A 72089-nucleotide genomic window follows, 5' to 3' on the forward strand; every position below is an offset into this window, starting at 1 on the left:
ATAGTACAAGTTATTATAGTACAAGTTAATATAGTGCAAGTTAATATAGTACAAGTTAATATAGTACAAGTTATTATAGTACAAGTCAATATAGTACAAGTTAATATAGTACAAGTCATTATAGTACAAGTTAATATAGCACATGTTAATATAGTACAAGTTATTATAGTACAAGTTAATATAGTACAAGTTAATATAGTACAAGTTAATATAGTACAAGTTAATAAAGTACAAGTTAATATAGTACAAGTTATTATAGTACAAGTTATTATAGTACAAGTTAATATAGTACAAGTTAATATAGTACAAGTTAATATAGTACAAGTTAATATAGTACAAGTTAATATAGTACAAGTTAATATAGTACAAGTTATTATAGTACAAGTTAATATAGTACAAGTTAATATAGCACAAGTTAATATAGTACAAGTTAATATAGTACAAGTTAATATAGTACAAGTTAATATAGTACAAGTTAATATAGCACAAGTTAATATAGTACAAGTTAATATAATACAAGTTATTATAGTACAAGTTAATATAGTACAAGTTAATATAGTACAAGTTAATATAGTACAAGTTAATATAGTGCAAGTTAATATAGTACAAGTTAATATAGTACAAGTTAATATAGTACAAGTTATTATAGTACAAGTTAATATAGTACAAGTTATTATAGCACAAGTTATTATAGTACAAGTTAATATAGTACAAGTTAATATAGTACAAGTTAATATAGTACAAGTTAATATAGTACAAGTTAATATAGTACAAGTTAATATAGTACAAGTTATTATAGTACAAGTTAATATAGTACAAGTTAATATAGCACAAGTTAATATAGTACAAGTTAATATAGTACAAGTTAATATAGTACAAGTTAATATAGTACAAGTTAATATAGCACAAGGTAATATAGTACAAGTTAATATAGTACAAGTTATTATAGTACAAGTTAATATAGTACAAGTTAATATAGTACAAGTTATTATAGTACAAGTCAATATAGTACAAGTTAATATAGTACAAGTTATTATAGCACAAGTTAATATAGTACAAGTTATTATAGTACAAGTTAATATAGTACAAGTTATTATAGTACAAGTTAATATAGTACAAGTTATTATAGCACAAGTTAATATAGTACAAGTTATTATAGTGCAAGTTAATATAGTACAAGTTATTATAGTACAAGTTAATATAGTACAAGTTATTATAGCACAAGTTAATATAGTACAAGTTAATATAGTACAAGTTATTATAGTACAAGTTAATATAGTACAAGTTAATATAGTACAAGTTGATATAGTACAAGTTATTATAGTACAAGTTAATATAGTACAAGTTATTATAGCACAAGTTAATATAGTACAAGTCAATATAGTACAAGTTATTATAGTACAAGTTAATATAGTACAAGTTATTATAGCACAAGTTAATATAGTACAAGTTAATATAGTACAAGTTATTATAGTACAAGTTATTATAGTACAAGTTAATATAGTACAAGTTAATATAGCACAAGTTATTATAGTACAAGTTAATATAGTACAAGTTAATATAGTACAAGTTATTATAGCACAAGTTAATATAGTACAAGTTAATATAGTACAAGTTATTATAGTACAAGTTAATATAGTACAAGTCAATATAGTACAAGTTAATATAGTACAAGTTATTATAGTGCAAGTTAATATAGTACAAGTTATTATAGTACAAGTTAATATAGCACAAGTTAATATAGTACAAGTTAATATAGTACAAGTTATTATAGTACAAGTTATTATAGTGCAAGTTAATATAGTACAAGTCAATATAGTACAAGTTAATATAGTACAAGTTATTATAGCACAAGTTAATATAGTACAAGTTAATATAGTACAAGTTATTATAGTACAAGTTAATATAGTACAAGTCAATATAGTACAAGTTAATATAGTACAAGTTATTATAGTGCAAGTTAATATAGTACAAGTTATTATAGTACAAGTTAATATAGTACAAGTCAATATAGTACAAGTTAATATAGTACAAGTTAATATAGTACAAGTTATTATAGCACAAGTTAATATAGTACAAGTCAATATAGTACAAGTTATTATAGTACAAGTTAATATAGTACAAGTTATTATAGCACAAGTTAATATAGTACAAGTTAATATAGTACAAGTTATTATAGTACAAGTTATTATAGTACAAGTTAATATAGTACAAGTTAATATAGCACAAGTTATTATAGTACAAGTTAATATAGTACAAGTTAATATAGTACAAGTTATTATAGCACAAGTTAATATAGTACAAGTTAATATAGTACAAGTTATTATAGTACAAGTTAATATAGTACAAGTCAATATAGTACAAGTTAATATAGTACAAGTTATTATAGTGCAAGTTAATATAGTACAAGTTATTATAGTACAAGTTAATATAGCACAAGTTAATATAGTACAAGTTAATATAGTACAAGTTATTATAGTACAAGTTATTATAGTGCAAGTTAATATAGTACAAGTCAATATAGTACAAGTTAATATAGTACAAGTTATTATAGCACAAGTTAATATAGTACAAGTTAATATAGTACAAGTTATTATAGTACAAGTTAATATAGTACAAGTCAATATAGTACAAGTTAATATAGTACAAGTTATTATAGTGCAAGTTAATATAGTACAAGTTATTATAGTACAAGTTAATATAGTACAAGTCAATATAGTACAAGTTAATATAGTACAAGTTATTATAGTGCAAGTTAATATAGTACAAGTTATTATAGTACAAGTTAATATAGCACAAGTTAATATAGTACAAGTTAATATAGTACAAGTTATTATAGTACAAGTTATTATAGTGCAAGTTAATATAGTACAAGTCAATATAGTACAAGTTATTATAGCACAAGTTAATATAGTACAAGTTATTATAGTACAAGTTATTATAGTACAAGTTAATATAGTACAAGTTATTATAGCACAAGTTAATATAGTACAAGTTAATATAGTACAAGTTATTATAGTACAAGTTAATATAGTACAAGTCAATATAGTACAAGTTAATATAGCACAAGTTAATATAGTACAAGTTAATATAGTACAAGTTAATATAGTACAAGTTATTATAGTACAAGTTAATATAGTACAAGTTAATATAGCACAAGTTAATATAGTACAAGTTAATATAGTACAAGTTATTATAGTACAAGTTAATATAGTACAAGTTATTATAGTACAAGTTAATATAGTACAAGTTATTATAGTACAAGTTAATATAGTACAAGTTATTATAGTGCAAGTCAATATAGTACAAGTTAATATAGCACAAGTTAATATAGTACAAGTTAATATAGTACAAGTTAATATAGTACAAGTTATTATAGTACAAGTTAATATAGTACAAGTTAATATAGCACAAGTTAATATAGTACAAGTTAATATAGTACAAGTTATTATAGCACAAGTTAATATAGTACAAGTTATTATAGTACAAGTTAATATAGTACAAGTTATTATAGTACAAGTTAATATAGTACAAGTTATTATAGCACAAGTTATTATAGTACAAGTTAATATAGCACAAGTTAATATAGTACAAGTTAATATAGTACAAGTTAATATAGTACAAGTTATTATAGTGCAAGTTAATATAGTACAAGTTATTATAGTACAAGTTATTATAGTACAAGTTATTATAGTGCAAGTTAATATAGTACAAGTTAATATAGTACAAGTTAATATAGCACAAGTTAATATAGTACAAGTTAATATAGTACAAGTTAATATAGTACAAGTTATTATAGTGCAAGTTAATATAGTACAAGTTATTATAGTACAAGTTATTATAGTACAAGTTATTATAGTGCAAGTTAATATAGTACAAGTTAATATAGTACAAGTTAATATAGCACAAGTTATTATAGCACAAGTTAATATAGTACAAGTTAATATAGTACAAGTTAATATAGTACAAGTTATTATAGTGCAAGTTAATATAGTACAAGTTATTATAGTACAAGTTATTATAGTACAAGTTATTATAGTGCAAGTTAATATAGTACAAGTTAATATAGTACAAGTTAATATAGCACAAGTTAATATAGTACAAGTTAATATAGTACAAGTTAATATAGTACAAGTTAATATAGTACAAGTTATTATAGTACAAGTTAATATAGTACAAGTTAATATAGCACAAGTTAATATAGTACAAGTTAATATAGTACAAGTTATTATAGCACAAGTTAATATAGTACAAGTTATTATAGCACAAGTTAATATAGTACAAGTTAATATAGTACAAGTTAATATAGCACAAGTTAATATAGTACAAGTTAATATAGTACAAGTTATTATAGCACAAGTTAATATAGTACAAGTTATTATAGTACAAGTTAATATAGTACAAGTTATTATAGTACAAGTTAATATAGTACAAGTTATTATAGCACAAGTTATTATAGTACAAGTTAATATAGCACAAGTTAATATAGTACAAGTTATTATAGTACAAGTTAATATAGTACAAGTTATTATAGCACAAGTTATTATAGTACAAGTTAATATAGCACAAGTTAATATAGTACAAGTTAATATAGTACAAGTTAATATAGTACAAGTTATTATAGTGCAAGTTAATATAGTACAAGTTATTATAGTACAAGTTAATATAGCACAAGTTAATATAGTACAAGTTAATATAGTACAAGTTATTATAGTACAAGTTATTATAGTGCAAGTTAATATAGTACAAGTTAATATAGCACAAGTTAATATAGTACAAGTTAATATAGTACAAGTTAATATAGTACAAGTTATTATAGTACAAGTTATTATAGTACAAGTTAATATAGTACAAGTTAATATAGTACAAGTTATTATAGTACAAGTTATTATAGTGCAAGTTAATATAGTACAAGTTAATATAGTACAAGTTAATATAGCACAAGTTAATATAGTGCAAGTTAAAATAGTACAAGTTAATATAGTACAAGTTAATATAGTACAAGTTATTATAGTGCAAGTTAATATAGTACAAGTTAATATAGTACAAGTTAATATAGTACAAGTTATTATAGTACAAGTTAATATAGCACAAGTTATTATAGTACAAGTTAATATAGTACAAGTTAATATAGTACAAGTTATTATAGTACAAGTTAATATAGTACAAGTTAATATAGCACAAGTTATTATAGTGCAAGTTAATATAGTACAAGTTAATATAGTACAAGTTAATATAGTACAAGTTAATATAGTACAAGTTAATATAGTACAAGTTAATATAGCACAAGTTAATATAGTGCAAGTTAAAATAGTACAAGTTAATATAGTACAAGTTAATATAGTACAAGTTATTATAGTACAAGTTATTATAGTACAAGTTAATATAGTACAAGTTAATATAGTACAAGTTATTATAGTACAAGTTATTATAGTGCAAGTTAATATAGTACAAGTTAATATAGTACAAGTTAATATAGTACAAGTTAATATAGTACAAGTTAATATAGCACAAGTTAACATAGTGCAAGTTAAAATAGTACAAGTTAATATAGTACAAGTTAATATAGTACAAGTTAATATAGTACAAGTTAATATAGTACAAGTTAATATAGCACAAGTTAATATAGTGCAAGTTAAAATAGTACAAGTTAATATAGTACAAGTTAATATAGTACAAGTTATTATAGTACAAGTTAATATAGTACAAGTTAATATAGTACAAGTTAATATAGTACAAGTTAATATAGCACAAGTTATTATAGTGCAAGTTAATATAGTACAAGTTAATATAGTACAAGTTAATATAGTACAAGTTAATATAGTACAAGTTAATATAGTACAAGTTATTATAGTACAAGTTATTATAGTACAAGTTAATATAGTACAAGTTATTATAGTACAAGTTATTATAGTACAAGTTATTATAGTACAAGTTAATATAGTACAAGTTATTATAGCACAAGTTATTATAGTACAAGTTATTATAGTACAAGTTATTATAGTACAAGTTATTATAGTACAAGTTAATATAGTACAAGTTATTATAGCACAAGTTAATATAGCACAAGTTATTATAGTACAAGTTATTATAGTACAAGTTATTATAGTACAAGTTAATATAGTACAAGTTATTATAGTACAAGTTAATATAGTACAAGTTATTGTAGTACAAGTTAATATAGTACAAGTTATTATAGCACAAGTTATTATAGTACAAGTTAATATAGCACAAGTTAATATAGTACAAGTTATTATAGTGCAAGTTAATATAGTACAAGTTAATATAGTACAAGTTAATATAGTACAAGTTAATATAGTACAAGTTATTATAGTACAAGTTAATATAGTACAAGTTAATATAGTACAAGTTAATATAGTACAAGTTAATATAGTACAAGTTAATATAGTACAAGTTATTATAGTACAAGTGAATATAGTACAAGTTATTATAGCACAAGTTATTATAGTACAAGTTAATATAGCACAAGTTATTATAGTGCAAGTTAATATAGTACAAGTTATTATAGTGCAAGTTAATATAGTACAAGTTAATATAGTACAAGTTATTATAGTACAAGTTAATATAGTACAAGTTAATATAGTACAAGTTAATATAGTACAAGTTAATATAGTACAAGTTATTATAGTACAAGTTAATATAGTACAAGTTATTATAGTGCAAGTTAATATAGTACAAGTTAATATAGTACAAGTTAATATAGTACAAGTTAATATAGTACAAGTTATTATAGTACAAGTTAATATAGTACAAGTTAATATAGTACAAGTTAATATAGTACAAGTTAATATAGTACAAGTTAATATAGTACAAGTTATTATAGTACAAGTTAATATAGTACAAGTTATTATAGTACAAGTTATTATAGTACAAGTTAATATAGTACAAGTTATTATAGTACAAGTTAATATAGTACAAGTTAATATAGTACAAGTTATTATAGTACAAGTTAATATAGTACAAGTTATTATAGTACAAGTTAATATAGTACAAGTTATTATAGTACAAGTTAATATAGTACAAGTTATTATAGCACAAGTTATTATAGTACAAGTTAATATAGCACAAGTTAATATAGCACAAGTTAATATAGTACAAGTTAATATAGTACAAGTTAATATAGTACAAGTTATTATAGTACAAGTTATTATAGTACAAGTTAATATAGTACAAGTTAATATAGTACAAGTTATTATAGTACAAGTTATTATAGTACAAGTTAATATAGTACAAGTTATTATAGCACAAGTTAATATAGCACAAGTTATTATAGTACAAGTTATTATAGTACAAGTTATTATAGTACAAGTTAATATAGTACAAGTTATTATAGTACAAGTTAATATAGTACAAGTTATTATAGTACAAGTTAATATAGTACAAGTTATTATAGCACAAGTTATTATAGTACAAGTTAATATAGCACAAGTTAATATAGTACAAGTTATTATAGTGCAAGTTAATATAGTACAAGTTAATATAGTACAAGTTAATATAGTACAAGTTAATATAGTACAAGTTATTATAGTACAAGTTAATATAGTACAAGTTAATATAGTACAAGTTAATATAGTACAAGTTAATATAGTACAAGTTAATATAGCACAAGTTATTATAGTACAAGTTAATATAGTACAAGTTAATATAGTACAAGTTAATATAGTACAAGTTAATATAGTACAAGTTATTATAGTACAAGTTATTATAGTACAAGTTATTATAGTACAAGTTAATATAGTACAAGTTATTATAGCACAAGTTATTATAGTACAAGTTAATATAGTACAAGTTAATATAGTACAAGTTATTATAGTACAAGTTAATATAGTACAAGTTATTATAGTACAAGTTAATATAGTACAAGTTATTATAGCACAAGTTATTATAGTACAAGTTAATATAGTACAAGTTAATATAGTACAAGTTAATATAGCACAAGTTAATATAGCACAAGTTAATATAGTACAAGTTAATATAGTACAAGTTAATATAGTACAAGTTATTATAGTACAAGTTATTATAGTACAAGTTAATATAGTACAAGTTAATATAGTACAAGTTATTATAGTACAAGTTATTATAGTACAAGTTATTATAGTACAAGTTAATATAGTACAAGTTATTATAGCACAAGTTATTATAGTACAAGTTAATATAGTACAAGTTAATATAGTACAAGTTAATATAGTACAAGTTAATATAGTACAAGTTAATATAGTACAAGTTATTATAGTACAAGTTATTATAGTACAAGTTAATATAGTACAAGTTATTATAGCACAAGTTATTATAGTACAAGTTAATATAGCACAAGTTAATATAGCACAAGTTAATATAGTACAAGTTAATATAGTACAAGTTAATATAGTACAAGTTATTATAGTACAAGTTAATATAGTACAAGTTATTATAGCACAAGTTATTATAGTACAAGTTAATATAGCACAAGTTAATATAGCACAAGTTAATATAGTACAAGTTAATATAGTACAAGTTAATATAGTACAAGTTATTATAGTACAAGTTATTATAGTACAAGTTAATATAGTACAAGTTAATATAGCACAAGTTATTATAGTACAAGTTAATATAGTACAAGTTAATATAGTACAAGTTAATATAGTACAAGTTAATATAGTACAAGTTAATATAGTACAAGTTATTATAGTACAAGTTATTATAGTACAAGTTAATATAGTACAAGTTATTATAGCACAAGTTATTATAGTACAAGTTAATATAGCACAAGTTATTATAGTACAAGTTAATATAGTACAAGTTAATATAGTACAAGTTAATATAGTACAAGTTATTATAGTACAAGTTAATATAGTACAAGTTATTATAGCACAAGTTATTATAGTACAAGTTAATATAGCACAAGTTAATATAGCACAAGTTAATATAGTACAAGTTAATATAGTACAAGTTAATATAGTACAAGTTATTATAGTACAAGTTATTATAGTACAAGTTAATATAGTACAAGTTAATATAGTACAAGTTATTATAGCACAAGTTATTATAGTACAAGTTAATATAGTACAAGTTAATATAGTACAAGTTAATATAGCACAAGTTATTATAGTGCAAGTTAATTTAGTGCAAGTTATTATAGTACAAGTTATTATAGTACAAGTTATTATAGTACAAGTTAATATAGTACAAGTTAATATAGTACAAGTTATTATAGTGCAAGTTAATATAGTACAAGTTAATATAGTACAAGTTATTATAGCACAAGTTATTATAGTACAAGTTAATATAGTACAAGTTAATATAGTACAAGTTAATATAGCACAAGTTATTATAGTGCAAGTTAATTTAGTGCAAGTTATTATAGTACAAGTTATTATAGTACAAGTTATTATAGTACAAGTTAATATAGTACAAGTTAATATAGTACAAGTTATTATAGTACAAGTTATTATAGTGCAAGTTAATATAGTACAAGTTAATATAGTACAAGTTAATATAGTACAAGTTATTATAGTACAAGTTAATATAGTACAAGTTATTATAGCACAAGTTAATATAGTACAAGTTAATATAGTGCAAGTTAATTTAGTGCAAGTTATTATAGTACAAGTTAATATAGTACAAGTTAATATAGTACAAGTTATTATAGTACAAGTTAATATAGTACAAGTTAATATAGTACAAGTTATTATAGCACAAGTTAATATAGTACAAGTTAATATAGTGCAAGTTAATTTAGTGCAAGTTATTATAGTACAAGTTAATATAGTACAAGTTAATATAGTACAAGTTAATATAGTACAAGTTATTATAGTACAAGTTATTATAGTACAAGTTAATATAGTACAAGTTAATATAGTACAAGTTATTATAGTACAAGTTATTATAGTGCAAGTTAATATAGTACAAGTTAATATAGTACAAGTTAATATAGTACAAGTTATTATAGTACAAGTTAATATAGTACAAGTTAATATAGTACAAGTTATTATAGTACAAGTTATTATAGTACAAGTTAATATAGTACAAGTTAATATAGTACAAGTTATTATAGCACAAGTTAATATAGTACAAGTTAATATAGTGCAAGTTAATTTAGTGCAAGTTATTATAGTACAAGTTAATATAGTACAAGTTAATATAGTACAAGTTAATATAGTACAAGTTATTATAGTACAAGTTATTATAGTACAAGTTAATATAGTACAAGTTAATATAGTACAAGTTATTATAGTACAAGTTATTATAGTGCAAGTTAATATAGTACAAGTTAATATAGTACAAGTTAATATAGTGCAAGTTAATATAGTACAAGTTATTATAGTACAAGTTAATATAGTACAAGTTATTATAGTACAAGTTAATATAGCACAAGTTATTATAGTGCAAGTTAAAATAGTACAAGTTAATATAGTACAAGTTAATATAGTACAAGTTATTATAGCACAAGTTATTATAGTACAAGTTAATATAGTACAAGTTAATATAGTACAAGTTAATATAGTACAAGTTATTATAGCACAAGTTAATATAGCACAAGTTATTATAGTGCAAGTTAATATAGTACAAGTTAATATAGTACAAGTTAATATAGTACAAGTTAATATAGTACAAGTTAATATAGTACAAGTTATTATAGTACAAGTTATTATAGTACAAGTTATTATAGTACAAGTTAATATAGTACAAGTTATTATAGTACAAGTTAATATAGTACAAGTTATTATAGTACAAGTTATTATAGTACAAGTTATTATAGTACAAGTTAATATAGTACAAGTTAATATAGTACAAGTCAATATAGTACAAGTTAATATAGTACAAGTTAATATAGTACAAGTTAATATAGCACAAGTTAATATAGTACAAGTTAATATAGTACAAGTTATTATAGTACAAGTTATTATAGTACAAGTTATTATAGTACAAGTTAATATAGTACAAGTTATTATAGTACAAGATATTATAGTACAAGTTATTATAGTACAAGTTAATATAGTACAAGTTAATATAGTACAAGTTATTATAGTACAAGTTATTATAGTGCAAGTTAATATAGTACAAGTTAATATAGTACAAGTTAATATAGTGCAAGTTAATATAGTACAAGTTATTATAGTACAAGTTATTATAGTACAAGTTATTATAGTACAAGTTAATATAGTACAAGTTAATATAGTACAAGTTAATATAGTACAAGTTATTATAGCACAAGTTAATATAGCACAAGTTAATATAGTGCAAGTTAATTTAGTGCAAGTTATTATAGTACAAGTTATTATAGTACAAGTTATTATAGTACAAGTTAATATAGTACAAGTTATTATAGTACAAGTTAATATAGTACAAGTTAATATAGCACAAGTTATTATAGTGCAAGTTAAAATAGTACAAGTTAATATAGTACAAGTTAATATAGTACAAGTTATTATAGTACAAGTTAATATAGTACAAGTTATTATAGCACAAGTTATTATAGTACAAGTTAATATAGTACAAGTTAATATAGTACAAGTTAATATAGTACAAGTTATTATAGCACAAGTTAATATAGCACAAGTTATTATAGTGCAAGTTAATATAGTACAAGTTAATATAGTACAAGTTAATATAGTACAAGTTAATATAGTACAAGTTAATATAGTACAAGTTATTATAGTACAAGTTATTATAGTACAAGTTATTATAGTACAAGTTAATATAGTACAAGTTATTATAGTACAAGTTAATATAGTACAAGTTATTATAGTACAAGTTATTATAGTACAAGTTATTATAGTACAAGTTAATATAGTACAAGTTAATATAGTACAAGTCAATATAGTACAAGTTAATATAGTACAAGTTAATATAGTACAAGTTAATATAGCACAAGTTAATATAGTACAAGTTAATATAGTACAAGTTATTATAGTACAAGTTATTATAGTACAAGTTATTATAGTACAAGTTAATATAGTACAAGTTATTATAGTACAAGATATTATAGTACAAGTTATTATAGTACAAGTTAATATAGTACAAGTTAATATAGCACAAGTTATTATAGTACAAGTTATTATAGTACAAGTTATTATAGTACAAGTTATTATAGTACAAGTTAATATAGTACAAGTTATTATAGTACAAGTTATTATAGTACAAGTTATTATAGTACAAGTTAATATAGTACAAGTTATTATAGTACAAGTTCTTATAGTACAAGTTATTATAGTACAAGTTAATATAGTACAAGTTAATATAGTACAAGTTATTATAGTACAAGTTATTATAGTACAAGTTAATATAGCACAAGTTATTATAGTGCAAGTTAATATAGTACAAGTTAATATAGTACAAGTTAATATAGTACAAGTTAATATAGTACAAGTTAATATAGTACAAGTTAATATAGTACAAGTTATTATAGTACAAGTTATTATAGTACAAGTTATTATAGTACAAGTTAATATAGTACAAGTTATTATAGCACAAGTTATTATAGTGCAAGTTAATATAGTACAAGTTATTATAGTACAAGTTATTATAGTACAAGTTATTATAGTACAAGTTAATATAGTACAAGTTATTATAGTACAAGTTATTATAGTACAAGTTAATATAGCACAAGTTATTATAGTGCAAGTTAATATAGTACAAGTTAATATAGTACAAGTTAATATAGTACAAGTTAATATAGTACAAGTTAATATAGTACAAGTTAATATAGTACAAGTTATTATAGTACAAGTTATTATAGTACAAGTTATTATAGTACAAGTTAATATAGTACAAGTTAATATAGCACAAGTTAATATAGTACAAGTTATTATAGTACAAGTTAATAGAGTACAAGTTATTATAGCACAAGTTAATAGAGTACAAGTTATTATAGCACAAGTTATTATAGTACAAGTTATTATAGTACAAGTTAATATAGTACAAGTTAATATAGCACAAGTTAATATAGTACAAGTTATTATAGTGCAAGTTAATATAGTACAAGTTAATATAGTACAAGTTAATATAGTACAAGTTAATATAGTACAAGTTAATATAGTACAAGTTAATATAGTACAAGTTAATATAGTACAAGTTAATATAGCACAAGTTATTATAGTGCAAGTTAATATAGTACAAGTTAATATAGTACAAGTTAATATAGTACAAGTTAATATAGTACAAGTTAATATAGTACAAGTTAATATAGTACAAGTTAATATAGTACAAGTTAATATAGTACAAGTTAATATAGCACAAGTTATTATAGTGCAAGTTAATATAGTACAAGTTAATATAGTACAAGTTAATATAGTACAAGTTAATATAGTACAAGTTAATATAGTACAAGTTAATATAGTACAAGTTATTATAGTACAAGTTATTATAGTACAAGTTATTATAGTACAAGTTAATATAGTACAAGTTAATATAGCACAAGTTAATATAGTACAAGTTAATATAGTACAAGTTAATATAGTACAAGTTATTATAGTACAAGTTAATATAGTACAAGTTAATATAGTACAAGTTAATATAGTACAAGTTATTATAGTACAAGTTAATAGAGTACAAGTTATTATAGCACAAGTTAATAGAGTACAAGTTATTATAGCACAAGTTATTATAGTACAAGTTATTATAGCACAAGTTAATATAGTACAAGTTATTATAGTACAAGTTAATATAGTACAAGTTATTATAGTACAAGTTATTATAGTACAAGTTAATATAGTACAAGTTATTATAGTACAAGTTAATATAGCACAAGTTATTATAGTACAAGTTAATATAGCACAAGTTATTATAGTGCAAGTTAATATAGTACAAGTTAATATAGTACAAGTTAATATAGTACAAGTTAATATAGTACAAGTTAATATAGTACAAGTTAATATAGTACAAGTTATTATAGTACAAGTTATTATAGTACAAGTTATTATAGTACAAGTTAATATAGTACAAGTTAATATAGCACAAGTTAATATAGTACAAGTTAATATAGTACAAGTTAATATAGTACAAGTTATTATAGTACAAGTTAATATAGTACAAGTTAATATAGTACAAGTTAATATAGTACAAGTTATTATAGTACAAGTTAATAGAGTACAAGTTATTATAGCACAAGTTAATAGAGTACAAGTTATTATAGCACAAGTTATTATAGTACAAGTTATTATAGTACAAGTTAATATAGTGCAAGTTAATATAGCACAAGTTAATATAGTACAAGTTAATATAGCACAAGTTAATATAGTACAAGTTAATATAGTACAAGTTAATATAGTACAAGTTATTATAGTGCAAGTTAATATAGTACAAGTTAATATAGTACAAGTTAATATAGTACAAGTTAATATAGTACAAGTTATTATAGTACAAGTTAATATAGTACAAGTTAATATAGTACAAGTTATTATAGTACAAGTTAATATAGTACAAGTTAATATAGTACAAGTTAATATAGTACAAGTTATTATAGTACAAGTTATTATAGTACAAGTTAATATAGTACAAGTTAATATAGTACAAGTTATTATAGTGCAAGTTAATATAGTACAAGTTAATATAGTACAAGTTAATATAGTACAAGTTAATATAGTACAAGTTATTATAGTACAAGTTATTATAGTGCAAGTTATTATAGTACAAGTTAATATAGTACAAGTTAATATAGTACAAGTTATTATAGTACAAGTTAATATAGTACAAGTTATTATAGTACAAGTTATTATAGTACAAGTTATTATAGTACAAGTTATTATAGTACAAGTTAATATAGTACAAGTTAATATAGTACAAGTTATTATAGCACAAGTTATTATAGTACAAGTTAATATAGTACAAGTTATTATAGTACAAGTTATTATAGTACAAGTTATTATAGTACAAGTTAATATAGTACAAGTTAATATAGTACAAGTTAATATAGTACAAGTTAATATAGTACAAGTTAATATAGTACAAGTTAATATAGTGCATGTTTATTCTGTCAAGTGAAGTCTGTTTGAACAGCTGTCATCAGCAGAACAACATTCAAATTTTTTTTTAGCAGTTGTAAATTTTTTAAAAACCAAGATTAGTTTTTACAACTTTTTAAAATTGCTTAAACTGTTCTTTGGTAAAATGTGTATAAAACAGTTTTCTATTCATGGTTAGCACTCTGTTAAACTAGTTTGATCCAGAATGTATCCAAATTATGGAGTTTCTCTGGTACTTCTTAGCAATGATAATATTATAGTACTAGAGTTCTATAGTACTCTAATACTACTAGTACCATAATAAATTACTCTGTAACTAACTAATGATAAAAGGCAGCACATATTTTAAAGTAATTTCAAGTAGTTATTGAGTAGTTTTTGTTATCATATTTTACCAACTTTCGTTACCAAATAGATACTGATTTAATGAAAGCTGAGAATATAAAGGTTTTTTTTAAACTATGGTATAACAAACATGATTAAAAAGTAACCGGAAAGATAATATTTTCAGTAGTTAGTAGCTAGAGATACTGTAAAGCATGACATAGCCATCGTCAGGTTCTGTAAATTTTACAATGCTTACCATCAGAATAATCGTATGTCGTATAAAGCACTGCCACCTCCCCTTTGATAAGAAGGTATATCGATGTTGCCGTATGTCCCTGTCGTACAATCACCCTGCCCGGTGGAATTCTCATAAACCTGAGTATTCTAGCAAAGTCTGTTTTAACTGCCTGGGATCTACCGCTGATCAAGTTCAGTATGGAGCGAACGTTCATTCGGCCTATAAATTGCTGCAAAACAGAAAAGGTGAAACCATCTTATAGTTAGATTTATTCACTATGTTTCCATGATGCGCAGTGCTTCGGAGTTGCGCCATCTCCGAATCATGGAAACGGCGTCTTCGCACTGAAATCACTGCGCACTGATCAGTGCGAAGCCAGTGCAAATTCGCAGCAAGGAAACAGCGACTGCGCAGTGGCTGCGCATAGCTCTCATGCCGTGGAGACGGATTCTTCAAGGGCCATAAACTAGTACAAAGTTTGTCCTGCTAATCTTGTTTTTTTCTATTGTTCCAAACTTCTTTCACCTAAATTTAATTATGGTCTGCATTCACGAGGATGATGAGGTGATTACTTTCCTGGACTTTGTTATCGATGCCAACACTTTTCGAAAAATAGGTGGCAAGTCCTAAATTTACGTTTAAATAATATATTACTTAAAAATACTTATTAAAAATATATTACTTTGTAAAAAGTGTGTTAAGGTTTGTAAAACCTTGTAAATGTGTATTGTAAATAAAAGTATAATGACGACAGAATCATAAAAAGACCGTTTATGACGTTCGGTATCCGCGATCGATTCTATTTCTCCATCAGGCGATTCGATTTATACGATTGGATTTAATTTCTCACCTCTGGCTAATTTGCTGAAAACACTGCGCAGCATGAAAACATACAATCCCCTCGACTTCGGAGGGGGCTGCTTCGCAGTACTGCGCACCATGGAAACATAGTGTTTGACTCAGATCAATATTTACATCTATGTTTGGAGATACAATTCTATATTTCTTGACTTTATTGATATGGGGGACAGTTTTGATTTAATTCCTCTGTTTGAAATCGTAAGTAAATATGAAGGGTATTCTTCCATACATAATTTGAAATATTGAAAAATACTCAAGGGATGTTTTTGAGAACATTAAACAAGTAGTAAGACAAGGCATTTTCGCTTTGACTGTAGTCGCATATGTGAACATAGCTACAAACTGACAGAGTAACTTAATTATTGCGAGCTACATATCTTATTGTTGGCTGTCATTCGTGTGTCTGTGCATTCTTTCGCTTTTTCTGTCATAAAGCACAGGAAATAAAGATTGGAACATTTATTCCGAGACCTTAAAATATAGTCAACGTCTTGTATATACATATCTCATACCGGTATACACAGATATGAGATGTGTATATCTCATATCTGTGTATATGAGATATACACAGATATACACATATGTATTTGTGTATAACTCATAAATAGACACAAATATATACACACATATATTTGTGTGTATTTGTGAGATACACAAGTATATTTGTGTATACTTGTGAGATACACAAGTATAGTTGTGTATATACAGTCAAACATGGATAACTCGTCCACGGATAGCTCGAACACATGGTTAATTCGAACATTTCCTTTGGTCCGTTCCCACGTAATGATAAATTGCTATAGATAACTCGAACTCAACACTGTTAATTCGAACTGTTTTTTGCCCAACGACTACCGAAACGGTTGTTATCGCTTTAGAAAATCACTTTATTCAAAGCCATAGAGGTAAACTTCATCTTTTCGTAATGCATAAGCGTCGTTATTACCACCATCGGCAAAATATTTTTGTCAACAACTTTTCTAAAGGTTTGGTGAAATTTGATTTATACTGCTATACGATGAGTAGCACGGGCTAGCCGGGTCACGCGCGCAAGGATTTTCGCCACGCACATACAAAACAAAAATCGCATGTTGTTTTTGTTTTGTATGTGCGTGGCGAAAATCCTTGAGTGCGTGACCCGGCTAGCCCGTGATGAATAGTTTTCCGACGTTGATTCCGTGTTGAATCAACGTCGGAATGTTGAATGTTTAAAACGTCTTAAAAATTGTTGTAATTAAACTTTAACGTTGTCCGAGCTACAAAAAACTATTCATCGTTTGACCTAAACACAGAATACGTGTGTACATTCAATAAGTATCTATTAAAAAAACGTGAGTGATATAGAATGTACGTAAAACCTCGTAAAACTTTTAATTGAACTGCCTCGGAGTGTTGCTCTTAACGAATCCCAGGTAAAGTAAGGTAATCTTTGCATAAACTTCAAGAAAAAACGACAAAATTGATCGTGAGTAAAACCCCAAAAGAAAAAGATGTCTTTTCTTTTGAGCATTTCAACAACGATCAAGTTTTGCCAATGTCAATCTGAAAAACGTCCTGGCAATAACATCACCTCAAACAACAAACCAATCTCAAGTGATAGAAAAATCTCTATACTTTTTGATAAAAACGTTTTAAACTTTACATTAGAAGCATTTAATTTGAAACAAGCCATTTGTGCTTTTGATTTATATTATAGTTTGTATATGTACATGTATCTTCTAATAAATAAGTAAATATATGGACTTGTGACAGTGCTCTGATAACTTGAACGCTCTGATAATTCGAACACTTTTGCTCGGTCCCTTGAAGTTCGAGTTATCCATGTTTGACTGTATCTGTGTGCACAATTATATACACAACTATATTTGTGTATCTCACAAATATAGTTAGTGAGAGCTTTCAGCGCCCACAAACTGAGAGCTGAACTCACAAACTGAGAGCTTCAGTTTGTGAGTTCAGCTTTCATAACCTAAAGCCCTCACAAACTATTAGCTCAGTTTGTCAGAGCTTCAGTCTAATAAGCTGAATGTCATGGGTGCACGCCCCATTTTGAACAACATTTTATTTATGTCATTGATTTGGTATGAAGAATGTTGTGATTGCATGAAAGTTGGAACACGTAACAAAACTACTAGTGCAACTCAAAAATAAAAGACTTTGACATCCATACTGCACTTTATTCTTTCAGACATTTGAACATTAATTCAAAACTCACCTTTAACTAACGACGAATCTGTGAGTCATCTTGAAGACACTTAATGGAAGATGATTTTAGATAGAAAGAATTACAATAGAAATTGTAATCTGTTTGATGATGACCCCTCATTTCAACGAATTGAAAATACTTGTACATACATTTTATACATAAATAGGGCATGTGTAATAATACTTTAATAACCAAATGACTGCTAATCTTTGATGCTGCCTAAAATTAATTACTAAGCTAGACTGCTGCTGACATCTGTAAGCTAGCAAGTGAGATAACAAAAATTTACTATTTTTTCTTTTTTCAAATCTTTATCAGCGCAGTTTAACATTTAGATAAAAATTAGGTTGTGTGTGGATAACTCAAACAACCATTGGAACTGACGCTTCTTTGGCGGAATAAGCGAGGAAATCACACAAACATAAAATCACCATAATAAATAATTTTAGTGACACATGACCAAGGGTGTGTATTTTAACATGTAAACGACACACATTTATTCTATATTGTCTTCTGAGATTGATGCAAAGAGATTTTAATGTCTATTTTATCCATGTGCTAGTAATCCCATAAAATAGTTATGGATCTTTAACACGCAAACTCGAAGTAAAAGATCAGGTGCATTGAGATAGCTAAAGGCAGACAGTCTCTAAAATCAATAATTCAACTTAACAAATCAATGAAGAAGCTTAATTGTGCATTTAATCATAATTCACTGTCTATACAGAAGTTTTAATTCGAAGAAGCGAAATGTTCACAGTCGTCTGTAAATTGCTGGATAGATGTTACTGCTTTCATCACTAATTGTACATTATGTACTGTTGTTTTTCCACGTTTCACATTTATGCGTTTTTCCCGTTTTTTACGTTTCACATTTGTTGCATTAGATTTCTGATTTATACAGGTTGCCCTGTATAAATCATATATATATTTATTTATAATAATATATATAAATAATATAAATACTTTTTTTAATAAAACATTGCTTAAAAGGACTGTTGGCAATAAAACGATATCATTCCAGCCCAGTATGTTTCTGTACTATCAATGACCTCTAACACTCCTATTAGCATTCTGATTACTATGGTATCATTACTAAGTATATATTCAAATAAAACTCGGAGTCGTCTAACCTTGACCAGTTCTACGTCAGCGGCAGACCTCTCTTCTGGCTCTTTGTTCATGATATACATCAGCTTTCCTGACATCTGAATATGAAACCTGAAGTTTACAAAACTGCCCTTAATAAAGGAACTGCAGAAAGTGTAAACAAAATAAAACTAACATTTTGCTCAGAAAATCAAAAGTATTAGTATTTTTAGTATTAACACTGATATCTGCAGTTATTTACATATCTTTTGATCTCTTGATCACATTATTTCATTTAAAAATGATACTGTAGTGCAGGGATGGCCAAATGATTTGGTCATGATCTACAGCCAAATCTGACAAATTAAAGATCTACAATGAGCTAAAGATGTGCAATTTTCTTTTTTACCATACATAAAATGCAATTATTTGTGTACATTTTAAAACTAAGCATCAAATATGATTTTTAAAATTTTTAATTATATACATAATTTGACTAAAAATCACTGAATGAATTTGGTGCAATAAATATGTCTGATATCAGGGAGAAAAATGATGAGAGGGCTTTGGCTTCACAATACTAACGAAACACGATTTCTTGCCACTTACAGCGACTCTTAAAGTTTATGAAGAGGAGTATTAGTGAGCCGTGTACTATGATTGTTTTTTACAAAATCCGTTGTTGAATACAAAGAATTTACAAAAATTTTAAGACAAGTTTTGCAAAAAACCTTTGTAAACCAAGTTTTTACAAAAATACTTCAAAAATATTTTTTGACAGCCAACTTGGCTTATCCACAGCAAACCACAAAGATCCGCATCCGTATCTAGACCGGCCATTTGGCCGTAGCTGCTGTAGTGTTTAGGTAAGAAGCAGTCATTGTTAAGTAATTATGCTGACTTAGGATCAGTTGTTTAGGGGTTCAAAATACAGGACTGCCAGTGGTGTTAGGAAGGGCATTTAACCGCAATCTCCCATGTGCCAAACATGAAAAAACAGTCACAGTAAATCCTATACCATAAGGAAGACCAATTGCGATGGTGGCCCAAACTAGAAAAGCTGGTAAAAAGGCAACGATAGTTTCTAGGCACATGGGAGCTTTAGTAAAGCCTTTTGAACTTTTGCTTGGTGCTGGTAGGTAGTGGATGGTGTAACTCCACAAACTGCCAAAACCCAAAGGCTGAGAACTTGGGCTAATATGTTTCATACAGTTGACAGCAAAATGAAATGAAACAACAAATCTCCCTTTACATTGTTATTTGCTTGATTCGCATAACTTCATGAGCCTAGTGAGTCATGGAAAGGGAAGGCGAATGAGTCATGTGACGGCAAGTTTAGTGAGTCATGTGATGGCAAAGTTAGTGAGTCATGTGACGGCAAGGTTAGTGAGTCATGTGATGAGAAGGCTAGTGGGTCATGTGATGAGAAGGCTAGTGGGTCATGTGATGGCAAGGCCAGTGAGTCATGTGATGGCAAGGCTAGTGAGTTACGTGATGGCAACACTCAGTGAGTCATGTGATGGCAAGGTTAGTGAATCATGTGATGGCAAGGCTAGTGAGTCATGTGACGGCAATGCTCAGTGAGTCATGTGATGGCAACGCTCAGTGAGTCATGTGATGGCAAGACTAGTGGGTCATGTGATGGCAAAGCTAGTGAGTCATGTAACGGCAAGGCTAGTGAGTCGTGTGATGGCAACGCTCAGTGAGTCATGTGGCAGCAAAGCTAGCTTGATCGATTGTTCAAGACTTCTTTTATTTCCAACACAAATTGCTAGAGTGCTTTCATCATAACAATCCATGAATAAATTTGTTGAAGGCACACGTCCTTGAAAATGAACTTACACTATTTCTTAGTAAATTTTATCAGAAAGTATCAGTAATTTTTTATAATTTGCGATCGTTTTCGATGTTTGAGGTGGCCTGATTTTCAGGATGTTTCAAGATTAAAGTTGATAAAATTTGATCTATTGATCAAGTTTTATCAATTTTTATCTTAAACAGCTCAAGGTTAAAGCGCTTGGGTTAAAATTTTCAGAAGAAAAATACATGCTGAAATGACATCACTAGTTGTTATTGCTGCAATTGTTAATAGCAGCTATTATGTTCAAGCTGCAGCGTTACACGTCTCTATTCTGTCGCTCTCTTTGCAACTATAGACTTCATAATCACACTTTCACTTGATCTGAGCATTTTAACCGTGATCAAGTTTTTTCAATTTTAATCTTAGAACATCCTGGCAATAAGATCACCTCAAGCATCAAAAACAATCGCAGGTGATAGAAAAATACTAATAATTTCTGATAAAATTTACTAAGATTCTGTGTAAGTTTATCTCTGAAGGATCATTGCTACCATAGTCATAGATACATGTTGCATACCCTTTGCTGAAAAAGTCTTTGTTGAAAGAGTTGATACTAAAAGAGAGAAACTCTCTCATAGCAATCACTTCAAGAGACTCTTCGACGTTGTATCTGCTGTTAATCATATCAAGGATATGTAGTTGATACACGATGAGTCGTACCGATTTCTTGAACATTTCCTTCTTGTTCTGCTTTTTTTGATAGAGAGTCTTTATCTTGTCATACGCCCACCTCATCTGTAAGCAAATACCAATTGCAAAACTTTACATTCTTGATAAAAACAATATTTCATAGCTTTATGTTTGAGCTTTTAAAAACACAACATCACAAACATGCGTCATTCCAAAAAAGTGCTTCAAAAATGAATACAATTATTTAATATGCAATATATTTATTATGTATTTAAATATATAAATATATAAATATTTGAATATATTCAAACATATATGTATATTTAATATGCAAATTTACAGACCCGCTTTTAGGCATTTAAGCCCACTTTTCATCAACATATGCAGTGGGTAGGCACAGCGTCTCTCTAACTATCAAATAATTAACACTTTTTATGAAGCTACACATAAAAGCTGATGTTTAGAACCTCTGTCTATAGCGCATCCCACCAATGGCGTCAACATTGTATTCAGTATAGTGGTGTATAGATTGAAGCAGTAGTCAACCATTAGCTAGTTGGCATGCATTGATAGGCTTGAATAATCACATCTACCCTAGAACACTTATGTATTTGCCTCATCTAACTTTCGCATTTTCGCGGAGTCATCCTCTCGCGAAAATTTCATGAGCGAAACCAAACAATCATAACGAACGAACGAAAGCGCGGAATTAAATAGCTTTGTTCATTGATAGTCCAAGAAACAAATGGCAGCAAGTGATCAAATTGCATTATCGATCTCGGCCACACAATTCTACCTGCGGTTTACAATTACAAACTAGTCCCAAATTGAAAATTGTTTTCTTACCGGTGAACCGAACCTGAGGAATCTAATTATGTTTGTTCTACTGCATTTATTTTCACATCACTATATTTTCGCACTCATCAGAGCTGCGAAATTAAGTTGCATCGAAATTTTACTTTGTATGCTACTCACGAAACTAAATGCTAGTGAAATATAAGTTTCCTAGGGTATTCAGTAGTTTAAAATTATGAGTTCAAGACACACTCAAGGAATTTAGTTTTTATCAAAATTTAAATCCCATTATTTTCTACAAAATAATCGTTTTTCTAAATTATACTAGAACAAACTTTTGTGATAAATAACCTCTTATTAGCCCTTCAGCTTTAAAATATTTTGATTTATTCACCAGAATTAACTTAGATTTTTATGGTGATTCTTATAAACTATTTATTGTATTAGGTATTGCGGAATCTTACTTTTTCTAATATACATGTACTGGGAGTTATCTAAAGCTTTTTATGAGTAATTCTATTAAAGAAAGCTTTCAACTATTGAATGTTGTCAACTAATCACTTGTTATAAGAAGCTTGAATTGAGGTACAAAGCAAAAAGAAACAGGGTGGCAAGCGATATAAACTGATTAAAAAAAACTTGTTATTTTATTAATTCATTGATATCATTATCTGGACGTACCGCAATACATCACTATAGTTTTATGTATTACTGTCATTTGTTTGTTTTTCTTATTTGTTGGTAAAATTATTGTTCTTTGTGCTGCATGAATTACTTGTAAAGAATCAGAATTTTCTATAGTGATTGATTAGTTTTCAAATCTTGGTTTTTATATGTAGGTACAGCCTCTGTAACTAAATACAGCAATCATGCATATACCAAAACAATTAGAATAAATACAAAAAATTTGCCAAATTTTTTTCTTAGGTAATTAAAAGCTAAAACTTGCAAAAAAAAATGTTATTTTGCAGACCTTTTGAGCTGATGCAGATAAATCAGCTTGCACGCTTTGCATTTCTTTGAACTTATGCATAAGGCGGTAAGAGCCTTTATGTGCAGAGTCGTCATTCCATTTACTACAAAAGTTAGACATGGTTAGTAGCACTACTAGTGAAGGTTTAAGTATGAACACAGATTTGCACTGGGAGTTACAAACATAATTAATTTATGATTCAAATATTAAGAAATAAACAAAGTCATTTCAGATTAAAATTAGCGATACAAATAGGTGGCTTTCACAGTGCCTACATTTAGGACTATTCATGAGGAGTACATTGAGGAAGAACATGGAAGGGAATACTAAACTGGGGTTCATCCTTCCTTGGATTCCAATCGCTTACCTTTCACAATAGCAAACAAATTCTGGTGGTACTTACTTAGATTAAGCGAGAGTTTAAAATAATTTAGAAAAATGTGAGAGCAAAAACTAATAATACATCTCTAGTAGGCGCCCACATGGCGTATTGCTAACAGAGGAGTTGGTACAATAAACATTAGTCCAAGGAGTAGTTAAATTTAAGCACCTTGCACATAGATATAAAAACTGTAATATGATTGGCTAATACTCCTGGTTATTAGTAGTTCAAGTGTTAGTTCTATGAGTAGTTGTTATTCTGAAATACTAGTTAAATATTTGCTATAATAAGAGCCGTGCTGGTCGGAAGCCATGCCAATAAGGAGAAATATTGCACTTCACAGAAATTGAACCCTGATAATAAGGTTCCCAGCCAAACACGGTACCATCTGCACTGTTTGACTACTTTAGAGTGTCATGGCATAATTATACAGGTATTTATTCCCTTGATGATCACACATAGAGTACGGGACTGCCGGCGTACTAGTAGCTAGCAATACTAGAAGTTAGTGATATTAGTAAATAGTAATCCTAGTAGTTAATAATACCATTAGTAAGTAATACAAGTAGTTAGTGATACTAGTAGTTAATAATATTAATAGTTAGTAATACTATTAGTTTGTAATAATAGTAGTTAGTAATACTAGTAGTTAGTAATACTAGTAGTTAGTAATACTAGTAGTTAGTAATACTAGCAGTTAGTAATACTAGTAGTTAGTAATAATAGTAGTTAATAATGCTAGTAGTTACTAGTTAGTACCATAAGTAACACGAGACGCTTTTGATGAACTTGTAGAGGAGCCTGAAGAACACTGTCCAAAAACTTATGGCTACCATACATATCCTTGCGACATTTTATGATATCAAGTTAGAATCATGTTTTATCTTATCAACTCACTGATACATACTTGTCCTTGTTCAGTTTAGCCAAATATCGATACTCTATAGTCAAACAGTTATGTATGAATTTAACTCATTTCAATATTTTTTTAAATTAATTTATTTAATGTAAATAATATTGTCTTCATGAGACAAAACCATGTCAAAAACCAAAGTCATTTGTCAAGACCGTCATATGCTGGATCAAAATGTTTTGCAAAATTATATTTTATCTTGCTTATTTTGTTCTGTAGCCCAAAAGACAAGAGTAATTACATGAAGCATTAAAACAAATACTATTAGATTACCAGCTTTTAAACACTTTTGTTAAACTCACTCAATAATTTCTGATAAATGTAGTTTAATTTTATTTGGCATGTGACAAAAAACATTATTTTCTTGATTAAAATGCCAATAAAAAGTTGTACATACATGTAAATGTATGATATAAAATTGTGTAAAAATCTGAGTGTAAAATCTTTGAGTTCTTGTAGAAAATCCATCTTGTAGTGTCCAAATCTATTACCTGCCAGTTGCTAGCTTATGTGTGATTAACTTCCCACTGACCTGGCACTGGAGTTTTGGGATAACTTTGAGAGAACACTCAACTGCGTTATCACTTGTCTAGCCTCAGGAGACAAACTTCCTGTAGAGGTTGTTGTTGGATTAGGAGACACCACCCTGACTCCTGGAAAGTATGAAAATGACAAATGAAAAGTCTATAGAAAAGAGAATGAGAATGACTTATAACCTGAAGATTGTATTGATATACAGTACGACATGATCATCTACATGTGTGTACTTATAATAACCTGTTGGATTCAACTAATAGATTATAACTTGAAGATTGTAATGATATACAGTATGATATGATCATCTACACATGTATACTTATAATAACCTATTAAAATCAACTAATAGCTTATAACCTGAAGATTGTAATGATATAAAGTATGATATGATCATCTACACATGTGTACTTATAATAACCTATTAAAATCAACTAATAGATTATAACTTGAAGATTGTAATGATATACAGTATGATATGATCATCTACACATGTATACTTATAATAACCTATTAAAATCAACTAATAGATTATAACTTGAAGATTGTAATGATATACAGTATGATATGATCATCTACACATGTATACTTATAATAACCTATTAAAATCAACTAATAGATTATAACTTGAAGATTGTAATGATATACAGTATGATATGATCATCTACACATGTATACTTATAATAACCTATTAAAATCAACTAATAGATTATAACTTGAAGATTGTAATGATATACAGTATGATATGATCATCTACACATGTATACTTATAATAACCTATTAAAATCAACTAATAGATTATAACTTGAAGATTGTAATGATATACAGTATGATATGATCATCTACACATGTGTACTTATAATAACCTATTAAAATCAACTAATAGCTTATAACCTGAGGATAGTAATAATATACAGTATGATATGATCATCTACACGTGTGTACTTATAATAACCTATTAAAATCAACTAATAGATTATAACTTGAAGATTGTAATGATATACAGTATGATATGATCATCTACACATGTATACTTATAATAACCTATTAAAATCAACTAATAGATTATAACTTGAAGATTGTAATGATATACAGTATGATATGATCATCTACACATGTATACTTATAATAACCTATTAAAATCAACTAATAGATTATAACTTGAAGATTGTAATGATATACAGTATGATATGATCATCTACACATGTATACTTATAATAACCTATTAAAATCAACTAATAGATTATAACTTGAAGATTGTAATGATATACAGTATGATATGATCATCTACACATGTATACTTATAATAACCTATTAAAATCAACTAATAGATTATAACTTGAAGATTGTAATGATATACAGTATGATATGATCATCTACACATGTGTACTTATAATAACCTATTAAAATCAACTAATAGCTTATAACCTGAGGATAGTAATAATATACAGTATGATATGATCATCTACACGTGTGTACTTATAATAACCTATTAAAATCAACTAATAGCTTATAACCTGAGGATAGTAATAATATACAGTATGATATGATCATCTACACGTGTGTACTTATAATAACCTATTAAAATCAACTAATAGATTATAACTTGAAGATTGTAATGATATACAGTATGATATGATCATCTACACATGTATACTTATAATAACCTATTAAAATCAACTAATAGATTATAACTTGAAGATTGTAATGATATACAGTATGATATGATCATCTACACATGTATACTTATAATAACCTATTAAAATCAACTAATAGATTATAACTTGAAGATTGTAATGATATACAGTATGATATGATCATCTACACATGTATACTTATAATAACCTATTAAAATCAACTAATAGATTATAACTTGAAGATTGTAATGATATACAGTATGATATGATCATCTACACATGTGTACTTATAATAACCTATTAAAATCAACTAATAGCTTATAACCTGAGGATAGTAATAATATACAGTATGATATGATCATCTACACGTGTGTACTTATAATAACCTATTAAAATCAACTAATAGATTATAACTTGAAGATTGTAATGATATACAGTATGATATGATCATCTACACATGTATACTTATAATAACCTATTAAAATCAACTAATAGATTATAACTTGAAGATTGTAATGATATACAGTATGATATGATCATCTACACATGTATACTTATAATAACCTATTAAAATCAACTAATAGATTATAACTTGAAGATTGTAATGATATACAGTATGATATGATCATCTACACATGTATACTTATAATAACCTATTAAAATCAACTAATAGATTATAACTTGAAGATTGTAATGATATACAGTATGATATGATCATCTACACATGTGTACTTATAATAACCTATTAAAATCAACTAATAGCTTATAACCTGAGGATAGTAATAATATACAGTATGATATGATCATCTACACGTGTGTACTTATAATAACCTATTAAAATCAACTAATAGATTATAACCTGAGGATTGTAAAGATATACAGTATGATATGATCATCTACACATGTGTACTTATAATAACCTATTAAAATCAACTAATAGATTATAACTTGAAGATTGTAATGATATACAGTATGATACGATCATCTACACATGTATACTTATAATAACCTATTAAAATCAACTAATAGATTATAACTTGAAGATTGTAATGATATACAGTATGATATGATCATCTACACGTGTGTACTTATAATAACCTATTAAAATCAACTAATAGATTATAACCTGAGGATTGTAAAGATATACAGTATGATATGATCATCTACACATGTGTACTTATAATAACCTATTAAAATCAACTAATAGCTTATAACCTGAGGATTGTATTGATATACAGTATATGATCATCTACATGTGTGTACTTTGAAGGTTGCAACAGGCAAATAGTGTGTGCTTGTAACCCAAGTAATTGAATGATATACAGTATGATATGATCATCTACATGGGTACTTATAATAACCTATTGAAATCAACTAATAACTTATAACCTGAGGATTGTAATGATATACAGTATGATATGATCATCTACACATGTGTACTTATAATAACCTATTGAAATCAACTAATAGATTATAACTTGAAGATTGTAATGAAATATTATAGTACTGCAAAGGATCCGTCATTACCCTTTACTACTCCAAAAAAAACCAAAGTATTTTAGAGTAAAAAAGCTTTATATATTTGCAATAAATATATAAATACAAATACAGCCAATATGTTCATGCAATAACTGGGATGGCTAAACTTTCCAATGCTTCTTATTTGGTATTCGCGATCATAGGCTATACCCTTCTTCTGGATGGCCGACTTCTGCTTTCCCAGCAGCAGGTCGGTCTAATTGGTTTGTCTAATTGGTACCGTCTCAATGTTTGGTCAGCCTGCCTTTTACTGGCTGGTAGTTGGCTTGTCATGCTTTTGGTCGGCTAGGCCTAATCGTGGACTGGCACGATCTCTTCCGGCCTCGGTCCAGTAGAATCGGCCCAAGTCTTTATCTATCGGCCGAGGCCGATAGGCTCGACTAGGTTGGGTTGTCCTTCTCTCAGCTCAGTTGGGTGGCAGTGTCGGTCACTCACAGCTCTGCACCTTCTGCTAGTTTTCGTTACACTATGATGTGATCATCAGCATGTGTATACTTACACATGTAAATAAGCATGTGTAAGTATGTAAGTATACATGTAATATTAAAAGACGCATCATATAGAACTTTTACACTTATGTTTCAAAAGCAGTTCGACAAAATGATGATTTAATGTAATACGTACAGTAAATAAATTCTGCAAAGCCATATGAACCCTGCGATTCTGATTTTTTATTTATAAACTCTGATTGGTCAACTCTGTTACACTGCTGAGCTGATTGGTCAAATTTGTTACACTGCTGAGCTGATTGGTCAACTCTGTTACACTGCTGAGCTGATTGGTCAACTCTGTTACACTGCTAAACTGATTGGTCAACTCTGCTACCCCTGGTGAACTGTTAACTTGTTGCCATATATGATAAAAGGGTTTTAGTATTAAGAAGATGTGGAAAATAATTGCAACTTCATTATTTAAACATTTTTATAAAGAGCGGCCTTGACCTTCAAAGTCCAATTTTTCTCGGTACCAGATGAAACTTTGACACGCAAATGAACTTTGACCTTACCTGTCAGCTTTGAGAGTTCACTAGAGTGGTTGGTGAGTAAGGTTGCTGGGTCACTTAGCTGAGCCTTCTTTATAGCTACCACATTACGCCAGTTTTCAGTCAGGCTAATCGACTCTGATCTGCTTTTGTCACTAAAAGTACATTGAAATTGATTTTTTACAGCTAAATTTTTTTACAAAATTTGTTTGAAGAATTCTAAAGTATAGCCTGTTGTACAAGTTTGTGCTTTTAAACTGTTTAAATGATTTGTTCATCTTGTTAAAGTTTTGAGGAGAAAATAATAAACTCAAACTTGTACAGTCAAACCTCGTACAGTCAAACCTCGTACGGTCGAACCTCGTACGGTCAAACCTTGTACATTCAAACCTTGTACATTCAAACCTCGTACAATCAAACTTCGTACAGTCAAACCTCGTACAGTCAAACCTCGTACAGTCAAACTTGTACAGTCAAACCTCGTACAGACAAACCTCGTACAGTCAAACCTCGTACAGTCAAACCTCGTACAGTCAAACCATGTACAGTCAAACCAAGTACAGTCAAACATTGTACAGTCAAACCAAGTACAGTCAAACATTGTACAGTCAAACCTCGTACAGTCAAACCTCGTACAGTCAAACTTCAACAGACAAAGTTAACTCATTTTACTATTTGCTTCATACATCAAGACCATCATATATTGGAGCAAAATGCTCTGCAAAAATATATCGTATCTTGTTTAATTTGTTCTGTAGCCTGACAATCATAATAAATAAATGAAGTGATTAAACAGATACACAATATAAAACTATGTTAAAAATGAATGTAATATCTTAGTATACATGTTAAAAAACTATATTAATAAAGTTATAATTAACAGAAAAAAGGTCTTACTAATCTTTTTGGAGAGACACTGGACTGTAAATGCATGATTAGCTATGAACAGGTTTAGTGGTATGGAAAGTGATTACAATATGCAGTGCAACTTACTCAACAACTAACTTACACTGTAGAAATTTAACATACTTCATGAAGGAATTTTCTTTCTTTTTTTATTTGTAATTTATATTCTTTTTTATTTGACTTACAGGACTGTTATGCTTTGAGAAATTTAAAAGGTCAAATTTTGAAAATTATTTTGCATGCCCTGAAATTTTTTACTGTGGTTTAGCAGAAAGATTTCAAAACATTTTATATTAGGATGGCAGCAAACAGATGCGATTGGTTTAGCAGTAAACAACTATGGTTGTTTTAGCTGCTGATTAGCAAAGAACACCATTGCTTCTTTGGATGCTGCTTAGTAACATACAGTAAAGTTATGTAACCGTTGCTTAGCAACAAATACAGTAAGTTAGCTATTAGCTGTTGTTTACCTTAACATACATTGTAAAACTTTCATCTCCTGCATCTATTATATTGATTACATCCATTATATTTATTACATTTATAATATTTATTACATCTATTATATCGATTACAGCTATTATATTTATTTATTTATATCTATTCATTTACAGTAGAACCTCGGTTCTTGAACGCTTTGGTTCTCGACTAATTCGGTTTTCGACCAAAAAAATTGAGGCTTGTTCGTCTCTGATTTCGAACATAAATTTGGCTCTCAACCAAACTGGAGCATGCGCAATAGAATTGCACGTCCAAAACAACCCTGGAAACAGCGTGGAAACATTCATTAATAAAAGGAGAAGCAAGTTACTTTTTATAGATTCTTTACAAAAAGGAAGAAACCATTTGGGACGACGTTCCTCTACCGATGAGATTTGCTAGAGACAACTCTTCCAGTCGAGTTACCCTAAATTGTTTTGATTTTTTTCACACGACTTTTGATGTAACTGATCTGTTGTATTTTTTGCTGTTTCGTTATCAATTTCTGCAATTTTTGATATAGCATTTTAACGTGGAATGTTTTTGATGTTTTAAGAGCGAAACATGCAAAATTTTTACTTTTTTGTTTTGTTTTTATCATCTTAAATAGAAAATCTTTTATTAAAAGTAAACACGATCTATGTCTACCATTTTTAATTATAGTATGTAGTACACAATACTGTTTATAGCGTGAAATGTTAAAAAAATACTTTACCGAAGTTGTTATCTCGGCTTAGAATGGATTAAATTTACATACATTAATTTTATTGGGATTAAGTGTTTTGGATCTCGAACAACTCAGTTTTCGAACAACCTTCTGGAACGAACTATGTTTGAGAACTAAGGTTTTACTGCATTTTTTATACTCTTATATTCGTAATAAATTGGCAAAACTCTGTTGCTAACAATGAATAACTATATCACAACCTTTAGTGACAGCACCAGCAAAGCACCAATTGAATTGTATTGCACAGTGGTCTAATTTCATGCCTCATGTTGAAAAGATCGTATGCACTATTGACCATAGTTCAAAATTCAACTCTACATAGACCTATCGGCTCATCTGATGACTTTTTGTGACCATAAGTAGGTCAACCTACAAGATGATCTATTTGTGTAAAATTGTGAGAAATAAATAAAATTGTGATATTTGCAAGTTGGTCAGTGAAGGTCCTTTCTGTAGGTTGACCTTTGTGAATCAGCTCCTTGATGTCTAATTTTCGGCACTGAAGAACGCCAAAGCAACAACGATGTCAAGGTCGGTAGCTGCCTTAGAGCAAATGTAAATGTGTGGTTTTAATATTTTGTTATTTGCGTTTACGTTTTATGGAAATATTTTATCTTAAATTTCTCAACATCCTGTTTATTCTTTGGTGATGCTGCTGCTGTTTGGTAACATTTTGCATCAACATTTCTAAGTCATTTTTTAAAGAGCAAAATATTTTTGGTAAAGTTGATCGTTAAAATTTTATCAGTTGATTTTTTTTCAACATATGCTCACATGATGCCAATTCGTGGCTAGATTTTTACTGATTTTAGAGCTAAGCGTGCACTAGCCAATAATCAAGTAGACTATGCCAAAATATAGATAGAATTAATAATTATATAGAAATGAAAATCTATATACTAACTACAATAAAAATAATAAATCTATATACCAACTATAATAGAAATAATAAATTTATATACTAACTATAATATAAATAATAAATCTATATACTAACTATAATACAAATAATAAATTTATATACTAACTATAATATAAATAATAAATTTGTATACTAACTATAATATAAATAATAAATCTATATACTAACTATAATATAAATAATAAATTTATATACTAACTATAATATAAATAATAAATCTATATACCAACTATAATAGAAATAATAAATTTATATACTAACTATAATAGAAATAATAAATTTATATACTAACTATAATATAAATAATAAATCTATATACTAACTATAATATAAATAATAAATTTATATACTAACTATAATATAAATAATAAATCTATACACTAACTATAATAGAAATAATAAATCTATACACTAACTATAATAGAAATAATAAATCTATATACTAACTATAATATAAATAATAAATCTATATACTAACTATAATATAAATAATAAATTTATATACTAACTATAATATAAATAATAAATCTATATACTAACTATAATAGAAATAATAAATCTATATACTAACTATAATAGAAATAATAAATCTATATACTAATTATAATAGAAATAATAAATTTATATACTAACTATAATAGAAATAATAAATCTATATACTAATTATAATAGAAATAATAAATTTATATACTAACTATAATATAAATAATAAATCTATACACTAACTATAATAGAAATAATAAATCTATACACTAACTATAATAGAAATAATAAATCTATATACTAACTATAATATAAATAATAAATCTATATACTAACTATAATATAAATAATAAATTTATATACTAACTATAATATAAATAATAAATCTATATACTAACTATAATAGAAATAATAAATCTATATACTAACTATAATAGAAATAATAAATCTATATACTAATTATAATAGAAATAATAAATTTATATACTAACTATAATAGAAATAATAAATCTATATACTAATTATAATAGAAATAATAAATTTATATACTAACTATAATATAAATAATAAATCTATATACTAACTATAATATAAATAATAAATTTATATACTAACTATAATATAAATAATAAATCTATACACTAACTGTAATAGAAATAATAAATCTATACACTAACTATAATAGAAATAATAAATCTATATACTAAATATAATATAAATAATAAATCTATATACTAACTATAATATAAATAATAAATTTATATACTAACTATAATATAAATAATAAATCTATATACTAACTATAATAGAAATAATAAATCTATACACTAACTATAATAGAAATAATAAATCTATATACTAACTATAATAGAAATAATAAATCTATATACTAATTATAATATAAATAATAAATCTATATACTAACTATAATAGAAATAATAAATCTATATACTAATTATAATATAAATGATAAATCTATATACTAACTATAATAGAAATAATAAATCTATATACTAACTATAATAGAAATAATAAATCTATATACTAATCATAATATAAATAATAAATCTATATACCAATTATAATATAAATAATAAATCTATACACTAACTATAATAGAAAGGCAATATAAGAAATAACGATGACTTACATTCTAGTGGCTGGAATCTGACCGGGTACCTGTAAGCCTTTCATATTCAACTGCAATCGGTCTCACAAGATCTCATAACAGGCACTTGGAAAATGGAATGACATCATCACTTTTGGCTTAGTTATGCTAGGTGCTGATTCAAATTCCCATGTACAGTAGTTCTGTAAAAATCATTCATAGAACACAGATGAAGGCATTTATGGTATTCCTAAAAGTTATTATGGTTGTGGGTTCAATTTAGTCAGACAAAGGAACCTTAATGTACGTATATACAACTTCCTATCTTAACTCACCTTTAACATTCTGAGTTAAAAATTTTATGATGGAGTTTATAGTGAATAAAAGCTTTATCAACTTTCAAGGTCAAGGTCGGTCATTCCAATGCTACTATCACTATAACAGGAACAGAGTCAATCATAAAGTTTTTAGAATCTATTCCAATACATGTAATTTTAATATACTATTCCTTATTTTATTTTTATCCCATGTTCCAATTTGCTTTAAAAGGTAATAAAGTTCGTATTTATTTATTTATCTATCTGTCTATCTGTTTGTCTGTCTGTCTATCTGTCTGTCTTTCTATGTATCTATGTATTTATCTATCTATCTATTTATCTATTTATGTATCTATCTATCCATCTATCTATCTATCTATCAATCTATCTATCTATCCATCTATCTATATATCTATGTATCTATATATCTATATATTTATCTATTTATCTATCTCCCTATCTATATATCTATATATCTATCTATCTATCTATCTGTCTATATATGCATTTATATATTTGTCTGTCTGTCTACCTGTCTATCTATCTACATGTATCTATCTACTTATCTACCTATCTACTTATCTACCTATCTATCAATCTATATATCTATCTATTAGAGAAGAAATAAACAAATAGTTATATAACATTAGCTGCTTTTGAGCTACTTTTAAGTCTGTGATCTTGTACATAACGATGTCTTAATGGGCAGTTAACACCAGTTCTACTCCAAAGAAATGAGCTGTTTCATAACCCCTGTTTCATATGTTAGCATGTACATTTTATGTAGCAGTTACCCTTTTATAGTTACCCAGTTCCTTTTTATACCCATGCTTATACGTCTGAAACAGATTTTTAAGAAGGTAGCCTAAGATCTTTCCAAATATTTCAGGTTTGTAGGCTATGAGAGCCAACTGCTTGTTCTTGTACAAATTCTAAAATATGTTGTTTCTAGGATCACTATGTACTCAGTAAAGTAATTACTATATGTGATTGCATTCAACTAAAATAATGTATGTAGAAGATAACTCTCATTTGATGTGTGCAGATAACTCCCAGTTTAGCGATATGCGTAGGCGATAATGATAGATGATATTGTACACCACCAGACTACATCAAATCTGTTAGTTAATCACTCCGCTTGAACAATGACAAAATGAAATCATACTATAATATATTTATATACAATTTGCCAGAAAGATCAGCTTTGAGCAAAAATATTCAGTAGTGGGAAAGAATACTAATAATAATAGTAATTATAATGATAAATGTACTAGATGCAGTCTTTTATAAATTAAAAAGAATGCCATGCATATTTATGCCAGAATCTCTTCAATGAGCTTAGTGGTATCATAAAATCAATATTCATTGGCAAAATAGTTTCAGAGAGCAAGATTAATTATAAAAATTGCCTATCTTATTAAAGATATCACAGAAAATAGTACACTATTTCAAAATTAAACACACAATCATAGTGTGATAAAATAGCCAATAAAACCTCAACTAGTGCTGTGTTTCAGAGTTAGACATCTATAAAAATGTCATAAAGTGATCAACTAGCATAGATCTATAAGTAACAACAAAGTCAGTTTGCTATAAAAATTGGAAAGGAAATACAGGAGGCTTTGGAAGACCTCCATCCAACTCAAACTCAGAGGATGATCAATTTTACAGAGTCACATCATCAGATATTCGTTGTGCTGAGCACACGTAAATTAAGAAAGATACTAAAAAATCTATTACAAGCGTGTTTTTGTATTGAGTAATAATACATGCATATCCCTTGAGCGATTAGTCAGTCTTGTTGGAGTTGTCCTTCATCTCATCACATTCCAGTTGACTCCTTCCATAGCTTTGCTTTCTTGTGAGGTGACATATCTCGTGTAATCTAAAACGAAAACTCACAGTTGAAGTCTAAGCTATATTTATATCTTTAAGTCTATGTCTATTGAAGTTTATGTAGGTAAATGTGTTCAGGTTAAAATGAGCTAATATGACAAAATATGCCAACTTTAGATTTATTCTCCCTTGTCTTATTGAAATCGGTTTTGAGTGGTGTATGTATTTGATACAAATGTCGCGCTATTTAATTAAATTCATGCGTCAAACTTTGTCTAACATTTTTATCGATCAGTCTGTGTATGGCCTACAAATAGTTGCTAACTTGTAATCTCACCTATTACCATACTTTTCATGGCCAATTCCTAGAAACTTAAAGCTGGACAAAGTAACAAAATGACGAAATGTTTTTTCTCCGGTTGGCGGCTTCCGAATTTTTGTAGATCACCGATACCAAACTAAAAGCTTAACTTCTATTTAGGTTTTGAAATAAATTGTATGCGCATTGCAACAAAATTGTTTTTTGTATTTGAAGCCAGATTTGTGATTACACAGTCTATGACAAACTGATAACGCTGATCAAAATCAGTCTTTTAGAGTATTACCTCATTTTTTCAGTCACCTCTTGTCAATGAATCGAGATTTTTGTATACCGCAACATTTTTATATTGTGCTATAGTAATTTTACTATAATAGTAAAAGCTTTGTCTGTCTGGCTGAAGCTACAGGTGGAGTTTGGGAAAAAAAGATGCATCATGCAAGATCCAAACTCGTCTTTGCTAAAATATGCACTGTTTTTGTCTGGCCAAAACTGGTTGAAGGTTGGCAAAAAAGATTGCAACGTACTGGATTCGAACTCCTATTTAATATAATAAGAGCAGTGTTTGTCTGAAGCCACAGTTAGAGGTAGGAAAAAACATTGCTTCAACCAGGATTAGAACTCATAACATTCAGCTTAGTGAACAAAGCTCTAACAATTGCACCAATTGGCCATCTTGGCCAATTGGTGCAATTGTTAGAGCACCATAATTATGTTTCATCAGCGCATCTCACTCCATCTCACAGCTGACACAGCACACTAGACTGCCAGTAAACTAGAAATAAAAAAAATAAAAAATTTCTGAAACCAGATTGCTTATAGTTGACTAATTTACTAATACATTTGATGACATGTATTTGCATATATTTGAAATTTCTTTTGTTTAGTCATGAAAACACATCAATTTTTAGTTTGGACACCAAAACATTAGTTGCTGCATAATCAGCAGGAAATATAGTTAGCTTGTCGAGTTTACACAGCCGTCTGTCAATAATAGTCGTATCTAAATACAATTTTATCTTAGTTCCAATCAACTGCGCAGCTGGAAAGATCTGTTGTTGCAATTTTCTTAATTTATACCTAAGACTACTCTCATCCCTCGTCTCATTGCCTCTAGCCCTTTAATATAGTAAAGAACTGTGTCCACCCGGCATTTTGAAGCCACGCATACAGTTTAGGAAAAACATTGCTTTCAATGAAATGTGAGCTAACGTCTTTCCGCATAATAGATCAATGCTCTACCAGCTGCACCAACCAATCTTTCTTGCACAGTTAGTTGTTACACATGACAATCTCTCACAGTGAATGGACTCTCAGAGTATTAGATTCAGTAACTTACTATCCTGAATCTGATTTGGTGAAGGGCGAGCAACTCCAGGTCTACCATACATGAGGTCAGTCTTAACACGAGCTAGGTCATCTATACTTGTTATGCCATCTACAAACATGATTCTCTGTCCTTTCCCTTGCATAACTTCCTTTACATGCCTCCATGCCCCACCATTTCTTCCTTGTCGAACTCTGCAAATATTGTAATATTAATATAAATAATTACGAATATTACTTTTTATATTATTGTATATTTATAGAGCTCTGGCAAACAAACTAAAATTAGTATGTCTGTGTTAAAAATTAACTACAAGCTTTCTGAGGTTCAAAAACTTGCTCGCTCACTAATCAAGTATTGCCTCAAGACCCAGCAAACAAGCTTTGCTATGATTGGCTATCAGGTATTGTAGGCATTTTAGAGTTGTCTTTCCATGTATCAGAATTTCTACACTACATAATATTAACGCTTATCAGAGTGCATTTCATGATGTCTTATGTTATTAAATTTTTGCATCTTATCTTTGAACTAGAGTTGCTTCATCACATCACTGTCCGCATATCGAATCATTTGTCTATTATATATGGTTTGCACACATCTTTTGCTTAATTATTTGTGAGAGTTTAGGTCAAACAGTAACTTCCAATTGCAGTATATTAACGTTTTTATGACCGATTGTATTATCTATCAAAATAAATACTATCACAAATCTTGTAGGCAGAGCCTTATATAGTTGAGGTGTTCTACCAATTTCTTAAAAGTCTCTCTGTTGAATATGAAGGTTTAAAATTAAAACTAAACCTATTGCAGATAAAATAGTAAATATTTTGTTGAAAATATAAACTATTTATTAATATTTTATTAAATGGTTAAGACAAAAAATTCAAGATACATGATTACATGATGGATGTTTGTTAGCATTGCCAAAGAACATGAATGTGATGCCTGAATTTGGCCTTCACTTTAAATGTGACCTCAAACAAAAGATTTTAACTGGCTTAGAATTATGCTTGTTGCGCTGGATGAGTTTCAGCGTTAAAAGTAGACATAGCCTTTGTACCAATCATAGATCTTAAATCAAGACTTTAAGCCTTTGATGGATGTTTGTTGGATATTAGTCTTCATATGTAAAAAGATTTTTTACATGAAGTTTTTTTCATTCTAGTAGATATGCTAAATCTGACGATGCTGACATATGCCCTGTTTTTTGCTCAATCTTACAGTACTTTTAGTATGCTGAGGCCTTTACTTACAGTATATGCAAGAAACTTTTCATTTTATCTGCTTGCTCTGCTACAACTACCAGAGACAATGGCATGTTAGTCATGTAGCCTATTTCTGTAAAAAAAGAGATGGTATCAAGGTAGAAACAAACATGTACGACTTATGTTCTAATGAACGATTGCTTGAAAATACTCAGTGAGTGTTGTGTGATGTGAAAAATAAATAAATTTGCTATTCATTTTTATCTTTGCTTTACTCTATCTACCAAGTTTTGTGAGGACATAGGCGATTGTGGTTCTCCCCAATTTCTATAATCATGATTGTTCTTGGCAAGTTTTAATAAAAGTTTGCCATTGCCTTCTGTTGAGTGTTTTTATTGACACAAGGTCTTTAGCTAGCTGGCCCTTGGCTTGCAGAGAAACTTCTCCATCCTTTGTAAAGTTTTGTTTTTAGTCCTGCAGGATTGCTAGACACTTTGCTCAACCACGTCGGAGCGCAGAAGGAGGATCTAGTTTAGTCACGCAGGACCCAACACAGGAGCAATTGTGGTTGGGTGCCCTTCCTAACACCACCAATGGTCCTTGTGAGGCTAAAATGGTTGACTCAAAAGGCGCCCTAACCACTGAATCATGGCTGCACCGTCCTTGCTTTACTGGGTGCTTTAAATTAAAACAACCAAAGAATATTCAAATTTTTTTATTTTTTCAAGATTCACTTTTATCACTGGCTATTAAGTACTTGAAATGATAAAGCAACTTTAGCAAATCCTAGCGAATACCCCAAGAGGCTTTCTGTTTATCTTAAATATTGACTTGTCATGTATAATATGGCTAATGCTCTTTGCGTTATCGCTAATTATGCATGTTTAGACTGGTCAAATATTACGTCTGCAACAACTTTTGTGTGGTTTAAACAAGAGTGATTTTGTCCTAAATAACAGAATCATCTCTCCTACTTACCTGCTGATTTACAAGCACATGCATTGCTCAGGCTTGCAGTTTGGCTGCTTATGTATTCTTGATAAGCAGCATATTGTTAGTGTCAGCAACTATACAAGCTAATCATAATTTGAGAGATAATGGAATTCTGCGCATTCTTACCATTGAAAAGCTTTCAATATGCCAAATGGATTATTTGAAATACTTGACGTTGCACAAATTTTTATCAGCAAAACTAAAGCCCATAAGGGGCAGTGACGACAATGCTTTGATAAAAACTGCAGTAAATTACTTTTTCTAAAGACTGATTACACAGGCTAACATTTTTTGCTCCAAAACAAATCATATGTGAAACGTACACACTGGAGTTATCTTTTCATGAGGTCATTTTACAAATGAGAGCATTTGTACAAAGAGCATTTGTATAGTGAGCATGCTCATGCTCTCTATACAAAGCTTCATGCAAATTAATTATGTTTTAATAATGTTGGTTGTGACTGGTCAAAAACATTGGGCATTCAAAACTAGTTTGAAATTCTTTGATTTTAAAACAAAACTTTCTTATATTAGTAGTACAAAATGATAAACGATATAAATGCCTAAATTCTTTTATATCATATTTTGTTGCATAAAATAAACTTAAAAAATTGAGTTATTATGAAGCATTTAATGCCTTAATCCTAGCTCTTCTAATGTGATTAAAAATGTTAAAAGTAGAACCAATGATTACTCAACAAGAGTCTAGTTTTTTGCAGTGGGATATTTAATTAAAGCATAATAAAATAAAACTATTTTATACATTATTAAGTGATTAAAAGTAGAAATTATTAACATATATAAAACATAGTTTATCTGTCCTTCTTTCTGTCTGTCTGATAACCTATACAAACAAAACTGTAGATATTTAAGCAAAAACCAACATATGTATCTTATTCAACTTCTTCCAGGGAAGCTAGTAACTTTATTTTCATTTTGATCTGGTTTCTCTTTGGAGATCTACTGGACCATAATCTGGACCATTATGTACTATAACTTATAAATAAACATATGAAATAACAAGTATTAGTTTTCTGATCTTTAAATGTGACTATACGGCGGTTATATAGCTGACTCAGTAATTCAAAAGCTTTGTGCCACCATACAATGTGCTACTGCAACTGTAAGTGCACACCTACAACAACATTCACAGCCTTTCTAGCTAGCTAGTGTCAAAGCTTTCCGACCTACGTACACAAAATCGTTTGCTTCCCTTGCTAAAAAGTTTAGCAAATGCTCTCAAGCGCTAGTCAATCTTTTAATAGAGATGTCATATTAGTCACAGTGACTAACTCGTCACGATTCTCTGATCATCAAACAATGAGTTGTGCGCTCTTGTTTATTCATAGAATTTCTTCAAAAGCAGGTGTTATCAGGCATAACAATGACCTATAATTCACACCATACTTTTGACATTGGGCCAAATTACAGCTGATTGATTTTGGCTCTCTATGCAGCCAATTATGTTAAATGTTTACTTTACTTCAATCAAAGGCTTCAAGATTTTTCATGGTTTGTTTCCTCGTTTTTTACATGACAGTTACAGGTTTTCAACTCATTTCAATTTACTTGATGTAAACAAATTGCATACAACCACTAACAGTTATTTTGAAAATACCATTGAATATATCATTATTGCTGCTTTAACAATCTTCCACCGAATATCTGTACTCTTATCAGAGAAAGGCATTTTAAACACTATTTGTCAAACTATTTATTCGATTTTAATGGCTAACTGTTGCCCTCTTTTGATTTTTGTTGTTTTACTATTGTTGTATGGCCCAATTTGAAAAGTATTTCTATTTTTGAAATAAAATTATTGCTAATAAAGTACTCTATATATATATGTATATATATATATATATATATATATATATATATATATATATATATATATATATATATATATATATATATATATCCGTCATATTGACCTATTCACTCTCTTAGTAACTCTACTCTATACCTTACTCCACTGTTTGAGCTATAATGTAGAAATTTTTTATTTAAAATTTACCTCAGTCTATAATATTTATTTTTCACTTTCAAATGTTTGTTTTGACAGTTTACCATCAATTTAAAAAAATTATACCCGCTTGCTGGCAAAAGATTTACAAAAGACCCCTGCGTATGAATAATAACAGGGTTTTGCACTTCAATGAATATTTGTACAGCAACATGTACACATACAATATGTACACATACAGTATGTAAACATACAATACGTACACATACAATATGTACACATACAATATGTACACATGCAATATGCACTTTAATTCTAAACTGTTTCCTGCTAACAAAAATCTGAAGCAGTCTTCTTTGCTTTCTGATAAACAACCATGACTGACATTGCTAGGCAACCAGTAAACAATGATGTGTTATGTCGCTAAGCAACCGCTGAACAATTGTTTATCCCCCAACTGACTAGTAAATAACCATAACTATAAAAACAGGTTTTGCTGAGACTCCAACGAGGGACATTCCGCTCGGTACACTGACACTAATATCTGCACCAATATTAAATACAGATGCCTAATTTTTAATGCCTAATGTTGAATAAAATACAGATACCTACTTGTACTCTGATATGTCCTTGACATCTGGCCTGTATTGCTTAATATGGTTAGCAGCTTTAACTGAGTCATCGTATCCTCCAGCGCTTCTGTACAGACGGTGAACTGGAAGCATTCCGTCATATGTCTACAAATGACCGAAGTTGAAAACAATCATTTAGGATAATAGAAATGAATAAGTTGTCTTTAAAAACGAAAAAATGCAATTATTAACAATGCATGCATATTTTTCCATAAATAAGCTTAGATAAACCATTAAACACAAATCTAAATTCAAGATTAACATTAAAAAAGTGAAATGTTAAAAAGAGAAAGCTGAGTAAACTATGAACTAATGAAGTGGTGGAACTACTACTACATCAGAGATCAAAGAAATGAAAAATGAATTCAACTTGCAAAAACATTTTAAGCTTGCATTTTGGTGCAGGCTAATTATAGTGATGCTTGTTACGGATATGATGATTAAACTATAAAAAAAACTAAAAATTAAAAAACAGGTTACAATATACTTGCAATGAATAAAATAAGCTGACATGTACGTGTATATTCTCAAAACATATAAAGGAATTTTATAAAATCTGAGATAGGCAATAATTACACCTCTATACATTGTGTAGCAGTAACAATTTCTATGGACATTCAGCTCGGTATACCGATCCTTTAATACGTGCATCAATACCAATTTCAGATGCAAGCAAAACCTTACAAGTGTCTATGAAAAAATTTCAGGTTATAGGATTATCTCAAAAAACATCGCCCTGATTTAAAACAACTATAAAAATCTAACATATTTAACTAAAATACACATTGAAAAACTTACATGACCAACTTTTTTGCAACTTGCTAAAGACTGGTACACACTATATCACTGTATGTCAGTGTTAATCAAACAATACTTTGCTGATCCTCTGTGATAATAATTTTTACACAATAACAAATCCATTTGCATTTACATCAGCGAAATTTTCATGGCATAGCATTCTGATTATGCCATGCGGTCTGTCGTAGAATTGATGAAATACTAGTTCCGCAGCGACCGTCATAAAAGCAAATATGCATCGAGAAGTCTGACACGGCCAATCACCATCACCGAAGTGATACGCATTGCAGAGGCTGTCGGAGATGCTCAGCAAACTATCGAAAAAGTTTGACAGCTACAAACTTTCCCGACATATCCGCATTGCCTCGAGGATGCCATCGGTTTGCGGTGCCCATAGAGAGAGAGGACAACTCATCGAGAGGACAACTCTGACATATGTAAACCAGCCTTGAAAAAAAATAAAAATTTGTTTTTCATCAAATTTCCATAACTCACATCATCTTCTATAAGAGGAAGTTGTCTGCTCCTCAAATGACCGCTGTTTCGGATGACATGCTGCTTATAGCTGTTGTTAGGGACAAAAGGATCGTTAGTAGGAGCATGATATAGGGCTATGTCAAGGGGCATGCTGACAACTGTGTGTCCTTCGTGACTATTGTGGGGAGCCATAAATGTTTTACTACGATTCATCTGATGGAAACTCTGTAATAGGTAAACAGCTCAATTAGAAAGCAAAAAAAGGATAATGTGGAGAAATATCTACCACTCAGAGAAGAGATTGAAAAGTGCTGACATCTAAAAGCAAGTGTAATTACAGTAGTCATTAGAGCACTGGGTACAATAACATCTGCACATCAAAAGTGGGTTGGCCAAATAGAGCTTCAATCAACACAAGTCAGTTGCAGAAAAGCTCGCTATTGGGAATGACCAAGATCTTGAGGTGAGTGCTCAAACTTCAAGGTCTCTGGTAGGAGACCAGAGTTTGAGTACTCATTACTGCCCATTTGGGTTAACCGGGATGAGGAAATAATTATATGTGTATAAATGATTTTGGATATGTGATGTTTGGTAGAAAACTTGTTACTAAAGGGATCATTTGTATAGAAATTATCTAATTACTCTTCCTAAATACAAATTAGAAGGGTTATAGTGTTATGAAAACACTGTTTAGTAAAAGTCTGGTGGCAGACCACATGCTTAAACTTCAATCATTAAGCAACCTTGACAAACGAAGTTGGTATTGTGCACTGTCTTTAAAAAAAATAACTGTAGGTTCGAGTCTTACCTCAAGTTACATTTTGCTATTAACACAGCAATACAAAATCTTTTTTTAATATTTGTCTTTGTGGAATGCAAGCAGTGCCTCTGTGGCCCAATAAATAAGGCATCTGCCTTCGGAGCAGGAGATTGTGGGTTTGAGTCCTACCAGAGGCTATGTTGGAACTTTTCTTAAAGTCACTTTATTATTTATATTTACAGATTTTTCAGGTTTGTTCCTTTAATCACATATCATCCTGTGTGTTCTTAACTCTATCATATAAGCTGCCAATACCGCTTATGTGAACAATACTTGTTGTTGAAGTCTTGCTAAACATTTTATTTGACTTCAAGAAATAAATAAAATATTACTTTGTTTTGATCATAATGTAGAAATTGCTAATGGAGTTTCTTTTGGCAAGAAAATAACGGATCTCCCTTTTATATAAAATATTTTGGGTTTGAATATTATAAGGACTTTAAATGTTTTGTTCAGGAAAAGGATAGTTAACAGCATTATGAAAATTATCTACAATGTATCTTAGCTTACGCTCGCAATTGGACTTGAAACATATTTTAAAAACTGTTTTTTAATCATGTGAAGCTGGCTGGTGCTACATACAATATTTATCCTTCAACTATAGTTATCCTTACAATAATAATAATGTCTTTTGTTTGGACATCCTTTGCTTCAAAAGGTCATTATCTGGGTCATTATCTATGTAATATTTTAACAGTTTAAAACTTAAATAGTATAGTAGACGCTCCTTCATGGTAAATAATTTGTTCCGAGAATGTTTATGTTACGATTTTACGTTATACAAAGAGTAAAATACAAGTAAATTGCCTAATCCGTTCTAGATCTTCTCAAACTTCTCAAAACTTCCGATCTTCCTTTGGCCCTTTAAAAAGGAACAAAGTTCACTTGACTTTTTAGTTTAAGGCAGTACAGTAAATGCAGTACTATTGGTTTTTATTGACAACTTTTCTTTTTCTTATTACACTCTGAAAATTTTATGTTAAGGAGAGTACGCACCTTCCATGTCAATTTAAATTGATTTTTCCACTTTTTTACAGACAGCAAGGTCTATGCCACAAAGAGTAAATACTAAATACTGTTTAATGTCTAAAATAAAATAAAACAAAAATATATTTTTATTATAATAAGAGTGGTGTCTGCTCGTTTATTTGTCGCCAGGGTTCAAGGTTACAATAAAAATAGCATTTGACGAGACTCCAACTAGGGGCATTCAGCTTGATAGACTGCCACTTTACCACTTGTATCAATCGATTGCCTTCTGGTATTTCAAAATAATTATGCACATACTTATTATCTGTGTGTTATTGGCACTCCTGATGATCTCTCACAACACTCTAGACTGCCAGGGTACTAGTATATGTAATAGAGATACGCTATTCATCATTTTCTATCCCAAAGGTGGCATGAAAGAAAGGTATATTTTTATGGCTATGAAAATTTATTTATTGACATCAAATTTGAGAACTTCAGCTAACTCGGCACGTTATGTTGTATAACAGTTTTTATGTAATACGAAGCAACAAATTTTTACAAATTTTTTATGTTATGCGTAATTTATGTTACTTGGAGTGTCTACTGTACAATGAAAAACTCTCATAAAATAATTTTTACAAACAAAATATAAAAAATGTAACCAAAAACTAACATTGAAAGACAGACTAGTTGGCTATCTATTGCTAGACCACCCAAATAGCTAAGACGTGCTCTAAACATATTATGCACAAAAAAAGTCATTACATGTCTTGTGATTCAATGCTTAACTCCGATACAATGGAAACACTGTAAAACTTTTGAAAACAAGTTGAAATATAATTACAAACTTTTCATTTGAGTTCTTTCCGAATATCTTAAAAGTTTACTATGAAATATAAATTAACATTTGAATTAACATTTGAATTAACATTTGATGTTTGTTTGCTGAATGTTTAAAAAATTATATAATTATACATAGTTATATATAATAATACAATTATGAAGAAAATCTAGGGTATAGTCTTCATCAAACATACTTCAGTAGTTTCAGCATTTTATATGAAGAACCAAAAGTAAGACCTTTTCATTTTTTTCTATTTCCCTACAGTTTTAGTGTCTTAGTTGTAGCTTAACAAGTTTGATGAGAAAGGCTTTATTCAATTCAAACAAAGACAAAATCAGTTTTAGTTTTTATATTTGCTACTGATGTCATTATTCAAGCAAAAGTCTTGCGGTACCTTTCCACGTCTAGATAGGGACGGTGAGGAGACGCGCCGCTGATTATACATAACACTATGTACATTCTGAGTTTCGCTATCCTCGAGCTCCCTCTGCCTAGCAACCATTCCCATAAAGGCCTGGTGTCTGTCTTTGTATCCACTCATTGTTACAGCTTTTCGGTCGGCGGCAGACAACTTCGCTGACATAGCTATTGTCCTCCCATATGTGGTTCTACATGTACATAGAAACATATGTAGTTCATATACGGTGCCAGTATCATTAGACATACACGATACCGCTGGTTATAAAACCATTTTTCCTTGAGCTGTGTGTATGTCTTCTGCTACACGGTGAAGTGAAACTTTTAGAAGTTTGATTTAAATATGCATATATCTACCATTGTTAAGCCTGGCCTGGTCTGGTATTTCTTTAATTTTATCATATAGCCTGCAAGCAGGAGTTCAAGAGGCGGGTTTTTAGAAACCAGATGGAGCTTTCAAACCAAATAATTTTTGAGCTGTTTGGCAAAAGGTGCGAAGTATACTTGCAAGAAGTTTTGATGAAGTCAGCCACAAAATTTAAAAATGCATAACATTTGTGCAGACTAACGGACAGACAAAATGACGAAGTGGGATTTATTAATATATATAATTCATTATTTGTTTTAATGATCTGTAGTAATAAATTTCATTATTCTTTGAAACTGTTCCATTCAAAAGTATTCTACATTACGTAACTATGTCACAAATATTCCACACCACAGAATGCTAAAAAAAATATTTTATGCAGTGTTAACTTATGCCATGTTAAGATATAAAATACCACACCATATCGCAATACCCTACATAAAGTCTTGGGCTAGTGAATTCAACTACACCGCAGTATAGGTAAAGTCTCTATGGGGAAGGTCCATCATAGGTCGCAGGTAAAAAAGATGAACTCACTCTCACATAAGAAAGAACATTCAAGTTTAGAGCTCCATCAAAGACATAGAAATGAACAAAACATAGAATTTCTCTCCTCACAATCTCTGGCTCATCACTAAAGTATATGTAGGCTAACATGTGAGTATGCTCGTGTTAGCTAACGATTCATTTGCCATTAAAACTAGCCTCAAATTAACCAAGTTAAATCTTTATTTAATGTGTGGAAATACAATTGAGAGTAGATTCTCACATAGAAGTAAAAAAAATAATAGAGTGTATTAGGCGACTGGATTGTTACAAAAATTTGTCGATTAGTCATAGATAGAAATGACATCCGGCAAGTGACAGATTGACAAGCAGGAACATGTACCTTAAACATCCCACAAAGCCAAATAGCTATCTGCTGGCAAATTACAAGTAGTGACAAATACTTAGTAATCGAGATGTGACAAATATTACTTACAAGTTTTCTCCAGCAGATTTTTGAGTACCTTTCGGCCAATACATACGAGACAAATAATCGGTAGCCATGCTGCCAAATCCACCACTCGCTGCCAAGCCTAATACTTGCTAGCAGTTTTTAGTTATAAGAACGCACACTACTTGAGACAGCCGACAGCACCAAAGCAAGGATATCAACTTCTCTAAGCATTAGACTAGCTTCCACGAAGTGAGCATACAAATACTGGCTGGCGTTAACAGCGTCCCTACTTTAATAAGTTAATTGTCAAGTCTTTATCAAAGGCATTGTGTAGTAGTGTTGCCATAGGCAGCTCTCTCTCTATAATCAATTCTTTATTATCAAACTGCTGCGTGTTGAACTACCTAATCTTTTGTATAATCAGTTTGAAATATTAGACATGTTTATACTAATGCTAATGAACTATGCAAGCAAACTCATTTTTGCTGCCTGACTGTATGCATTATGATGCGGGACACTTTGACTTCAAATTGCTATTGTTAATTATATGAACGATTTTTTGTGTGCGTAGTATCACTTACGGAATGGCTTAGCGGTCAGTTTTTGAAAAATCTATATCTGTCTGCAAACATTATACCTGAACAGTAGATGCCCTTGGCTCTTGTACACCATACTACAAATTTTGAAAGCCTTATGCTCTAAAATGTCAACTACCTGTGACACATGTCGTAGGTACTTGATGCCGTGGAATATAAAAAGTATTAGTAGAATAAAAAATAGTCATTATATTATTTAAAGTTGTTGTGTTTCAAAGAGAGTAGTACATGTTTATACAATACCAATGATCAATAACCAATTATCAATAACTTTTTGGTTTGCTGTCAATTTAGGCAGCGCTCTCACTGACAGTCCTGTTTTACATTTGAGACAAAGTCAAAACTAAGTTGTATACATATTATTTAAAAATCTGTTTTCCTAATAACAATATTCAAAAAATAGGCATAGTATTAAAAGCAAATGTTTATAGCCGTTATCAAATTGATTAAAAGGAGTTATGTTCTTCTGACACAATAGCAAAACTTATGTGGTGGTGCAACTCTCGACCCATGTATAGAAACCGCATCATTACTAGGCTTGGTTTTAGGGAGCTGAGGCTAAGAATTGTACAATATTTGAATGCTTATTTCTACCGTACATAATTTTTATCATAAAACCTTTTTATAGTGATGTTTTTGACATTTAAGTATAATTTACATGAAAACGATTCTCCCTTTTTCAAGTCGAAAGCATAGCTATGATTATTCATTTTTAGTTTTTTGTATGAGGAATGATATCCATTGACTAGACAGCTGACTATTATAGGAGAACAGGCTATATAGAAACTAATTAAAATATGTAGTAAAAGACTCTTAATCTGCTGTCGTTAATTCACCAAACGTATTTTGCAGATTTAATACAGTTGCATTGGAGTAAGTGATGAGAAATCTGCCATGTTTTAAACAATCATTTTGTAACAGTGCTAAATAGTTACTCATATGATATTGTTCAATAGACACTCACTGTGACAAGAACTATAACATAGGATTTATGATTAACCTACCATAACAAAACAAAGATATGAATTGCTTACTTATTGTTGAAAATCTGTGAGTAGTCATGGTGTATTCACTCTATTTATAAATCACTTAATATATTTTAACTATAGTTGACCTTTCAGACAAACCTTTAGCTATAAATCTTTTTGTTTTCAACATATGATTCCGTTAATGAAGTTATATGCCCATAGAACTAAATCTGAAAAAATCATAGCACTAGCATTGTAAAACACGCTCACATTCATACAAGTGAAGTAATTGGAGTCATAGTATATTTTTAAAGGTTGATAAACTGAATTTTGAAGGCTCTATTACAAGTTGATTCAGGTTGGAGAGGACAACTCCTAATAACCGTCATGAAGCAAATGTTTTACATATTTTTGGTTAAAGTGTTGTTTACCATCTTTGTCAGCGCAAAAATGCTGCTGGTATTTATTATGCCCCACCTAATATATTTTGTTACCACCGTCTATCACTTCTTACTGTTGACATTGCAAAAAATAATGCTACTATCTCTTCTAGTACTACCTCTACTAGTAATACTTCTACTAGTACTACCTCTACTAGTACTAAATCTACTAGCAGTAACTTTACTAGTAATGCCTCTACTAGTAATACTTCTACTAGTACTACTTCTACTAGTACTAACTCTACTAGCAGTAACTCTACTAGTAATAGGCTACCTCTACTAGTAATACCTCTACTAGTAATACTTCTACTAGTACTACCTCTACTAGTACTACTTCTAACTCTACTAGTCCTACTTCTACTAGTACTACCTTTACTAGTACTACCTCTACTCGTAACACTTACACTAGTACTACCTCTACTAATACTACTTCTACTAGTACTACCTCTACTAGTACTACTTTTACTAGTAATATCTCTACTAGTAATATTTCCACTAGTACTACCTCTACTGGTAGTAACTCTACTAGGACTAACTGTACTAGTACTAACTCTCCTAGTTCAATACTATTACTACTTTGTCTCAGCATAAAGTAAACATATTCCATGGAATAAAACACTGCTTTAGTCTTCAAGTAAAACAATGTTTTATTCTTTGTAAAACATTTTTTTCTGATTAAGGGGCTTTATAAGGAAAATCCCTTTGACCAGCAAAGTTCTCAGTGGTTGACTCTAGTCAGTGCCTTCTGCATCATCAATTACTCAAAAGTATTTTCGCTTTCTCATGGATCATCAATTTATTCTTCCATTCATTCAGTACACTCAACTGCATTCAAGGAGCGAAGAGTAAAAGAGTTATTCATTCACTTTTACATGAGAGCTTTTGACTATATTTAGAGGCAAGCTAATAACTGTGATCACTGAAAGTCTATGTAGTAACTTCAGTAAATTTTAGAGTAAAATAATTTTTACAATAATACGAGCCATGTCATTAAGCCCTGCTAATAGCATTAGAAAAAAATCTGCCTTCTAAAGGAATCAAACCAAAGGCACCAGATTTAATAGCAAGCGTGCAAGTCACACCAGTCAGTCATATGGGTATGTGTATTGCATATACATGTACTCGCATATACATGTTTAGTACATGTATATGTAATACACATACTTGCTTGTATACAGAAGTAGGAATTCTGATCCTACTTTCGATCAACTATGATTTGAAATTTCGTGATTTAATCAAAAGGTATCAGTATTTTTTATCATTTGCAATTGTTTTTGATGGTTGAGGTGATCTGACTACCAGAATGTTTCAAGATAAAAATCGATAAAACTTGAGCACTGGTAAAACCTTCAAATCAAAAGAAAGTGTGATAATGAGGTCTATAGTTTTAAAGAGACTGACAGAATAGAAACGCATAAGAGAGTATCAACTATAGCAGTGATGACAACTAGTGACATCACTTCCTACCTATTTTTCATTTGAGCATTTTTAATTGTGATGAAATTTTGTTGATTATAGTCTTAAAACACCCTAACAGTCAGATCACCTCAAACATCAAAAACAGTCGCAAATGATAGAAAAATACTGACACTTTTTGGTAGAATCTACTAAAACTGAGCAAGTTCATACTTAAAGCTTAACATGCCTTACCTGTTACTTACCTGGCAGTTATCACTGATACTATTCATCTTTAATATGATGTTATGATGTCATATTAAGAATTGTGAAAATTTTCAACAATATGCTTGAGGAAGCTAACATAAAATAAAAAGAAAACACACTTCTTACCTCAAAGTAACTCTGAATGTACAGATATTGCACATGTATGCTAGCCATGGCATTGTTTTTTGTGCACATATGGTATTGGGTGTTGTGCTAATATTAGCTGTTCAGGTTTCTGAGTGTTAAAATGGAAGCTGACAGCATTCGCTGATTGAATGATGTCAAATGACAATAATAACCAACAACTTAAAAAACAACAATACTACTGCCAATCAATTAAAATTTGGTCAAGCAGGTTAACTTCAGCATATTTATCAATAAAGGAATTTACGGTGAGTCATTTTGGTATGACGCAAGGAAAACAAATTGTTTTGCAAGAATATATTTAGGAAAAAATGAAGCTCCTCAACAGCTATGCAAAGTGCAAATTTATGTTTTTTTAATTTAGGGACTGACAGAGCTCAAAATAAGTGCAAATTCTTTTACTGTTGAAATCAGCCTTTGATTCATTGCCTTGCCCTTGAACATTTACATGAGATACTCATGGTTATAGCCTGCATCCTTTGAAGCCGTAAAGTTGGAGGCATTGGTATAAGATGCTCTTGCCATAAAATATGCTGACTAAGGCATGTAGGCTATGCGCAAGATGTTTTGATTTGCAAAATAGGAAAGTTGTTGTTGTTGGACGCATTCCAAATTGATTAGGCTATATTAAAATAATTCTGGCATAGTTTATTAGAATGAAATTAGAATACAATTGCAAAATGCAAAATAAGATACTTGTAGATTATGTACAACTTTTAAAAATTTGGATAAAAACTTTAAAAATAATTATTTGGTATAAGGAGCGTTTGTATGTTATCTAATCAAACTAAACACCTTGTGTGATAAGGAAGTATATTACAACCAGTTAGCAAATAGTGTAGCCAAAGGCATAGCAACCAAAGTAACCATAGCAACCAAAGCATAGCAAATAGCCTTCGAAAAGTGACTTTCAACTCATCAAATAAATTAATTTACTATGTATACTCTTTTAATTTTTTGTACGGTTTGTGTTAAGTTTTACAGAAACGCACTAGCAGTTTTATAAACAACATAAATCAAGATAGATACAGTGAGAACATTTAGTACATCCGTATTAATAAACCATACTTTCTTATTGTTTGTGTTTGTGTCTGTCGGTCTTAATAAATGTGCCTGCCAAGTTTTTAACTCAATTGTATTCAAACTTCACACCCTTATGCTAACTAATTTCGCAAAATCGCCAAAAATATTTGGTTTCAGGACTCCATCTGGTTCTTGAGAAACAGCCCCTTAAACACCCAACCCGCTGACTATTTGATTAAAAATAAAGAAACCCGGCGCATTGCTGGACTCACTGCAAGTCTGAACTAAAACTGGCTTCAAAGAACCACATTTAAAACTTTATTTGTGCCCAAATAATTATGCATTTAACATCACAAAACTTTTGCATCATCAACAAAAATTTTACACTAAAGATGTTTGTCAAATCAAAAATTTTGAACGATGCCCTGAAACACTAAACCATAAACAAGCCCTTAATATTAGACAGACTGGCTGGTGTCTCGGTAATCCTGCAATAATATATTTGGTTTCAATTGGCTATTACAAATATCGTAAGACAATTGTATTTATTTGATTCCTGGCTGTGGCATTTGGTAATTTGGTAAAGAAACCGGACTGAGTCATCCTTCTGCTTGATTTATCATTAACTAAAATTTGGGTTAACCTTACACAAAATTTCAGTGAATTTTATCAGAAAGTTCCAGCATTTCTTTATCATTTGTGATTGTTTTTGATGTTTGAGGTGATCTGACTGCCTGGATGTTTCAAGATTAAAATCGATAAAACTTGATCGCAGTTCAAACGCTCCGATTCAAGCGAAAGTATGATAATGCTGTCTATAGTTGCAAAAAGACCGGCAGAATAGAGACGCGTGACGCATTAATTTGAACACTATAGCCGATATATACTATAGCAACTAGTAACGCTAGGGACACGTAGCCGCGATACTAGTGGTGGAATTTCGGCACGTATTTTTGTTTGGAGTATTCCAACTGTAATCAAGTTTTGTCGAATTTAGCCTTGAACCATCCTGGCTGTCAGATCATCTCAAACATCAAAAACAATCTCAAATGATAAGCAAGTACTGATAGTTTCTGATAAAATCTATCAAAATTTTGCTCTAAGTCCATCTTTAACACACTTTGTGCTGTTTATTCTGCACACTGATTGGCTGCTTAAAAATAAGATTTTAGCTCAATACATTTTTTTATTTGTCTCATCAATTTTGGTACCTTTTAAAGGTTTCCCTTTACGCTGGACAATTTTTCTAGTGCTCTCAGAAGTCCCCTTCATTGCTAAAGTCTGCCAAGCATTGATGCAGTGCAATTATTCAGAGAAACACACAATAAGAGCTCATTTTAGGGATAATGATTTCGTCCCAGGTTCAACTTCAAACTAGATAAATAAGGAATTTATTAAACTGGTAATCAATAAACCATGTTACAAAAGTGGAGTAGTCTAGTTTTATAGCCTCTAGTACCTTGCCGTCTAGTTAACTGTGAGAGGCAGTCAGGTGTGCAGATAAAGCACAGGGGATAAGTCTATGCGCAATCAGTCTGAATTCTTAGACAGCGAATCATTGGCATAGTTGGTATAGGGGCTGGTAGCATAGTTGGTAGTGGGGCGGGTAGCATAGTTTAATTTTGTCAAATCATCTACATGTATGATGCAATTTTTTTCCAGCTTGTAACTGTGGATACAAATGGACACTGTACCTAATATAGAAAAGATTGAGATGATAACAGGACCTGCGCAGGCTTTTTTTTTACCAGTATATGGAAAACATGCTAGCTGTCAAACTAACTAAAATGGAGGCCTCTCGAATGCAATTACCAACCATGGAAATCTGTTTTTTTTAGCTCAGACTTGCTGTATGTCTGGTGTTGCCTGGAATTTATTTCATGTTTAATCAAGTAGTCCGCAGATGAGTGTTCAAGTGGCTGGTTCTCAGAAATCAGATGGAGTCTTAAAACCAAATATTGTTGATGACCTGGTGGAAGGCACTGAGCATATGCATGTGAAGTTTGAATAAAATCTGTCAAAAAATGTGGAAATGAACAGCATTTTCACAGACAAATAGACAGACAGACACAATGACAAAATTGAGTTTATTTATATGCATGCAGATCTGTGTTAAGGAATGCCTTAAGACAAATTTATCATCCCTTTTGTGTAAAAAAAAGATTTATTTCTAATGAAAAACATTTGTTTACTTGAAGAAGAGTGAACAACTTTACAACTATGTGATTACAGTTAGTGCCTTAATCAAATTCCTTTGCACTAGCTCAAATCCGGATCATCAAGTGCACTGTAGTCAATAAGAATTGCAAAACCCACATATTTGCGTCATCGTCATCTACAAAGAAATAGTTGGCAGTAAAATGAAAAAAGCTTGGCAAGTGACTAAAATTGGGCAAGGACTGCAAAAATCCATAATATATTTTGCCTTGGGTAATTTTGTGAGCTTGTTTAATTGTATTACTGTTCAGGCTTGGTCTACCTGAAGGAGCTAGCTGTAGCAGAAAGTTAGCTATATCAAGGAGTTAGCTGTAGCAGAGTTACAATACAGTAGCAGTAGTAAATAGTAATACAAGGTGTTAGCTGTAGTAGAGTAACAATACAGTAGAAGTAGTAGGTAGTAATACAAGGTGTTAGCTGCAGCACAGTAGCAATACAGTAGCAGTAGTAAATAGTAATACAAGGTGTTAGCTGTAGTAGAGTAACAATACAGTAGCAGTAGTAAATAGTAATACAAGGTGTTAGCTGTGGTAGAGTTTTTCGATGCAAAAAGTTATCTGTATCGAAAAGTTAACTGTATCAAGAATCTGTATCAAGAAGTTGACTATACTTGAACAGTAATGGTACAAAGACATTGTTTGGTTTGATGACAATGCCCAGCTGTATTTGGCAGAGAACGTCTAGCGATTTCATATTTCTCATAACACTACTGTTGGATCATCTTCGAACACAAATATTGTGTTTTGCCAAAACTCAGTTGGGATGGCATCATAACAAAATCAAACAAAACAAACTATCTAAAAGCAGTACATATCCAAATGTAGTTTAAATCTAATTTGCTAATTTTAGAAGCTAAATAAGGTAGTAGTAGTTTATGTTAGTGAATTATCTTTACGATAATTTTTGCGATAATCTGTACGATAATCTTTGCAATAGTCTTTACGATAACAAGAGTGTCTTTCTGTCTGTCTGTCCATCTATCTGTTTGTCTGACTGTTTGTCTGTTTGTTCGCCTGTCCGTCTGTTCGTATGTCCATCTGTCTGTCTGTTTGAAGCCAGGCTTCGAGTGTTAGGAAAAATATGCATTCCACAGGTGCTTAACTCCGGCTGACTAGACCAACGCGCTACCTACTGGGCCACTCTGCCATATTGCATTGCAGCGTCATTGAATAATTGTGCACATAATTATTACACTGAATGATTTCTGACAGCAGACCAAACTGGCAGCATACTATTAACAATTGATTGCTTACAAAGCCACAAAAACAAAAACTAATTATTTAGGGAATTGTTCTGCCTTGAAGATGTTGATACTATTGTTCCCGAAGGCTTCATTTGAATTATTTTCAAAGTCTAATAAGTAGATATTTTAGGATCATAGATTGTACAGACTTTTACTTAACCAGCAATTATTTCAACAACTTCTGTTATGTCGATAGTATATTAACACTTAATGATTTTCAAGACGCAATCTTCATATTGTTTTGAAAAATGGCCTTCACCTTTTCATAAATTGATGGAATTGATGTAAAGTGGTACCCCTATAAATGAATAACTCTATTTATGAATACATTTAACTAAAAAATCGCCACCTCATGAACAACTACTTTGTTAGAAAATTTCAAGTTGGAAAAATTTTCAACTGTTCTCACTCTACTTAGAAGACAAAGAGCTAGCACTAAAATATGTATGAACAACTTTGAACAGCAGAAAAATTAGCTTTTCTGTTTAAGTTGCTGGCTTGAATTCTATGTACCGTAAGTCATCATGCTCAAGCCGCGCAGCTTGTGCTTACAAACAGATGACTCACGAAGGAAAAAATAACTCTCCAACAAGCTGTCAGTGTTATCTAGCCGCCCTTACCAACAAGCCGCATATGCCCACAGACCGCGACTAACGACTGAAGTTTTGTCGTACTTGACCCCTTCGAGAGCGAGAGTGTTGAGACGGGTTTCGCTACACCCCTCCCCCGTCCTCTTGAATAAGAAAACAGGCTGCATCAATACATGTGAAAAAAATTTTCTATTAGTTCCAAGTTCAAATTACAATGCCTGAACCCTTGCATCAAGAACTTACTTGCCATGTCTCAGCTAAACTTTTATTGCACTGTTAGAGGGCTTCATGTTTATGGAAAGATGCCGGTCAAGAATGAAAAGCTATTAATAACCTATGACTGTGGTGAGTTGAACATACTTCATCATCTTCATAGATAGAAGTTTCGTTTTGAATTTAAATTTATTTAAAACAAGTTAATGCATCAAGTTAATGAGTTCATATGGTGAGTTTTGCACTCAGTTTGGTCCATAGTTTCTGCTTCAATGTCGGCAGGTATTAACATACTCCCAACTACTTGTCTCTAACTTGTGTGTCACGAATTCATCTCGACTTAGAGCGATAAATTAATAAACATGACCTTGAAAATAAACGAGTAAGTCGCCAATCAACCCCCCCTTCGCGCAGCTTGAGCACGAGGACTTACGGTAAGTACATACCATCAACCAGTCACTTACGGTCACATCTGTTAGCTCCTTGTTTAAATAGAGCTACGTTATTAATACCCACAATCCTAGAGAACTTCCACAAATGTTAACCAAAATCCCACAAAAGTTAGAACAAAGAGATGATGGGCTATTAGTATACGTGCCTTTACATTGCACACTGTTACAAATTCTAACCTTAGCTGTAAGTACATATTTGGTAAATATAGATCTGTGTGTTGTATTATTGTTTGTTACTCACCTTTGCTTTTGGGTTTGATAATTTTTTATTATGTGTGGCTAGCGCTTTGTGTTGTTTGTGGTAATATAGCATACCTTGCTATGGCTACTACATAGTTTATTTGAATATGTTCTGTACATGATCACTGCATGACTCATCGCGCTTTTCTTATGATTGCGCAATTGATATGGAATGTATATGTCCAGTCCAGAATGTTCTAGAAGTTTTGTTTTTGTTTACAAGCAAGCAGTGCTCTGCAGTAAAAATAAGTCTTTTTTTAGAAATTATTCAACCTGGTTGCTTAATATATTGCTGAGACACTATCAATAAATGAAGTTAGTTATATTTTGATGACAGAATGACCTTGTTCATCGTACCGGGCTGGTGACACAAATTGAAGATCAACAACAAATAATGCTAAGAGAATTTTTTTATTTTCCTAACCCTTTCACTTCCGTAGACGCATAAATGCGTTTTCGTGGGACGACTGCCATAGATGCATTATTGCGACTTTTCCAGCAATTGCGTTGACAATATTCGTTGACAACATAACCCACGGTCTTTAAGACTTTTATGAAATTAACAGTGTTGTCCAAAGATTTGTGTATAAAATTAGCCTAAAATGACGAAGCAATTTAAAACTTTTGTTGGAGAATTTCTAATTGAAAAATGAACGTTTTTGTGCGAGTGCATTAATTACCGCGCTCGAGTCAGAAAACAGGTAATTAGTTATGTTGATGACATTATAGCCAATTCAGATTCAGATTTTCGTGATTATACAGATAATTAAAGCAGCAGCACTGTCTCTGATAGTGGTGAAAGTAACAGTTTTGTAAGAGTAAGGAACATTATGGAGGATCGTTTTAGTTTCGCATCGATCTTACCTTCACATAGCTTTATCATCGCACAAAGTATAGATCCATTGACTTTTTGCATAGCAATGTTGGTTAAAATGTTGGCGAAATAAAATATGTAACAAAAATGTTCTAGATAAAGATTGAAATTGAAAAAATACTGTTTACATATCGTGAAGCAATATCGGCAATTTTCGGTAAAATGGCTGGCACTAGGCAGATACCCGATATTGTACATGGTTGGCAGTGAAAGGGTTAAGGCTATATAAATGTATGTCACTAAATGAATTGCTTTCTGCCTGACAGCATTTTCCTTTCAGTACAAAATATACATGTAAGTAAACACAATTTTAGTCCTATATTCAAGTGCATCAAATATTACTAACTATGGACTGTATTTTTGTAGACTGCAGCTGAACTGAAGCTTGTTTTGGCACCCTTTTAGTAGATGTTGGGAGTAGTTCTTTCAAATCAATGTTACATTTACAGAGTTAATTTTACTTTCAAGTTAAACTTGCACAAAACTTTAGTAAATTTTATCAGAAAATATTGATATTTTTCTATCATTTGCGATTGTTTTGATGTTTGAGGTGATCTGACTGTCAAAATGTTTCAAGATTAAAATCGACAAAGCTTGATAACGGTTAAAACACTCAGATCAATTGCAAGTGCGATTATGATGTCTATAGTTGCAAAGAGATCGACAGAATAGAGATAAGTTATCCTGCAATTTTAGCTCAATAGCTTATATAAATGGCAACGATAACAGCTAGTGACGTCATTTCGGGCGCATTTTACTTGTGAATGTTTGTACCATGATCAAGTTTTGTTGATTTTAATCTTGAAACATTCTGACAATCAGATCACTTCTAACATCAAAAACAAATGAAAACGATAAAAAATACTGATACTTTCTAATAACATCCACTAACATTTAGCGTAAGCTTATCTTTTAAAAACTTGTAGAAATTTAGAACAACGATTGCATTTATAGATGCTGGTGTTTACAACTGCCTTCTAAGCCTTTCTGTCTCAGAAGAACCTAAAGTGTTTATCAAAAGTGAATTCACACATTTCCGATAGTAAAAACTTGTGGTGCCCGCAAAATCACCCTTCATCTATCTCGATAGCCAAAAATCTACTACTCTGTAGTGGTCAATAACAGTATAGGATACACCGTAATAATTTGTCTACAAATGATTTCCAAAACTTTTGCTATATTGGAGCTTGTGGTGTTTTTCCTGTTGCACTCCCTTCTTTATCGTTCTCTCAGTATTTCCTGATAATCTAACTTCCTCCTCGAACCATTTATATAGATAAGATCTTTTGGTTTACTTCTATTGCTTGTACTGGTTTTAGAGAGTTATCTTCTCTGTGTAACATATTCAAGCTTCAACATATTGGTGAGTTGTCAACTTATTGAACACTTCTGACTCTGATCTGATTCCAAATAATGTTTTGAGAGCCCCATAATTTATATATCGCTAATAGCGTATTCTTCAATATTATATAATCTCTGCTCCATACTCAGTGTAGCTGTCTTTTCCATTAGTCAAACCATGAACACTGTCAAGCCTTTTTGACTGATGGGTGGTAAGGAAGGGACATATTAACAATATTACCAGACTATTATAAGTTATCTCCCTATTCAACTTGTACAGTTCTGCTCTCTTCATTAAATTTGATGAGGTTTGTGGCTTGCTAGAGTGCAGGTCGTCCTCAACTTCAAACTGCCTTACTTTCTAACAATCAGGTCATAAGCAGGTGTGGAGCTAAGTTGAATCATTAAATATAATATTATTTACACCTTATTATAATACCTTACACCTTATTTACATTTTTATTTATGAAACTTAGATTTACAATAAATTTAGAATTTACAGAAGATTTATTGTAACTGATTTGGGACCGAAAGCATCTCAACAAATACAAAAATAGAACATATAGACCTAAAAAACCAAATTGACGAAAACCGTAAAGTTGGTCAGGCGTAAGTCGCAGTGGTTTTAAGTCGACTACCATCTGATATACTATCTACTTCGGACAATTAATTGGTTGCATTTAAAACAGTTTTTTGTTTCGCAACAATTGTTACATTTTGCCAGAGAGTATAGACTCAACACTTATGACCAGTTTTATATGTGACACTATACTTAGCATATACAAATGTGGTTTTCAAAACTCAATATGTCTGTGTTTCCAACATATTCTGAACATTATCTACCTTGAGCGAGCTCTTTATCTACTACCTAGGCAAATACTCTCATTTGTTAAGCTCACCTGTATCAACCCTTGTATTTATCTTCTACTGTGCGATGCCCTAAAATAGCACAATTCGTTCATTTTCATGTTTGTCTGCAAGGATAGTCTTTGCTGTCAGTTTGCCAATAAATCAGACATGAATCGGTTATTGGCGGAGAATGTCACTTGAGTACGCTTTATGGCAGGGTTACGTGTACTTTAATTTATAAATCTACTGGCACTTGTACCTATACATAAAGCCCGCCTAATACAAATATTATTGCCTAGGGATTGCCTATCATTGCCTATTATTGCCTAGACTTTACCTCGTGACCTCTTCACAACAATCGCTATGCTGGCTCATCTAGCATACAAAATCACTAACTAACTTTCGACTAGTAGATCAAACTATTGCCAGTCTCTCACAAAGTTTTTATGCAGCTCACAAACTATTAGTAAAGACTGATTCATATGGAGTCAGCTGAGTAGATATTTCAGCTTCATGTCAACTTGTTCATCTAGAGACTAGAGGATGAACTGAGCAAGTTGGATTTGCCCAACCTTCCACCACACTTTCTAAAACACTGGTGGAGTTTTAGAAAGTGTGAGAGGATAGAATTGGTATTAACTAATGGTCAAGACCTACATATCTGGTAGAGGAGACTCATTCCTTATGCAGAATTTATTCTGCAATTTGGTAGAAGCACTCACTAATACTTTTAATTTTGTGAGTTGGTTCTTGGAGCTAAAATGGCAGTTAGCTTTATGAACCAGCTGAGCAAACAGCCATTGGTTATCCAGATGTCAGAATAATTGGCAGTTATCTTTTTCCAAAATACCTTCTCAACATTTCAACAAAAGTGGTAATAACAACACCTCTACATAAAGCTGCCATTGCTGATGCCAGCTTCTCTAGTATCAGTATCTCTGATGTTTACTAAAGGTTAACACAAAGTTGAAGCATTCTCCCACAATATCATTCAAATCTTAACCAGAGCCCTAGATATTTTCTAAGACAAGGGCCAGCATACTCTAAAATACCTTATATATCGGAGAGTTCACTTGCCTGGGAATATTATTTCAGACAACACCATTTCAAAACAAATCAGGTCTCAGTGAGGTTTAAAAAAACTGAAGTTCCTGAAGCATTTTAGCGTTACTTTTAGCTACTTAACATGTGTTATATCTAAAGTTTCCTTAACCAAACCACTTCAGCATACATCTCAATGTTAACAGAAGATGACGTTGAGACAGTGGAAATACAAGAGAGTCTTAACAAAATCAAAACGCAGAGCCCGGTAGCAATTCTATAAGCAACATGTGCTGATCACATCAGACCTTGCATAGACACCTATAATAATGAAAAGCACCAACATTTGTAACCTAACTCAACATTCTGTTCGGCCGTAAAGATTGCGCTCCAAAGCCTGCATGTGTTGCTGTCTTCACTCATGAATGTGTGATAGCAGTAGTCAGTTAATGATGCTAAAGCCTGGTTCTCATATACATCGCAAAGCACTGGCGACAGCACCGCAGGCTATTATCGGTGAAATGGGAACCTATGCGCCGGGTACCGCCGAGGACCACCGGTAGTTGCCAGCGGCATCACAATAGTTTAGCGCTGTTCAAATTTCGAAAACGGCCGCAGGCAAAACCTTCCCGAAATGCACTGTACGAGTGAAGGTCACCATTATAGAAACGGCATGGCTAGCGAACATTTTATTTGATTACGCGATTATGTTTAGTGATGCAGCTTATATGTGAACATATGCCGCCGAGCCTAACGTCGCAAGCGTTTTGCTGCGCAAGTTACCGCAATCGATATGGGAACCAGGCTTTAGGGTTTCACTAAACTTTGTAACACTATTTATAAGTGTTTCCAAATCCTGCTCACTAGCTGATACATCCTTTAAAAATGCCATTGAATCAGCATAAAAGTAACAAACACTAACCACAAGCATTTGCTATGCAGCTCCTTCACGACTGTCCTACTAGATATGAGTTATATTTCTAAACATTAACAGCATGCTACTGAATAATTTGTACATTCATCTGAACACAGTCCCAGCCGAAGCAAGTGTATTGCACATCAACTCTTAAAAGATCTTCAAAAACTTTTACCTCACCAATTACCACTTTGGTCATTTCAAGATGGCTGAAAGAATAGTAAGGGAGGTAGAGGCAAGAGAGGTGTTAAAAGAGAAGAGTTAAAACAGAAGTAGTTACAGTACAGAGAACTAGCAAGCCGACAAAACATACATATATATTGGAAAGTTCACATGTCGTTTTTGATGTTGATTTGGTCTGTAGGGGGTTACTGTTTTTGTAGGTCTTGATCATAGGACACATGGTCAAGAATGTATCCTTATAAAACAAAAGTGGACAGGGACAGAAACATTGCTAATGTATGCAAACATATGTGGGGTTAAAGTTCCAGGAAACTCATTGATCTTGAGACTTTGGAAAGCAGAGTCGCAAATTGCAGTTCAAAGGTTGGGATAAACCATGGCAACCCTGAACTTATCATCAAAACATTGGTTGGCTCAGGTCAAGAAGGTAAGAACTCAATGATGATAAAGGTACCTTCAATTAGGTACGAGTTAATGCAGCAAATATAATTCATTGCCACCTTTCTGCTATACTGGATGGTTATCTATTTCCGCCATAAGAACTTTTATGGGATGAACACTCCTGGTATCCTAAGGCTGGCTCACACTATATTGCCGTATGTCGGTGTGTTCCTCTTGGTGATTATTCATCGTTAAGTGCACCGTAAATCGATAGCATTGTCGTGACAAAGCCGATACGCCGAGAAAAATTGCAGCCGTCAAGCATCCCTGATAGTTTGCCGAGCAACACAACGGTCTGTGTAATATTCAGCACTTCGGCATTGGTGATTGGCTGTCGCCGGTTGCTTAAATTATATGTACTTTTTTACAGTTGCTGCAGGACTAGTATTACACCGTTTCTGTGACCACATTATATAATTAGAATACTACCATAGTGTTCTAATGCTGTGGACTATGAGCTGATGTAAACGGGATAGGTTTGTGATAGTGTGAACATCGTTATCACAGATGACCACCGAGGTATTTGGGGATTAGCATCGATACACTGTGATGTAGTGTGAACTAGCCTTTAGAGAGTTAATAAATATATTTCTGAAGAACTTATGGTAGAGACAAATAGAACATCATGGTAGACTGTGTGTCAAGTCAACCTAGTACTGGAGAGTTCAGAAAAAAGAACTCTCTGTGGTAGATGGGTATACTGTGGATAAGCGTGGTACCTTATATCTCATATGGGACATGTCGGTCTCACATGCGAGACTGATATAGCAGTGATATGTGCGAGATTACTGGGGGTATTCTCATACAGCAAAACGCTTTATGTGAACATGAGTTCACTTAAAGCTGCATTGCTTATTATCACATAACAATGGCTGCTTGCAATGACGTTTCGAAAGTGCTGGCCTTCACCTGTACAGGGCATGTCGAGAAGGTTTTGTCTGTGGCTCATTGCAAAAGTTGAACAACACTGAACTCTAGTTGACCACTGGCAACTACCGGCTGTACTCAGCACTTAGATTCCCATTTCACCACAAATAATTCTGTATCCCTGTACCCTGATCCTACCACCAGTACTCGCTGCGTCTATGGGAACCAGCCTTGACTTATTCTCCATGGACTAGTAGTTTGAGCTAGTAGCATACTAGGATATACTTTTGTTCAGTTTTACAGTTAGAATTTTCAGAGGAACTCTTCAGGCTTACTGACCACACTGTATGTTGTATGTACCTGTAATAATGAATAATACTCATACACTTTCATAGCATCTAACACGAAAATGAAACAATCTCTCTAAATACAGATTGTCATCGATTTAGAACCTATGGGACCAATATCTAACCGACCATAATACCTTGTTTGTTTGTTTGTTTTATTTCACATTAAATCATGACATAATAAGATTATAGGAAATTAAGGTGCATTGTAGGCCATATGGCAGTAGCATGGTTATCCGAGGTGCACAGCCCGAATTAACAGGTGAGATTGATTGCCAATGAAAAAAACAAGGTTGTCTAAGCAATAGAAACAGGAGCAAATCTATCCCAGAGAGTCCAGCAAGTATTGCTTTAAAGCAGCCCTATAACCATCACAACTATCATCTTTGACCAAATTGGCAAGGAATTCCATGCTGATGACACACATTAGGCAACCCGTCTATAGCCACCAGTAGAGGAGGAGGATGGAAGAGTTAATGAAAATAAGGAATGACGAGTGTTATTATGCGTTGACAAGTTAGTTTGAGATTTAAATTGTGTGAAGACTAAAAGGCATTCTTAGTTGGTAAAGTTGCTGTATAGGCAAAATACGAAATCCTTTAAACAAAGGAGTTGACAGAAAACAAGAGTTTTTATGACATATTATTCTTCATCACTTCCAATTCTCACACGCTTCTGGATGACTAAAATTTTGTTTAGGTAGCTCACTGGAACATTTCCCCATGCTTCCCAGCAATAAACTATTTTACTGTTAATTAGAGTATTGTATAAAAGCAAAAGAGGCATTTCTGGTAAGATCAACTCGACTTGGTAAATAAGTCCCAAGCTTTGTCGCAGTTGTTTCCTCAACAGTTCTATGTGTCTTGACCAGTTTAGGGTACTATCTATTGTAACGCCTAAAAACTCCGTCATTAGTATGTTTTGTCCATTCATTGAAATGATTTCTGTTAATCAAAATTTGTTTTGTGGATTTGAGTAACTATCAAATTAGTCTTGTCAACATTCAATGTTAGTTTGTTTTGGTCACACCAGTTTATTATCGCATTTAATTCTTTGTTAATTATAGTTATATCTTTATTCAAGTTTTTAGCTGTATAAAATAAGTTAGTATTATCAGCAAGCAAAATAGTTTTAAATTTATCAGTACTCTTTACAAGATCATTTATATATAACAAAAATAGTGTTGGTCCAAGGATGGAATCTTGTATTACTTCACATTTAATAACTAAAGGTTGGGATATTTTCTGAGATATTATAACACTTTGAAGACGATTTGATAGATAATTCTGGATTAATTTTAAACTTGAATGATGAAAATTTATTTGCTCAAGCTTATTTATCAAAATAAAATGATCTATTGTATCCTTTGAAAAGTCAATGAAAATACCTAAAACAGATAGACTATTGTTTAGAGCCGCAAGTGTATTGTTTGTAAAACCTATCAATGCGTCACGAGTTCCTTTCCCTTTTTAAAATCCAAATTGAGATTCTGCAATGTTTTCTGTAATAGTGTAGATAAGGATTTGTTGGTTAATAAGATGTTCAAAGATTTTTAGGAAAACAGGCAGAATAGAAATTGGTCTATATAGTTATTACATAAAAACCTATTGCCTTCTTTATTTGGTATGTTGAAATTTTGGTATGTTAAAATTAGTTTTTTTACTTTTGTATTTTTTGGGATGCTTTCGGTCACAAATCTATTACAGTAAATCTACAAATATTTCACGTAAATTGAATCCAAAGAACAGTAACAACAAATTCTTTTAGTTTACCCGGTAGCCTATTGTCGATAAGATTGTTCGCTGCAGTATACTGCAGCGAACAATCTTTTTGTTTATAAACAAAAAAGACAGTTTTGAGAGGAAGTTGCGTTCTGATTTTGTACATTGTATTGCATTTTGTCTGAATTTATATACTTTGTTTAAAGGATGGTATAAATAATATTATATGATATATAATAATTATATAATATATATTTATATATAACAGGTATATAATAATATTTTATATAACAGTTCTGCTTACGTCCAGATCGGCTTTCAACCTGTTGGTTGGGAAGTAATGCAGTCGTAAGTTTACGACGACCTGTACAATAGACTGTACAACCCACAGCCCTAAATGTTTTCTAAGGCAAAAGTCAACATATCCTAATTAGCCTTAAATATCTGAGAGTTGCCTTGACCAGAATAACCCCTCAGACAATGCCATTTCATGTCAAGTCAGGCCTTAGAGAGAAAAGCCAGAGTTCCTAAGAGTGATTTAGCTCCCTCGTTTCTACTAGAATTCTTTCTCAGTTCTGATAGTTTACAAACACAAGTTGTAAGCACATAGCTTACACAAAAGAGTGAGTCGATATCAACTCATGTCCTGTGAGTATTAAGTTCTGTTATAACAAGTAATGATTAAAAATATTTAAGATATACATAAGCAATAAAACATGTAGGTATAGTTCAGAAATGCTGATTCATCTCTCATGAAACATCTGTTGGTCAATTGAGAAATCAATTGAGTTTAGTAAAAAGAACACTTTGGGCTTCGAGCGAAATTTTTAAAACTTAGAAAAATTATTTTAAAAATATGAACTACTTCCAGTTAAACTTGTCTGCAGATATCACCCATAGAAGTCAGGAATAAGTATGAATGGACCACCTGTTGCAGGTAAATCATAAGTGACCTCATAAAAAGCAAATGAATCACATGTTTTGTAAAACTTTTTCCCCTTGAGCAAATATTGGAATACCGATTGTTCATATCTGAACAAAGAACAAGCTGGAATCATAGTGAATCAAGCCGTACTTAAGAAGAGTACAGATACTTCCTGTGGAGGATTGAGCAAGATGAAAGAGTCAATAAAGGAAATTTGATTTCATTGATAAATCGAGTTTAGGGGCGCTTAGTATCTGATAAAAAGCTGTGTCATGTTGAAATAGAAGGAATGATAGCTAGCGGGCATGCTACACACTGATGAAGCGTGTGTGTTGTTTGTAGTATGTTGTTTGCTTCAGGGCACTCACCACTTTAGATAATTCATGCATAGTGGCTGTACAACTAGTGGTGTAGACACTATTGGCAGGTAGACCTAAAATTTAATCTACCTCTTGTTGTGGTTATAACAAGTTGCTGATTGATATTCCCTGAAGACCTTTGCCTTCTTTTTCTTTTAGAAGGTTCCTCAAGTACTGCTAGGCTCTGGGGCTGAAATCCAATCTGCATGGATTTCAGCATCATTACATGGCAGTGGATTCAGCATGGTTACATGGCAATCTGCAAATGCTGACATTGTAGTGGGGATGAAGATACAAAAATAAAAAACTTTATTATAAAAAAAAACAAAGGAATTTTGGATAAAGAAGACACAAGAGACAAACCAATCTCAACTGTGCCTTTCTCAATATGGTTGACCGCTTGAGTATTAAAATGAAGTTATAATCAAACCAACAAAGGTATTTAATTTTGGATTTCACTTGAAATAATTACATTATTGAATGGTCTAGTACATTGTGGCCACCGTTTTGATCCCGATGTTTTGACCCTGATGTTTTTGGTCCTCTTTTTTATGGCGCTAACACTTATGACATCGTACAGCTTAGAACCAAAATAAAATAATCATTCTGGGATAAAATTAAAAGTCGACATTATTATATTTATTGTAAATATTATCACATATTATTATCATTGCAATGTATAAAATTAATTAAACTAAGGCAATGTCCAAACATTTATTTTGACAATGATGCAAACTGCAATGCAATATTTAAAATCTGTTTATAAGCTCTCACAGACTCTAGAATAAAAAACTGCTCAAAAACTATAACACCATTTAAAACGTTTAAATTTTTAAAATTTAAACATTCTAATTAAATGTTTAAAATTTAATCACCAATCAATTTTGTTAACGTGGGCTAATCCAACTAAATATTCCTGTCTCTCTTTATTCAAACTGCTTTACAGTATTTAAAATACATGTATGACGGTCAGTTCTCACATATTTGAGCAGTTTATGAACCGCACCGGCCCCGTACCACTGTGTACCAAAATGTAGTCGGTGAAATAATTTGTACCCCAATAGTTGATGCCAAAAATTGGTGACAAAGAAAAGGCGCCAAATTGAGCCATTCCGCCACAGAGTAGTCTGAATATAACTAAAGCCTGGTTCCCATATCTGATGCAAGACTCCGGCGGTTATCTCACGCAGAAAAAATATCTGTGGCACTAGGCTCGGTGGCTTACGTTCACATAAAGCTGCATCGCTGATACATAAAAATGGCCTTTTGCCATGCCAGTTTGAAAGTGTTGACCTTCACCTGTACAGTGATTTTCGGGAAGGTTTTGCCTGCGGTTCCTTGCGGGAGTTAAACAGTGTAGAACCTTTGCGTTGACCACTCGCAACTACCAGCAGTACTCTGGGTTGTAGGTTCTTATTTTACCATAGATAGCCCAGCTACTAACTCCAGCTAAACTAGACTAACTCCAGCTAGACTAGACTAACTCTAGCTAGACTAGACTAACTCCAGCTAGACTAGACTAACTCTAGCTAGACTAGACTAACTCCAGCTAGACTAGACTAACTCTAGCTAGACTAGACTAACTCCAGCTAGACTAGACTAACTCCAGCTAGACTAGACTAACTCCAGCTAGACTAGACTAACTCCAGCTAGACTAGACTAACTCCAGCTAGACTAGACTAACTCCAGCTAGACTAGACTAACTCCAACTAGACTAGACTAACTCCAGCTAGACTAGACTAACTCCAGCTAGACTAGACTAACTCTAGCTAGACTAGACTAACTCCAGCTAAACTAGACTAACTCCAACTAGACTAGACTAACTCCAGCTAGACTAGACTAACTCCAGCTAGACTAGACTAACTCTAGCTAGACTAGACTAACTCCAGCTAAACTAGACTAACTCCAACTAGACTAGACTAACTCCAGCTAGACTAACTCCAGGTTATAAAGGTACTTATCTAGAGGAGTGTCTACAACAGTGATTTCGTGGTAGTAATCTTCAGATTTAAGCTCATGTTCTGCAAGCGGAGTCATTGGTGAGTTGTGTTTAACCAATGAGCATTTAATACCTGCATGCTAGAATCTTTAGTGAGCTGCTTGCCAACTGCACACTATTAAATATAATTATGGAAAACCAGACTCACTTTCTACTAACTATATGCGGTACTTAAAAAAATATCATTTTCAGGATTAATAATAGATTGTAGCCTATTTAGGCAGAATTTTATTGGCTCCTAGAGCAAGTTTCTTTCCTTTGACTGATCTGTACAACAGCTATGGTAGTTATGGTAGTAGTTTAACTTTCCAGGTCAAAGTTTCTTTCTTCCTATTGTCAAACAAAACAATCGTATCACAATTAGAACAACGCAGTGTGAGAGCTACCTAAACATAATTAATTGGCTTCCATCAGGTTCTTGTTAGGGGCTTGAATGATGACCTTTGTATTGACCTTGGTCTTATTTACAATGCGGACAAGAGGCTTGTAGTCTACTAGCCTGAGAGCACTGAGAGGTTGGGTAGGGTGAAGAATTAAAAACACTTGAGATAAGACCAAGTAGCACCCTAAACACTGAAGTTTTCAGTTGTCCATTTTCTACTATAGATGTAATAAAACAAACACAAAAGAAAAGGTTTTAACTTTTAAAAATGAACTCACTAAAAATTTTAACAGATTTTATTCGAAAGTATTGGGATTTTTCTAACATTTGCGATTGGTTTTGATGTTTGAAGTGATCTGACTGCAAAGATGTTTCAAGATTAAAATCAACAAAACTTTATTGAGTTGAAACACTCAGATAGAAGCGAAAGTTAAAGAGTAGTTTTTAAATATTAGCATATTAAATGCATGTTTCATTACAATTTTTTCAAAAGTTCAATTACTATTATCAACTTAAAATGCTGACCATCAGGGAGCCAAGTGATAATCAAAGATGATACGCTGTTACTGGCTGCTGCCTTTTGATGAAAAGAAACCGGGTACTACTTCTTAAATAACTATTTTGTTTGCTTTGACCTTAAAATACAAAAACTGAATCTTTGTTGTAGGAAAGGTATAGAAGAGTTGTCACAGCAAGCTAATCATATATCACACTGGAAACAATTTATCAGATAAAATCGTAGAAGAATGGAAAACCTTTCTCATAGTTGATAGAGTTTTGACCATTCTAATGGACCGTTCATGATAATGTAGCCCAGAATAGGTAAACAACCTCTGTATCACTACCCACATGTCAAAACATTCTAATTTTGGAAGAAATGGTAGCAAAACAGGAATGTCAAAATACCTGGGTGCTTGATTGGAGCAAGCTGTGATTTGCAACCGCTAAAGGAGAAGAGAAAAGGTCTTCTCAGGGTCTTGATGTCTGAATGGCTGCTTGACCATAACGTAGATAACTGATAGGAAATTATCAGTTATCTACATGCACTTCTCACTCTGCCTACGCCTAATGATAAACTTGAGCAAGACTTTTGTAGATTTAATAAACAACTATCAGCATTTTTCTATCATTTGCGATTGTTTTTAATGTTCCAGTTAATTTGACTGACGGAGTCGCGAGAGTAAAATCGATAAGGCTTGATTGCGATTAAAACACTAAAAAAATACAAGTGAAGTGACATCACTAGTTGCTATCACTGCTATAGTAGCTA

General features: G+C 30.8%; 2 protein-coding genes across 2 annotated transcripts; one reads left to right on the forward strand and one right to left on the reverse strand.

The window, feature by feature from the left end:
* The first annotated feature begins 20722 nt into the window (after positions 1-20722).
* On the forward strand, positions 20723-21390 carry LOC137388445 (cornifin alpha-like). Its single transcript, XM_068074931.1, has 3 exons — positions 20723-20819; positions 20990-21166; positions 21266-21390. The coding sequence occupies exons 1-3, from the start codon at positions 20723-20725 to the stop codon at positions 21388-21390; spliced, it is 399 nt and encodes a 132-aa protein (XP_067931032.1).
* Positions 21391-36181: 14791 nt separating this feature from the next.
* LOC137388446 (uncharacterized) lies at positions 36182-48856 on the reverse strand. The gene is made up of 6 exons (XM_068074932.1): positions 48829-48856; positions 47457-47670; positions 44445-44651; positions 43132-43256; positions 38368-38549; positions 36182-36758 (listed from the first exon to the last, which is right to left on the reverse strand). Exons 2-6 carry the CDS (start codon positions 47643-47645, stop codon positions 36688-36690), a joined length of 774 nt encoding a protein of 257 aa, XP_067931033.1. The 5' UTR covers positions 47646-47670; positions 48829-48856; the 3' UTR covers positions 36182-36687.
* Between the last annotated feature and the right edge of the window lie 23233 nt (positions 48857-72089).

Source organism: Watersipora subatra, chromosome 2, assembly GCF_963576615.1.
Source record: "Watersipora subatra chromosome 2, tzWatSuba1.1, whole genome shotgun sequence".
Lineage (NCBI taxonomy): Eukaryota > Metazoa > Bryozoa > Gymnolaemata > Cheilostomatida > Watersiporidae > Watersipora > Watersipora subatra.

Bases quoted from the DNA above. Each gene is read 5' to 3' on its own strand.
- LOC137388445 (XM_068074931.1), top strand. From the start codon at position 20,723: ATGGTGGCCCAAACTAGAAAAGCTGGTAAAAAGGCAACGATAGTTTCT. The intron at 20,820-20,989 runs GTAGGTAGTGGA...AGTCATGGAAAG, and splicing joins TGAACTTTTGCTTGGTGCTG to GGAAGGCGAATGAGTCATGT. The intron at 21,167-21,265 runs GTGAGTTACGTG...GGCAATGCTCAG, and splicing joins GTCATGTGATGGCAAGGCTA to TGAGTCATGTGATGGCAACG.
- LOC137388446 (XM_068074932.1), bottom strand. From the start codon at position 47,645: ATGTCAGCGAAGTTGTCTGCCGCCGACCGAAAAGCTGTAACAATGAGT. The intron at 43,257-44,444 runs GTGAGTTATGGA...GGTCATTTGTAG, and splicing joins TTCCTCTTATAGAAGATGAT to ACATATGACGGAATGCTTCC. The intron at 36,759-38,367 runs GTAAGTTACTGA...TTTTCGTTTTAG, and splicing joins ACCAAATCAGATTCAGGATA to ATTACACGAGATATGTCACC.